Below are 72,089 nucleotides of genomic sequence, written 5' to 3' on the forward strand. Positions count from 1 at the left end.
ATGCTGATACAGAGAAAACTAAAAGAAGGAGAAGGGGAAGAGAAGAAGACTGCGCTGAAGAGAGAATTAGGTTTAAATTAGGTTTAAATTTGTTAATGGGCTGGGCTAATTAAATTTGTTTTTATTATGTGGAGTATTATTTAGACGGTGGAGTATTTATTTGTTTAGATTTGAGGTATGCTAATTAATTAATGCATGTATAGGGGAGTGTTATATTGCTATCTCAATACTTAATTGCTAATTACAACTCAATAATAGCCATTAGATATTCAAATAAAGGCCTAGATCATTAACCACAAAATGTCAATACGATAAAAAAAAACGTCAATAAGGCTATAGGATTAATTCCAATAAAAATCAATAGGGGTATTAATGTCAAGTTAGTTATAACTAACTTTTAAAAGAAATCCCAAAACTTTAAATTCATATAACATATATCAAATCAAAGATAATTTTATAAGGATTCCAACGATATACTACATGCATATGTTCCGACGTCAAAATTTGAAAAAAAAATCTAGAATTTTCGTATTTTTCGTACACAGGCTAATGTCAATACAAGCTAAGATAATATGTCAATATAAAGCATATACAATGTCAATCCTAAATTTGTGTTGACATTCTCAAAGCATTGTGTTGATATTTTCGAAACACTATATTGACATTTTCATCCAAAACCCTAATTTGACATTTTTTTTTATTTTTTTCGATTTAATTAATAAAAATGAAAATTACACGTGGCAAATTGTAGACCACACGTTTTTTAAAATCATGTGGCCTTAAATTAGTTGTAGTTAGCAATTAAATGATGAGTTAGCAATTGATCACTCCCCTGTATCTATATTCATGTTATCATATATTCTTATTTATTTGATCTAGGAGATGCACGGTTACTATTTATTTAAAAAGTTAATTAATATTTATCTTATTTTATATAAATTATAAGTAGTATTAATTATTTATTTTGTATGATTTGTGGTATTATATTTAATATAATATTTAATATTATAATACAATAAATTCAATAATAATACAATATTTAGTAATAAAAACATAACACAAGTGGTTAATGTGTAATTTAAATAAATATGTAGGTAAGATTGAAAAAGTAAAAAAAGTAGATGAATATGGAATATTCTTTTGAGTTTGGGTTTGGTGTATATGGGTTGGGGTAGAATTACTGCTTGATGTGACAGAACTGGAAAAATGAGCTTGGATTTGATGTAAATGGGTTGGAGATGGCCTTATCGCATTAATTAGCAAAATAAATCTTACCGTAAATTAATCAACCATGAGATTCGCACCAAATAGTACTACTATAATTTATATAACACTCAAATCATACCGATTTTTAAAATATTTGTCTTTCTTCTTTTCTTTGGTCACGTCTACCAACCCAACTATACAACATTTACTATATACTTTTTCTATTTCATAGTAATAGAGTCATTTGCTATTTTGGTACGTTCCAGAGTAATAGAGTTATTTCTCTTTTTAGTAAAAGTTAACACATTTTTCCACACCTACTTTCCTCTCTCTTACTTTTTTCTCTCTTCTTTTCTCTACCTTTTTTTCATTTTCTACTTTATTCTCCTTTTTTACTTAATTCATCTAACATAATTTTTCTTAATCTCCGTGCCGAAAAGAAACGCCTCCATTACTATGGAACGGAGGGAGTACTATATGTAACTACTGTAATTATATTACGGGAAGAACAACTCTAAGGGCCATTGACGATCCATTATTTCATCTATACATAAGATTTTTATGCGATCGATCTATTTATTTAGCGACCGAAGCTGTTATATAAATTCCATTTCATTTATTAACTTGTAATTAATCAACTAATCATATCGGACAATCGCCCCAAAAGTGGCCTGACAATTTTTGGTATTTTATGGTTAATTAATTGAAAAAAACTCATATTTTAACTTAAAACAGGTTTTATAAATAATTTTAATAATGATGCTTTTTTTATTCGTAGCAAAATAGAAGGCCCTAAAATTATCTTTAACCTGAAAATGAACTCCGCCATTGCTTTTCCCACATTATATTGATCATAGTCATTTTCCTAAAAAAAACGAATTAAGGTATCTCGGAAAAATTTACGTACCATGAAATCACTAATATTCGAATAGACACGTACAAAATAAAATTAATATGACATACACAAAAGATAGGTAATAAGAAAAGTAATTGCAAAACCACACGCGGCAGAGACATTGGGCAGGCCCAAAACCGAAGCACCTAAATACATTCATAAAATGCACTGTACAATCCCACAATTGATGCTATGAACTGCTTTTCTATAAAGCAGTCTTTTTAGGCACCAACTTTTCTTAAAATAATTCATGCAAAAAAAGCATGTGTCTATCATTTGAATATCACTCTTCACACATAGAATTCCTATATAAATACCCCTCTCCTCTCTTTCCATTTTTCAAACATGTGGGAATAAGCTACAAATTAATCTTCCACACCAAAAATATCCACTCTCTCTTCTTCTCATCAATGGAGCCTTGTTCAATCAAGAACCAAAAAATCCAAGCCATGAAAAGCTACAAGAGGGCCAAGATTGTTTACAATCTTGTTCTCTACACACTCACTTCTATCATCACTTGCTTCTTCTTTTCCTCTCCCTTTTGGTTCCCTTCCATCTCCACACAACTCATATTCTCCTCAATTGTGGACAAACTTATGCTTTGCTTCAACGCTAAATGCTTCTTCGTCGTGGGAAATCTCATCGTCTTCATCCTCATTGTCGAGTCCAAACTAAAGCAATCTTCTTCATCAACAGATATCTACGAGGAGTACGTTGCTAGGAGTCGAAGCAGCGCCCACCATAAGACGGTAAATGGTTCTGAGAAAACCCTAGTTGTTGGAGAGAAGATCCATCTTCGTCACGAGGAAAAGAAGGATGGGGTGGTCGTGATGAGGAGCTGCAAAAGCCAAGTTTGGGGTGAAACTGAAAAACCTAGGATTAAGAAAGAGGAGCAGCTTAACGATGGGGAGAAAATCAAAGTGGGATTGAGGAGTAGCAAAAGCGTGGTTTGGGGTGAAAACGGGATGGTGAAAAGTGAAAAAATTATCAAGGGTAAAAAAAAGGACGGGAAAGTGGGAACGATGAGGAGTAGCAAAAGCGCGGTTTGGGGTGAAGGTGGGATGGTGAAAACGGAGAAAGCAAAGGGTAAAAAAGAGGAGGCGTTGAAAACGGGGATGAGTAGTAGTAAGAGTGCCGTTTGGGGAGAAAGTGAGATGGTGAAAATGGAGAAAGTGAAGGGTAAAAAAGAGGAGAAAATTGTGGAGGAGGAAATAGTTTTGGTTGAAAGTGAGATTGTTGATAGGGAAACAACTAAGGGTGAAAAAGAGGTGGAATTTATTAGGCAGCCAAGTGTGAAGGATGAAGAGAAGAAAATGGGGATGAGGAGTTCCAGAAGTGCAGTTTGGGGCAAGGGTAGAAAAGTGGAGGAAATTAGGAATGATGGTGAAGAGAAGAAGATGGGGATGGGGATGAGGAGTTGCAGAAGTGAAATATGGAGTGAAGGTGAGATTGTGAGATTGGGGAAAGTAGCTGCCAAAGAAGAAGAGGAGCAACAGATTAATATGTTGAACAAAAGGGTTGAAGATTTCATCGCCAGAGTTAACAAGCAAAGATTAATTGTTTGAGCCTTTAGTAGTAATTTAGCTTTAATTTCTCTTCTTTTTTTGTAAATTCTAGAGTTATATTTATATTTGTACAACCTTAAGTTCTTCCCCAAATGTTATAGTCCTAATAAAAAGAAAAAACGAGTTCCAAAGTATATATGAATAAATATGCATGTAATGCGCAACTTCTTAAATTATCCTAGTGAGTGATCCTTCTAAATTATTTACCCACAAATAGTTTGATTGAGATCTTGATTCTTAAGTGGAGTAGTACTTATCTCTTTTGGAAGAGATTTGGGGATCATCTTTGCCACCTCAACGACTTAGGCCTCGGATTTAAAAGTGTGATTTGATATTATTAATAATTAATCATACCAGGATAGTTAGTTAACTGATATTGCTGTCAATTTTGAAAATTCGAGAATATTACTTTTTAATCTTTAATCAAATTTAAAACAAAGTGGAAATAGACGTGACAATATATAAACGATGGGGCGTCAGTTAAAGGCGTGTAATATTGGGCGTGCATGTTGCAAGTCTGATTTGGATTTCACTTATTTGCATGATGAAATAAAGCATGCACTACATTTGTAATTTATTAAATTTTGTTTTCAATCTAAATTAAGATGGAATGATCAAGAATAATTAATCGATCTCCATTGATGGGCTACAAAACAGTTTAATTAATCTTTTTGTGTATTTGTATTAATGTAAAGTTATTAAATTTTAAATGGGCCATTTTATTACTACCTTCATTTAGATTTCTAAAACGATATTTATGATAATCCTAGTTAAAAAATCTGTCCTTTTTGAAGAAACATAGACTTATGTAGGGATAGTGGGGTTTGGGTGTTAGTGTTTCACTGGAGTTAGATTGTTGAAAGTTGAGCAAGAAGTGGACCAATCATGTGAAAGATATAGTATATACAATAAATAATGTGTTTCTTTAAAATCTTTGCTTAGTAGCGAAGACATGCACATCAAATTTTTTTTTGAAAGATATGTCACATTCCAAGACCTAACCATGTACAGTAAAACAAGAGCGAAAAAATGTTAATATATTGAAAGTGAATTATTTAATCTACTTTAATTTATAGTTATTTCAACATTTATCATTGTGAAAGATGATTAATTAATTTATACATGTCCGAATAATTAAAATCAACACATAAGTCAGTGCTTTTATTTTGTTCACAAAATATAGGGGATGCAATTTTGGTCTTATAAAAAATACGGAAGAAAGATACTAGTTTGACCGCCGTCCGTATATTGAGCTGCAAAATGTTGAAGAAAGTATATATATATATATACTCCTACTTGAGAATAGAATTAAATAAATACTTTCATAGTAATGTAACTACTTATATTTCTCTTAATCAAGACTTAAGAGACGAATTTTATATAAAAAAATTTGGAAATATCATACATAGAACTCATTTTCAAAGAGAATACTTTCATGTTTAGCGAAACTTGTTTAAGGTTAGTGGGTAAGAAGATTTGCAAAATCCTGCACGGTCAAAATAATATTAGGCTCTTTATGTTTGGGTGGTAAGTTAATAGTAAATTAGGATTCGGCATTAAAAGGCCATGATTGGTAGGCGCACGTGGATTTTAATATCCCATAGGCAAAATAGCGATTTCCATAGCTATGTAAACGAGTACTACTCTTCTTCTTCTTCAATACAATATCAATTTTTTATTTAATACTAATTCAATAATTACTATTCCTTTTATCAAGCAACACAAAATATTTCAATTTTCTTTTCAGACACTACCTAACAGTTTACTTTGACGAACAGATGGAATATTATTAATGAAAGTTTGAAACTCATCATTGTTACATTTTAGACTAGCTAGTTAGTTGATCTCCAGACTCCTGTATTATATATACTTGATATCTTGAAGACTTGAAGTAGTGTTATTTACATAAATAGTACTCCCTCCGTCTCAAGGTATTAGACCAACTTTCCTTTTTGGGATGTTCCAACATATTAGACTCATTTCCTTTTTTAGCAAAAAGCATCTATCTTATTTTATTCTCCACCTACTTTTTTCTCTCTTCTCTCCCCTACTTTTTCCCTCTCTCATACTTTACTCTCTTCACTTGAACTATTTAAATATCAATTCCTTAAATCATGTGCCCAAAAGAAGTGAGTCTAATACTCCGAGACGGAGGGAGTACTAGTAAAGAAGACTAGATCGTTTATATATATACAAGTACGTATCACATCGGACTTTGACACTTTGACGGAGTCATACTATATTTATATATAGGAATAGGATCATGCCTTATTACCTACTCCCTCCGTCCCACAAAAGATGTCACACTTGTGGGACGGCACGAGATTTTAAGAGATTTTGTTTTGTGTGTTAAATGGAGAGAGAAAATATAATTTTTATATTTATGTGAGAGAGAACTTTTTTCAAAAAGAGAAATGTGACATCTTTTGTGGGACAAACTAAAAAGGAAAGTGTGACATCTTTTGTGGGACGGAGGGAGTATCTTTCTTCACCAACTCGATCTATTATTATTTTATACCCCTATATAATTTTGCAAATTTAATTTTAACATCCATGTCATTGTACACTACTCATTTTTATATGCACTATATATATGAGTACATGAAAATGAAAAAAAAAAATACATCTTAATACAAAAATGCAGGCTAAATCATGGCCATAAGATTAGGCGATCTGATGGTCAGTAATTAACTAAAAATACGGAAGGTTATTATTAATCACTTTTAGGTCATTTTATAAAATCCGGGTTTGATGTCATTATTAGATCATTTTAGGTAATAAATGACCTAAAAATAAACTAACAATGACCTAAAAATACCCTCCGTATAATTTTATTCTGCATTTTCGTATTTACATCTAGTTTTATATGGATCAAAACCCAGTAAGTATATATTCATAAAAAGAATAGTACTATCATTAAAGTAGTAGTATTACGTAGCACTGTTATATTGTAATCTTGGTGACCTAGATAAGTGTATACATTGAAATATTACTCCGTATAATAAAAAAGTACGTATAAGTGTATACATTGAAATATTATTCCGTATAAAACCAATAGTGACTATTGGATGGATGACCTAGATTGCATAATCTTATAGCTTCCATTTATGGTCTTCTCTCTTTCAACTTTTGTAGACAAAATTGCATTTACAAGACGATGGGTGAAATTCTAATCTTGGTTTTTAAATTTTTAGAATCGTGGACCACGTCGTTTGTTGGGAGGGTTTTTGTCAAATAACTTTGCATAGTTTGAAAAGAATAACAATAGTTATAAATTTGAACGGAACAATACAAAAGAGAGCACAATTTAGATTATAAAGTGTATTAGTACAATAGCATAGCTTGTAGTACTTCCGATAGAGTTTACACCTTTATTAATATCAAACTATAAAATTGAAAAATAAAATTAGAAGACAAGTTTGGACATCCTAATTATATAGTGCCACTCCTAATTTCTATAACAATAATATTATAGTGTCTGCTTGAAGTACTAAACTCCGAAATAATTAGATACCCCACATGCATTTGTCCAATAATTAGATACCCACCATGCCTTTGTCCATAGCCACCAAGAATTTGCCAATCGACATTATACGAGTGTTTGTGGAATGCAAGGAAGCTGCATCATGTTTCAACTATTAATAGACCAAAATCCCAACATATGCCTCAAGGTTAAAATAATGGCCACTTGTATACTCTCTCCATTCTACTTTAACAGTCTCGGTTAGGCATTTTCGCGCATCCCACTTTAGGAGTCATGGTTGGGATGTTTCATGATTAAAGGGCAGTTAAAAAATGATTTGTTTCCATTTATCAAATACTCCGATAATTTGTTTCCATTTTATCAATTTTATGTATACAATTTAAAAAATCGATGCTAACATTTCACCCTAATAAGGTAGCTTAGGTAGGATCCATAAATTGATAAAAGACTGTATTTCAAATAATCGATTCATTTCACCCATGTATCTAACGCAAAAGTTGAGGGGAATTTGACTAATTTATTTTATATGAAAATTTTTAGATAATCGAACTTATGAGCCAGAGAGAAAAATGTAAGTTAGAGATAAAGTCGTAGTTAATGAGAAGAGAGTGGAAGAAATATTGAAGTGAAATTGTATACATTGAAAATTAGTACACTAGTTACCAAAAAAAAATACTAGTACTCTACTAACTATAACAGATTTATTTCGGTAGAAAATTGCTTATATGCTTATGAAAAAAATGAGGTTGAAGAACTTTTATGGAAAGCTTAATTTATTTTTACAACTTATATATAACTGGTTTAAAATCTTATTTTATCAAATACTTTCAAGAGTTTATTGACTCGCAAACAATTTTGAGTAGCGAGTGATCACACAATTTCGTGCATTCATGGTTTAATTGGTGAGAATAGTATGTTTGTGACCTTATTTGTTACCGGTCAAGGACTTTGGAGTTATTTAAGACGTGTATTTTTGACCGTAGAAAAGGGTCTTGAAAATTCTTATGGGCGATATAACTTTTTTCTTTCTTCCGCCTCCTATTTATCGATTCCGGATCCGCCATTACTTCAAATGGTACTTTTAACTTGAAAAAAGCATAATGAAAATTAACAATACTTCTTTATTGTTTTGTTTGAGAGCCGTTAATCTCTTATCTAGTTAGTATTTTTTAGAATTTAATTAGAGTTTGATAATATCTTAAACTGTTTCATAAAATTTTTTTATTAGTTTTATTTTTAGAGTGAACTACATAAATGGTACCTGATCTTTCACTTTCTTTTCGCACATAAATGGTACCTGGTCTTTATTTTATATCGTTTTTGGTATCTCATGACAAAATAACCTTGGGTACCAAACATGTGATTTTTTCATTATGGGGAATATTTTTGGAAATTTCAATTAAATAGTACCAAAGATGTGATTTTTTTTCTTACTTTCTTATTTCTTTTTTTCTTCTTTAGTTTCTTCTTCTTTCATTTTTCTTCATTTTCTTCTTTCTTTTTAATATTTTATCTTCCTTTCTTCTTTCTTTTTTCTCCTTAGTTTATGTTTCCTCTTTTTTCTTTCTCTTCTTTCTTTTTACTATTTTATACATACATCTAATTGTATTCATAATATAAATCAAGAACAAAACACCTAATTAAATTAATTATTTAAAGTAATTAAATCAATTTTTATTAAATTATTTTATACTCATTTTAAGGTTGAAACACCTAACTAAAAATATTCAACTCTTTATCTCATTACGAATACAATTCACAATTTTAAATTTTTATTAAGACTATATTGATTAGTTATTAATTTAAATAATTAATTATAATAATTGTTATTATTATATAATATTACAATTCACAATTTAAATAATAATACTATAATTATTTATTAATTACTACTAGTTTTTCTATTATAACAATAATGTTATTAAATAATTAAATATAATTATAACTATAATTATATTTAAGTATGTTTGTGTTAAAATGACAACCCCTCTTAAAATGACGTTGACACCGCTTATACAACAATATTATAAACGCTACACAACAATATTACAAACACTACACAACAATCTATAGATTGTTGTATAGTGTGTCGGATATTGTGTTCAAGAAAAATTGCTTGTATAAAGACCCAACACATTGCTGCCCGTCTTTTTTCGATTTTTTTGCCACGTGGCAGCTTATTATTCGTCCACGTGTACAAATGATTGGCTAGAAATGGTGGTACGGTGTTATTTTAAGGGGTGGTGACACTCTAACGTGCCCCTTTTTAAGTATATTTGAATGATATAAGAAAATAAATAAATTATTAATTTATAATATTAAAATAATAGTATGAATATTGATTAATAATAATAGTAAATAATAGTATAAAGAGTGAGAAGAATGAAAGAAAATATTATAATATCACTTTTGGTACTAGTTTTATTTATACTCAAAATAACCTTCATGACACAAATGGAAAAATGCATTTGTTTAGAGAACATTTTAGGATGAAAATCTTATCAGGCGCTAAAAATGTGATTAATAGATATAAAAAACGATATAAAATAAAGATCAGATACCATTTATGTGTAAATATGAAAGATCATATACGTAGTTCACTCTTATTTTTAATAAATAAAAAAAGAACGATATATGTATATTTTTTGGTTCATAGGGTTCAGAATCATTGCAAAACATATATCGAGGGGTGATACGTTCAGCAGTGAAGGCAAGGTCCAGATTCTTAGAAAACAAAGCCCAAACATGTAATACAACAATTGGTTTGTCCCAATTGGCGGGCCAATCTGGTCCCGATTTCTTTTCCCAGATCCACCATCTTATTTATTTTGATGTTTACATTGTAATTCAAAATTTCAAAAATAAACAAATAAAAACCAATAGAAAAAAAGAAGAAGAAAATTCCGTTCGTTTAAAAAAATAAGAAAATTCCCTTCCTCTCAATTAAAACTAATTAGTAATAGTATTTTATTTACCTTAATTTATAGTAAAAGCCCAGCTACTAAGACCCCACTTGGTATGATAGAATGGAATTGAGGAATGATATTATATTTTTATCTCAATTCCATTTATTTGCATGGTAAAAACTTTTTTTTCTTTCAGGAATCACTATTTCATTTGGAATGGTCATTCCATTCCACTATTCCTCATTCCATCCAATTAGCTAAAGAATGTCCATTCCATTACATTCCTTTTTTTTCTTCTTATTTTGAATTTTAACAAAATTGTATAAATATTATTTATATTATATTTAAATTTAATATCATCACAATTTTAAAATTTTTAATAATTGAAAAATCCACACACACACACACACACTACACACACTTCACATATTTCACACACTACACACAGTTCACACACTACACACAGTTCACACACTACACACAGTTCACACACTACACGCACTTCACAACACACTTCACACGCTACACACATTTTTCACACACTACACCCACTTCACACACTACACACATTTCACACACTACACGCACTTCAAACACTATACACACAAAATACACACATTGCACACAAAATACACACATTGCACACAAAATAAACACACAACATACACTATACACAAAATATACACATTGTACACACATTTCACACCCACTACACGCACTTCACACACTACACACACAAAATATACACATTGCACACAAAATAAACACACTACATACACTATACACAAAATATACACATTGTACACACGCTTACAAATTTTACACGTAATACACAAACTACACACACTTCACACGAACTAAAATTTCAAATTTAGTTCAGTTTTTTGGTTTGATTCAGTTTAAACTTTTGAAAACTTTTAGTTTTTTCGATTCGGTTCGATTTGGATAAAAAAAAAATTGAAAGTTGAATTTTTTTTTAAAAAAATAGGATGCTTGAAATGTGTGAAATGTGTGTGAAGTGTGTGAACTATGTATAGTGTTTGTAATGTGTGTAGTGTGTGAAGTGTGTGTAGTGTGTGGAATGTGCGTAGTGTGTAATATGTGTGTTGTGGAAACATAGGAATGAAATCATTAATCAAGGAATAACAATTCCATCCCTTTTGCATTCGTTGTGCTTACCAAGCAAAAGAATGGAATGGAATCCCAATTCCATTCCCACCTTCATTCCATTCTCATCTCTATTCCATTCCCTCTGCATTCCATTCCATTCCATCATACCAAGAAACCCCTAAAGAAATGCTTATACCATCATTTCAGCCAAGCAAAGGTCCAACTACCACATCTTTTTAATTTAGGGATATTAGTTCCTAAAATCATAAACCTTAGCCAAAATTTAATATTTCCCATAAACTTTAAAGTTGGTCTAGAATATCACAAACTCTGCACTTTGTTTGATATTTTCCAAACTGACCCAAATAAAATATTTTCATTAAAATCTTATTTTACGTGGCAACCATGATACGTTTCATTATATTTTAAACTACTTTTTAAGTCCATAACAAGTAGGATAAAAAAGTCACGTAGAAAACCACATTGATTTAATTGTGTCAAGTATGATAAAAAAATATCTCGTAAATTAGTCAAATATGGTGATAGACATGTCGTGTGAAATACCAAACAAAGTGCATAGTTTGTGATATTTTAGACCAATTTTAAAGTTTGTGGAAAATACCAAATTTTGACCAAAATTTATGGTTTTAGAGACCAATATCCATTTAATTTATGCTATTCTTGTAGTTTGCTTTCAGTCATTTAAAGAGAAAAACTGAAATGAGAAATATATTTAAGATTAATTAAGCCAATTTTGAATTAAAACTTATGTCGTTTCCAAAGTGCTTATTCTTAGTAAATGGATGGAGTATCAAATTCTGTCCCAAAAAATTGATAAACTTGTAAATGTCACGGGTTTTAATGTGCAATTGGTAAAGTAAGGGAATAATGAGAAAAAGTAAAAGAGAGAGGAAAAAAGTAGTGAAATAAGTGTTAGTGGATTGTGAGTTCCACGTTATAAATGATTTATAGGATAATTATTTATTAATTTTTTTTATGTTTAAACTTTTTCTAATTTTAGGGACAATATAAAATATAAAACTAGTCTACGGCGAGTGCAGTATAAAAAAATGAATAGCCCCTCGTGATTGTACATATAGGGGAGTGTTATATTACTAACTCAATGCATAATTGCTAACTACAACTCAATAATAGCCATTAGATATTCAAATTAAAGGCTTAGATCATTAACCACAAAATGTCAATACGATCAACAAAAAACATCAATAAAGCTATAGGATTAATTTCAATAAAAATCAATACGGGTATTAATGTCAAGTTAGTTATAACTAACTTTTAAAAGAAATCCCAAAACTTTAAATTCATATAACATATATCAAATTAAAGATAATTTTATAAGGATTTCAACGATGTACTACATGCATATGTTCCGACGTCAAAATTTGAAAAAAAAAATCTAGAATTTTCGTATTTTTCGTACACAGGCTAATGTCAATACAGCTAAGATAATATGTCAATATAAAGCACATACAATGTCAATCCTAAATTTGTGTTGACATTCTCAAAGCATTGTGTTGATATTTTCGAAACACTATATTGACATTTTCATCTAAAACCCTAATTTGACATTTTTTTTAAAATTTTTTTTTCGATTTAATTAATAAAAACGAAAATTACACATGGCAAATTGTAGACCACATGTTTTTTAAAATCATGTGGCCTTAAATTAGTTGCAGTTAACAATTAAATGATGAGTTAGCAATTGATCACTCCCCTGTACATATAAATACGTTAAATACGTTGTCGGCTGCTTATAACCGCATCTGAATGGCTATTCCTATAATTCTTACTTGTATAACGGTTTCGAATGATTTACCATGTCCGATATAGAATTTCTAACAATTCTGTAAATGTCAGAAATTATATATATATTTTTTTTATGGTTAAATAATTGAAATTTAAAGGCCGCACACGGAGGACTTGAACCTGATACCTTTGACCTCAAGCATAAATCTCACTACCGCTTGGCCAACTCACACACACATCTATATTGTAGCATGCATGTTCATATATACTTTGAAGTGAAATACGGTGGGAAATAAATATAATTAATGAATTAATTAATCAATTAATTACTAGTAATTAATTTAGCCCAAGAATTAGGTTTGTCATAGCTAGGCTTCATTCATTGCCGCCTTCCACCTACCTAATTAATTTCAGGACTTTCGACAATTCCAGTTCACATTTACTCCAACGTGTAGCATAGCACTTCGTCAAATTTTGACGATTTTGCATTGGAATATTTGTCAATTCATATAAAATATAAAATTTTATCATTATCTTGAAATGGTATAATGATGTCGTTGTATTTAACTTTCATTTGTAGCATGCATATGTATAGTCTCGGTATTTTAATTTCGATTTGGTTCGAAAAATGCAGTGCTAAACTGAAAGATGACAATATCATTACATATTTATAATATTTCAAAAATTATGTTAAATTTCAAATTAGATAAAAACTCGTGCACTAATTAATAATAATAATCAATCCTTTTATAATTGGTAAACTGTGATTTCAGATACTCATAGTACATGATTGAGTCCCATCAAAATGCTCTTTGTAGCTGTTCTATTCTATCAGATCAAATCCAAAAACATCATTAATTAATTAATCCTTTAATTGACTATTACTAATCATTATGATTCGCTATTTTAGCCAACTATAAATATTTTCTGGAATTTTAAAGAGCCACACAAAAAGTCAACATTATTGGCTCCATTGATCATGTGTGTGCTTTTCAACCTTTCTCACTCCTAATTTAGAGATGGTAAAGCTCGATGCAAATATTGCAACTATATATCAATGCATTGATGAGGTTAATTGGTCAGAAGAAGAAAAAGGATATATATTATGTTGTGCGACGAAAAAATCCTATAATATTCATGAATAAAAATAATTGCTATTGATGAGTGAAGATTATACTTTTCAAACACAAAACTACTTAATCACATAATACTTAATCACATAAAGATCTAGTTTTGCATAGATCAAAATCCTATATATGTATGTATATATATGCATATTTTGTATTTTGTACAACTCAATTTCGTTGTTTTTAATTTGATGAGTTGAAGAAAAAAAAAGAAACTTTGAATTGAAGTGAGGAAATGATATGTCAACAACTTTGCTTTTAAAAAAGGGACCCCATATGTCTTAAAGCTAGGCAACATTTCACACAATCAGACACATAAACCGATCATCACGCTTACCTACCGATTCTTATCACACTCTCACTGATCAGTTATGACATGTTTGGTAGGGGTGATAACTCATCTAGGGATGGCATTTTATGAAAAAAATGCATTTTATGAACAAAAATGTCATTTTTGTTCATAAAATGCCATCCCTAGATGAGTTATCACCCCTACCAAACATGTCATAATACTACTAGTAATAAATTAACACCGCAAAATATCTCTAACATACTCCATAAACTAAGTGGATATATAATTGTATGGAATAATATAGTTAGGCTCTACTTTAGAGCTTACGTGCAAGTAAACCCTATATTATAGGAATATCAATATTCAGTCATGCATCTAGAAAGTATATATCGCAATATAGATGTTGAAATTTAAAATTGCATAAAGCCGAAACGAGCTTGAACTGAAGAAATCAATCAAAGGCATAAGAAAAAGGGGAAATTGTAGGCCGCTCCATATTTTGGCTTCATTCTCCTCATCAATTTCTCCAATTTTGTTCACAATACATATTCAACCGCCACATATCTTCAAATCTAAATTAAAATAAAAGATTAGTCAATAACATAGTGATGTATAATTAAATAGAACTACCTCCTCGTGCGTTCGACGCAGAAAGTATGTGGATAATTTAGGTTAGTGTCTGAGCACCCGCACATGCATGTTTCCAAGTCGGGAATAACCTCATTCAACTCGACCAAATATGTAAGAATTGATGAATTGTCACCTGCAAGCGTTTTTTGATGAATTCATACCAGAGATTGAGTGCACCTCGTTTACTTGGGCAAACATCAATCTAAATACCAGGCATACTCGTTCATCTCAAAGCTTATGTTGTGTCCACCACATGGAACAAATTCTCAAACCATAATACAACTCCGTGTCCATCAGTTGTCCAGTCTCCCCTTGCATGAGCTCTAACTATTTTAATTACTGTACATGCCTAAAGCAGTCAACTCTAAACCTGCCACACAAAATTGAGAACATAAAATCTTTTTCTTTTTATAAACATACGCTAGTCTAGAAATTCATTTTCACAATTTAAACCTTCTTGACATATTCCGACTTTGCCGATACATTAATTCCGTATAAAGTCGCACATCCAATATAATTTTGCACATCAACGATCACTACAAAAAAAAAAAAAAAAACCCCGTTAAGAACATATTTTAATGAAATTAAAGACGCTAATTTGAGTTTTTAAATATACCACCAACGCTTCGAAAAAATGTCATTATTGTTTGTGTTCCAATTAAAATTAGAGGACGATGAAAGCGTCATTTAAAAGAATAAAATATTAAATTAATTAATCCTTAATTTAGTAAATGTTTCATACTTTAATTAGACAAAGGGGTATTTACATTAGGACATATTACTACTATTATTTGAGTTATAACGTTGCGACAAGAAGTACTGCTATTATTTATTGTATTTTATTTGACTGTTTGGTCAATCGGTATTGGAGAAGAAGATACGGAGCGGCGAATCGAGTGATTGACGGAAAGTAAAATGTGTGTTTTCAAAAATGCACAAAGTTAATTTTCTCGAACATAAAATAAAATAAAATATGGTTGTTCGTGGTTGAGGTTGATGATCAAACAACTTAATCATATTTCGAGGGGTCTTTTCTTCAAATTCAAGATTCTTCCCTACTTAAATTACTCCACTTATTTAAAATTAGGAATTGGGACGCACCCATATATGAAATTGAATTGATGAGCAACAAAAATCCAAAAACATATGGATTTGGAAAATCATGACAAGATTTAAATCCATTAAACACCCATCATTTTTAACGCAAACTTGTCCAAACCCATAATTGCTGTGATGAAATAAACAGTGCAATAATTACAACTAAACTGATCCTATGACTAACAAAAAACCCCTTTTGCTTCACTCTCACTATTAATTACCAATCTAAAAATGTTAAAAAAAAAGTGATATTTATTTATCATGTGCATGATTACAAAGAGTGTAGCAAGAGTGACAACGACTCATGTGCGAGAGAGAGAAGATAAGGCAGTACAGTAAAAGGAGAAGAGAAAACTTTTTTTTACATGTCCCCTTCATCAATCAAGAGGCCCCATTTCTCGCCTCTTGTCATGGAACACAAACCCTCAAACCCAAACATGGCGCTAGCCATCATCGACGACGACGCCAAGAAGAAGCAGCTCGCTCCCAAGCGGACCTCCAACAAGGACCGCCACAAGAAGGTCGAGGGCCGCGGCCGCCGCATCAGGATTCCTGCTCTCTGCGCTGCCAGAATCTTCCAGCTCACTCGGGAGCTGGGGCACAAGACGGACGGAGAGACGATCCAGTGGCTGCTGCAGCAGGCCGAGCCGTCGATCGTGGCTGCCACAGGCACCGGAACCATTCCGGCGTCTGCCCTGGCGGGTGCAGGCTCCTCTGTTTCGGAACAGGGGAGCTCTGTTCCGACTGGTTTGTATTCGCGGCTGGTGGAGAGTGGGATGGGGATTAGGGCCAGCTCGATTTCGATGATGAATGAAGGGATTTGGCCTTCCTTCAATGGATTTGGATCAGCAATATTCCAGAATTCAAATATTCAAAGCGCGAATCGAGGTGTGAAGCTAGGGTTTGAGTTCCCGGTGCCCGGGCTGGAGCTGGGGCTGTCGCAAGAGGGGCAGATGGGGCTCAATCTGCAGGCTTTCAGCCATTTTTATCAGCATATTGGGGATTGCAGCGGCGGAGATCAGAATCAAGGGAAGGAGAATTCGCAGGGATCGGGCCACTAGTTTGATTTCGTTTGATTAGATTGATTGAGGACGATGATTGATTGTCGATTGTTTATGATGATCATCCATGGTCTTGCTACTTGTGTTTTCTGCTCAGCTCAATTCAATGCCCACGCAAACAGGTAATTTTATTGCTTTCTTTACTTTGTTTTTTTTTTAAATGATATTTCATATTTGTTTGATGGTATATTTTTGTGCATACATGCAATGCAGTGTGGAGTAGAAGAGTATGTGTGGAATGAAGATTGGTTGTGATTTTAGTTTGTGGTATCCAATTTTGAGGTGTGTTGTCACATAATTAATGTTGGTTTGTATTAATTAGTAGAATGATGATGAGTTGTCGTTGGCTTGCTTGTTTGTTACAAGTTGGGAAAGTTTCTTGAAATACAAGATATGAGCTGCATCTCATTAACACATAGTATGCCCAGTGTTTGGGAATTGGGATTGCACTTTTACTTTTCTTATATATACTACTCCTAGTAATTACTCCAAATCAAGATTTGTACAATCAAAATTTATTACAACTACCTAGTATTTGCTCATTTCTAGTTTGATCTTCAAATGTGGTGGGGGAATTTGATGGCCTGATCTTTTGCACCTTACTTATATTCTAACTTAGAAATAGAATGTCTGTATGTGAATTCTTCTTAACAAATTTGTAAACAGTAGTTCTCGTTAAAATTACTCCACTTGATAATTAAGTAATACTCCGGTATAAGTGATCACTAACAAATTAGTACTTGAATGTTAATCCTTAATCAAAAGCTATTGTTGGAATTGGGCATCTGAAATTTGAAAACGCAACACCCATTTAACGAAGAATCCGCAGATGCGAGATATAGTCGAAAAATAGCTATCCAGTTATTCCAGTAACCACTTTTTGGAAATTTTAATATGAGACCTCACTTTTCTATATTTCCCCCTTTTAAAATAAAATAAATTAAGGGACGAAAAGGGGGAGGTGGTATCATATGAGGTGAACAAGCATATATAGTAAGTATACTACCATTCTTACTACTCCACTACTATTCTTTTAATATTCTATTCCACACCAAGCTATTTGAATTTTTTTTATATTTGCTACACACCAAGCTATTTCGTCTTCCAATGTCTAGATATTTTTGTGTTGAAGTTTGAATATTGAAGTGTTAAATCATGAATAAATGTTTTTTATAAAAAATATTTGACATAATTTGGACATGTTACCAATAATTTATAAACACTTCGGAATAAATAGAAAGTTTTAAGGAATTTTGGTGGGCTACCATCTGGGTTGGCTTAATTGTTTCCCATTGGGCTGATCACACAAACATCAATAAATTTGGATTTTGATACTGGGCCCACGAATATAGTACTATAAATTGAATAACTGATTTTATGCGCTGTAAGGAAAAACAATTAAACAAAGCTTATGGTCTCGGCAACGTGAATTCCAGGATTTCTACCATGTTGTAAATTGTTATAATCCCTAAAATTATACAAATACCTTATATTAGTGTATATATAATGCAAGAATATTTAAATGCGAGATATACTTAAGTTGATTGCTTTGAGTAGTGTCTTCCATCCTAATTAGTAATTTTAATAAAAGAGCAATTCTGATTTATGTTGTCAAGAGTTCTTCCTTAAAATAGTACTGGATCAGTTTTAAATTAATATCATGAAATTGAACACGGGCCCTACTATATCGTTTAGGCTGTATTGGTATGTCGGTTGCTAGAAAAAGAATGTCGTGGCTGATTTTTTAAAAATAAATAGTTAACTCAATTTCCCAAATCAGGTTGTAAATATCAACAGAATATAAGTTTAGTACTACTTCCATTATGAAATGATACAAGATTTAGTGCACAATTAATAAAATAAGTGAGATCAATTGATAAAAAGAAAGAAAATTGAAAAAGTAAAATAGAAAAAGAGAAAAAATGGTTAAAGTAATGTGTGTATTATATAGAGTCCACTTTTTAAAATTAAAAGTTCAAAAAATTTTATTTTTAAAAGATGAATTAATAAAAATAGCTTTTATTTTTAAGGGAGAGAAATAATATAGTTAAAATATTAACCATTTTTAAACATGATGTGAAACGTTGACTTTATAACGGTCGTGTACGGATAGACAACATATACTAGAGATTGCAATAGATAAGAATGCACTAAATATAAGAAGTATAAATAATTGTGATTTACTAAGTATAGAATTTGTTTTTGATTTTAAGGGATAGAAATAATATATTTAAAATATTAACCAATTTTAAACATGAAGTGAAACGTTGACTTTATAACGGTCATGTACGGATAGACAACATCTACTAGAGATTGCAATAGATAAGTATGCACTAAATATAAGAAGTATAAATAATTGTGATTTACTAAGTATAAAATTTGTTTTTGATTTTAAGGGAGAGAAATAATATATTTAAAATATTAACCAATTTTAAACATGAAGTGAAACGTTGACTTTATAACGGTCATGTACGGATAGACAACATCTCTAGACAACATCTACTAGAGATTGCAATAGATAAGTGTGCACTAAATATAAGAAGTATAAATAATTGTGCTTTACTAAGTATAGAATTTGTAGAAAGGATAAATAATTGTGTTTTACTCCGAATAGAATTGGTAGAATTTGTAGGTATTTTCATCATAGCTTTCAACATCTACTGGAGTATATTTTTTCCTTTTCCCCTTAAAAGATGAATCAATCAATTTTGTAGTATGTTTACAAGAATATTAAAAATTTCACGTAAAAAAAAGGAAAAGAAAATCACACTCTATTTTTAAAATTTCAATTCAAAATAAAATATATTAAACAAAAAAAGATTTTGCTTTATTTTTAATGAACTACTACATTATTTTGTACATACGTTTTATTCATCTAAAAATTGGAGTATATATGAATTGATTTATTTATTTTGTTATAATTAACTGATTTTAAAAATTATCTAAATACATAATCAATTATCACTCATCATTACATTAAAAAAATTAAAGATTTTACAATTGTAAACTAAGTCAGGTTTTACTTCATTATTGAGTTTCGTGAAAGACAAATATATTTACTTACATAAATAATTAGGATTTTTAAATAAAGAAAACAGAACATCAATAGAACTGATTTTAATTTATAAAAGTTCAATATTAATACTCCCTTCGTCCTATAAAAAATGTACAATTGAAATGAACGAGAATTAATGCACAATTAGTAAAAGGAGAGAGGAGTAGGAGAAAGGTATTTACTAAAATACTAGTGTTTGTTTTATGAGTAATGATGGGTCATAGTGATATAAGTTGTAAATAAATTGATATATATGGGTAATGAGTTGGGGACAACTTTTAATAAATGGAAATACCCATATATTTACTAGATGGATGAAAATGAAAAGTGCACGTACTTTTATAGGACGAAAGAAGTATTAGTAAAGTTGTAAATATTTGGATTTACATTGATAATAAGAAAAATTATGAATTGATAATGGACTAAAAAAAGAAAAAATATATGTTCTCATTGAGTGTCAAACCACAGACGGATAGACCTCTTAGTTGAAAGACTAATAAAACAAACCATTGAACTACATAATTTTTACACACACCAACGGAGCAGATATGATTTTCGGATCAACTCCTGTGTCCGCCCTTCTCGACCCCCTAAATCCGCCACTGGCTTTCACGGAAAGTATAATGAGGAGTACTAGTTTTCCTTTTACATAAAAAAAATGCTCCAAAACAAATGGTTGTAGTAGTAAATTTGTTTCAAGTGGCTATAACATACTCTCTTAGTATATGAAAAATAAATTCATAGAGAGATGGCTTGTGCTTTAATGAAAAATTGGTAAAATTTAAAAGAGAATAAAAAAAATGTGTAAAGTATGATTGAGAAGCTCTTTAAATTTTTTCAGATGAGATTATTTTTTATGAGCACTAAAGTAAGACTTTTTTTTGTTGAAGGAAGTTAGAAAAAAAGTTGTTGAGTGTTTTGTGCAAGAAAAGTTGTTGAGTGTTTTCGGCTGATTTCGAATGCATTGCGCATGACATGGCGTCAGGATATATTGCTAAACTTCCTACTTTAACCTCTAAATAAAATAGTTGATCATCTGTTGTTACCTTTTTTTGTGTTTTTTTTTTCTTGTATAAAAAAACTAGTACTAAAAGGAAAATCACATATTTCCATATAAAGGAGCAGAGCTCAAACACTTTTTGTTCACACAAACGTATGGGCACCATGTGGAAATTCACTTTGCTCCAAGTGGCTAGGAGTTTTACGGGTCTATTAGTGGATTATCTGCTTATCCATCCATTTCCACTTTATTTTTCTACTATTATATACTACTACTATGTTCTTTATTCTCAATTTCACTTTTACACTCGGTTTAAATATCCACTAGACCATTGATGTAGAAATTGTGAACCGATCTAGACCATTGTATTTGTTTGACCAACAATTTACATTAAAAGAAGAATCATTGTAATATCTTAAAATATATTACTATTATTTATCATTATTATTATTAAAGATTGACCATTATTGAAAAAATTAATGTCTATAGATAAAATATTTTGATTTTATATAAATATGTATCTATTTTTCTACACTAATATTGTTCCTATTAGATCAACCTCAATAAATATATATGTAATATGTGTATGCAAATTAGACTTGTTAATATGGTAACTAATGAATTTATAATACTACTACATATGCTTTATTTAAAAACATAAGTAACTGATTGAAAATTATTTGAATGATATAAGCACGTGATAACATTATGACAGTATTAAATGCACACATGTAAAAACGGGGTAAGAATTCAAGAATAAAAATAATTAATTAGCACTAAGAATATTGATTTAATGTAGTATCAATGATGATGAGGGGGTAGGTAGTTATAATCATTCCATCATTTTAGATTTTGACCCCAAACAATTAGAATATTCATTCCTCTTTCTTATCGTTGGGGCCGCCCCCACACATTCATAAATGACATGAATATGAATATGATGATCAAATCTAACACTATTAATCTAACTGTGTGATGTGAAAGTTCTAGAGTCCATATAATAGGAGTAATATGTATCGCAGTCGAAATTTACATGGGAATATAGACATTTATCCAATATCAAAATTCAAAATTAATAATCTTTGCAGCTTAAGATTTGGATGGTCTACTTAATATTTAGCACATCCACATATTATGAATAGATATAAATAGTGGAGAGGATCTAAAAAAGGCAATTCCTTTGTTATCTCAACAGCTAGCCCATTTGTGTGTTGCTATTCAGCCTGACAGTGGTTAGTTGGCCTTATTTGCAATGTCACTATTGAGCTTTGCCATTTTAAATTTGATACAAATGCTTGATTTTATATGGTGGACAACCAAAAACAATTTTTTGTGTAAATTAGGATAAGATATGCATAAAGTAATTTTGCATGTTCCTATTTATCATACGCAAATAAAAAAAAATATTCGAAGATGAAGATGAAACGAATTATAGTACTAGGAAAAAGTACGCAACAAGTGTCTTACTCCTATATTAAACATTTAAATATTAAAGAGCGCAAATTTCTTATTTTGACACATTTACTTGTAACTTATTCACATAATATTATTCTTTATTGCAAAAATAATTGTCAATGACCCACCATTTTAACCTATTATTGTGTACTCTATGCCTGTATATATTTTTTGGATGAATAGAGTATATTTTTTTATGCACCAACCGTAACTTATTTGTCTCTTTTGCAAATTATTACTACTGTACTACTCCCTCCGTCCCACTTTAAGAGTCTCGGTCGAGTCGGGTACATGTTTTAACAGTGTGTTTGAGTGTGTAATAAATAAATGTTGGATGTTGAAACCCACTTTTAATTGAATGTAAAATAAATAGATGTTGTAGTGGATGTTGGGACTCACTTTTAACACTTTTTTTACTTACTTTATAGATATTTTTTATTAGTTTATCCCAACCGGGACTCCTAAAACGAGATGTCCGAAATTGATCAACCGGGACTTCTAAAGCAGGACAGAGGGAGTACTATGTAATGGGCTACTTTTCGAATTATTATCCGATAATATAATAGATGTGTGTATCTATTCAGAATCCAACACTAAGGCGTGGGCTTCTGGAGGATCCTATTTGGATCATATCACCCAAAATAGTTTCTATAATACATACTATATGAGAATGTTAGCTTTATGACTATATAACAATTTTTTTAAAAATATGTCACAGTAATTTCCAGAGACAATAATAATATTTCCAGTTTTGTTTACATATATGATAAATATATATATCCTGTTTATTTACCAATTGCTTGCCCACACACAATACACTTGATGTTGCAATCCAAATTAGTTGTAATGTCACATAATCGCATATTTGTACATTCTCCACCTCAATAAAATATTTAAGATGAATAATTAAATTTCATAATAATGCACTAAAAGACATTGTTTGCCCAACTTGACAAGAAATCGACAAACGATTCTCCTTTTAAGGTATTGTTTTTCTTTTCTCTATATCATTTGTCAAAATTGATTTTAGACTAAAAAGATTCACGATTATAACGAGTTACCATATTCGAATATATTCATAGAAATAATTGATTTCAAATCCTTATAATATTGAGCACAAAATTAGAATAGGGGATAAAATGTTTGTGTAACTTAATCTCTAATTTCTGGAATTGGGGATACAAACTTGTGCAGGCTCAAAGATGGGACAAGAATATTAGTAAAAAGGAAACTGAATTAAATATATTCAAACTCTTGGGGGACAAGAAAATTAGTAAAAAGCAAACTGGATTAAATATATGCAAACATTACCCAGAATGAGCAGACAAAAGAGTTTTCTTGTATGAATCAACTGCATCGGTGAATATTTGCAATCATTTTCGGTAACTATGAGACATGACACCTAATTAAAAATATAATAGAAATTAGAAAAGAATGTATGGGGCAAAATGACTGTCCCTAAAAATTTGATACATATTACCATTTCAGTCCGTCCCTAAAAATTTGATACACTTCACTATTACTATTTTTGGTAGTGGACTCCATATTCCACTAACTCATTCCTACTTACATTTTATTATAAAACTAATACTTTAAAAGTAGGACCTACATCCCACTAACTTTTTCAACTTACTTTCCATTACATTTCTTAAAATCCGTGTCGGATCAAAGTGTAGCAAATTTTGGGGGACGGAGGTAGTATGTTTGAAGACACGCATTCAAAAAAAAGTGAGCATAATAAATCTTTTACTATACGCTTTGCATCTCATTATTCAAATAAACAGTAGTTGATATGTACCTTTGATCAAATTAGATTCACGTGTTGTAATTTCAATTAGCAAAACATACGATAGAATAAGTACACTATCTTTTTATGCCAATACAATAATCTCTAAGCCAAAGATGCTTAGCAAGAAATTCACATAAACAGACTGTAGAAAAACATTTCCACATCAAGTCAGTAGCCTCAAACAGCATAACAACAAAAAGCAAGAAGTAACAATACCAAAAAATTGGCAAATAACACAAGATCCTACAAAAAGTTGTGTCCGGGCAACAAAAGAGATACTACATGTAATTAACAGTTTAGTTGTGTTTCCATGTATATGTCCAAGCTCTAGTGTTGCTCCACTCGTCATCAATTTTTTCTGGAGTGAATGGAAAATCAGACACCATTCTCTAATCCAAGTTTCAAGTTGCCAAAAAACACGGTTCCTCTAGATATCCCAATCAGGTTCAAACTCTTGGAGGATTGCTTTATTCTGGATGTTCCATATGGTCCATGTAATGACATAAAACATAGAGATTCAAAATTTCTTATCAAATCGTTGGAATAAGGTTCCTTTTCATGCTAGGAAGCATATCTCTGGTTTCTCTACGAACATACTGTATATCAAAATCTCTCATCGACTATAACAATAATACCATAAATCACTAGATTATTTGCAACAAGAATAAGTATACTTTAACATTTTTTTTCCTACTTTATTTGTAAGTAATTAAACATTAAGTATGATATTCATGTTCCATCTATGACATAAAATAGTGTATGATTTATCATTTTATAATTGAGGGGATATATTTTTAGGTCTACGAATTTTGCCAAAGTATCATTTTAGGTCCGTGAACTTTGAAAATATCATTTTAGGTCCGTGAACTACAAGTTAATATCATTTGAGGTATTTTGAACTTTTTCCGGACGAAAATGCCCTCAAGACCTTCAAAAGACAATTTGGACAATTCTTTCGCTACTCAGCTTGCGTCGAAGACCTAGAGTCCAACAATTTTTTTAACTACTACTCCCACGGTCCCACAAAAGATGTCACACGTTCCTTTTAAGTTTGTCCCACAAAAAATGTCACATTTCCATTTTTGGAAAAAGATCTCTCTCACATGAATATAAAATTAATATTTTCTCTCTCCATTTAACACACAAAATAAAACCTCCTAAAATCTCGTGTCGTCCCATAAGTGTGACATCTTTTATGGGACGGAGGGAGTACTATTTAATTCAGTTACCATCCAATTTGAATTTAAATATAATTAAAATTTGCCATAAAAATATGTGTTAGTTTTTCAATTATATGTGTTAGTGAATTGAGACTTGATACTTTATTTTATTTTTTTCAATCAAAACTGCATTTTAATAACTTACTATAGGTGAGGTGTGAATTCTATTTAGTTTATTTGTTTTGAAATTAGATAGGTATTAATTTGGATTGTCATTCGGAGATGAATTTAAAAATGGAGATCAATTAACATCTAAATTGAATTTAAATATAAAACTTCGCCATTAAAAATTGTTGGATTTTATGTCTCTGACGCAAGATAATTGGCGAAAGAATTGTCCAAATTGACCTTTGAAGGTCTTAAGGGTATTTTCGTCTAATTTTTTTTAAATACCTCAAATGATATTAACCCGTAGTTAATGGACCTAAAATGATATTTTTAAAGTTTATGGATCTAAAATGATACTTTGACAAAATTCATAGACTTAAAAAGATGTTCCCTCTTTATAATTTCTTACAAGGATCCTTATGTTTAATGGTCGTTTGAGCATTCATTGGAGTACGGGGTAGGTTACTTTAGCATCGTAATACATTGTGTACGAACATAGTTTCGAAGCATCTTCTCTACCCTTTTACCCTATCCACTAAATAGTGCACACTTAACTTTCACTTTTAGTTAATTTTCTTCTATACTATAGCTTCATTTTACACAACTATTTATGAAAAAACATGATCCAACATTAACTAACATAAAATAAAACAAAAGGAAACTATTTTTCACCCACAAAATATATTACTTTACTTTTATTACGTGTTACACAGTACTATTGATGCTACTATATATAATCAGAAAAATGATTTGTCATATTCTCACAAAAATATTAGAATCACAACTACTATTATCGTCGTCAATTACAAAATCAAAATCTTCCGACCTTCACATCTTGTTGTTTACTAAGTATTTATTTATTTATTTTTGTTTGACTGAAGTTTATTTTATTGAGGCACGTACTATTCAGGTGAGCTTAAATAAAAGGAGAAGGATTTTTTCAATCACACCGCATATATATATGCAACATTTGCTTTTCGACACGGATTTTCATGTAGTGTTGTTTCGTGAGTTAATCAAGAAAAAGTAAAATAAGAGAGAAGAAAAAGTATAGAGAGTATTATTTCTATTTTTAGAATTGTTTCAATTTTAATGAAAAAAAAAAAACATTTCATTTCTAATGAAACAGAGGGATATACACTAGTACTATACTATTAAATTTGTTCCATAGGAGTACTTTATTTTTTGGATAACTATTGTCTCATCTCTACATTAAATTTTGTAAGTTGTATCGTTGACTTATATAGATGAGGAGTAGCATTAAATGACTAACAAATTCTGAATTTGTATTATATAATTTATACTACTTTCCCTCTAATAAAATAAAAGTACACTCTTTTCAAATTTGTTATGTTTTATAAAAATAGTCTATTTTCATTTATAGTAATTTTTCTCTAATTTCTAATAGTAGGATAAGTATTATTGTCCACTATAATATTCAAATCACTTTTTCTTTCAACACCATCTCATACTTTATCAATTGTACATTAAAATCCTTTTATGGAACGAGTGGAATACAATTTTAAATCTTATGAGCTTCCTATTCACACAAAAGAACATACTATAAACAATATTCTCATCATTAAATATTGGAGTACTAAACAGTTTCACGTCAATTGCCTTTTAACGAGCATCGTTAATACCATGCATTAAAGAGGACTTGAACCGCTCTTTTGCATGAGCATTCGACTCTTGCTTTACGTATCTCTTCATAAACATCATCTTTGTACTACTTTTTTCTACCATCTATTACTCGGACTTCAAGACTCCAAATCGCTATAATTATTTATGAGTATTTCTAAATTTAAAATCTTAGATATGCCACTGGATCCCAACTATGCCAAGCTAACTACATCCTCTCTTTTTTTTTGGGTAGAATCCAATCTCATAAGCAAAATTAGAAGAAAGTAAAAATAGGTAATTACCTAGAATTTTGAGAGTAATTTGTGTGTGACCGTACTCTCCGAGAAGGAATGTCGTTTAAGAGCAGAGAGACGCCTACATTAATTATGTATGTATGTGTGTGTATATATAAGTGTGTTGAAAGAGAATCCCTCCAAAATCTCTTGATTACAGCTCACAAGCCCACTGCCCCATTTCTCAACCAACGCCTTGAGAGACCCTTTTATTTCTCCTCTCTGCAAGATTTCATTCGCGCAAACAGGAAAGAAGAAAGAGGGGACCCTTTTCATCTTTTCACTTGTGAATTCTGACCCCAGAGAAAAAAAGTTTGATCTTTTTTCGAGAAATGTATCACTGGTCTTCATCAGTCAGAGTTGATGACGAGTTCCAGAAGCTTGCTTCTAGAATCAACCCACCGAGGTAGCATAAACAATTCGCAATTATGCATGCTGGAGAGTGCGTTCTCTGTTTTTGGTTCGATCAAAATTCGATTTGGAGGGTCTTGATTCGAGAATCTTTTTCTTGTGTAGGGTAACTATTGACAATGCAGTTGATGACAAGGCGACGCTCATAAAGGTAAGTGTTTGATTTGAGAGGAATTAGGTTTATTAGGATGTGATTTGTGGCTCTGAAATTTTGCAGGTTGACAGTGCTAATAAGAGGGGGTGTCTGTTGGAGGTGGTGCAAGTCCTTACTGATCTGAATCTGCAAATCAAGAGGGCTTACATTTCTTCTGATGGGGGATGGTTTATGGATGGTCATTTTTCCTCAGTTTTTTTTTTTTTTTTTCCATTTTGTGTTGATTGGGAATCTGATGATTTTTTTGTTTTACTATTCTGAAATGCAGTTTTTCATGTCACGGATGAATTTGGAAGTAAGGTCTATGATGATAACATTTCTGAGAAAGTTCAACAGGTATACTCATATATATAACCACTTTTTTTCTGAAAAAAATAAGTAAATCGTTAATTTCTATAATTACTATGGATTGCTAAGTTGGTGAGACTTTAGGGAATGCTGAAAACCAGTTACTCTTTAAATTCAGTTTTTTGTTCAATAGTGAGAGTATGCTCTTGAATGCTTAAGAAACACAGTTTTTTCTTGTTAGTTCTTATAATTAGTAGTACATCAGTTCAGAATTTGGTGAAAAGTAAGATTGTGCACAAGATGAATGGCACAGGAAAATGGACTCATGATTATATCTGAACAGTTAACACATGATTCTGCGATCTGAGCAACTCGTTTTTGCTGCTTGATTAATTTCAATTGTATGATGACTCTATTACAGTCCCTGGGACCAAGAGGGTGCAGCTTCCGAGCGCTGGAGAGGTCCGTTGGTGTGCAGTCCGCTACAGAGCATACAATGATTGAGTTATCTGGTCCAGACAGACCAGGATTGCTATCAGAGATCTTTGCCGTTCTTGCTGATCGTAAGTGCAATATAGTTGCTGCAGAAGTATGGACCCACAACTCGAGAATGGCTTCTGTTGTTTACATTACCGATGAAGCAAATGGAATGCCAATAGATGATCCTGATCGGCTTAATAACATCAAGCAGCTGCTTCTCTATGTTTTAAAAGGCAGCAAAGAATGGCAAAGTGCCAATACAGCTGTCTCCGTTGGTTCTACTCAAACTCAGAGAAGGCTGCATCAAATAATGTATGCTGACCGTGATTATGACAATCTAAATGTCGGTAGCGTGACTGATGAACGGATCAAGCCCCTCGTGGCTGTTGAAAACTTTGTAGAAAAGGGGTACACCGTTGTGAACATGAGCTGTCCGGATCGACCTAAGCTGCTCTTCGATACAGTATGCACCATAACCGATATGCAATACGTGATTTTCCATGGAACTATAAATGCTGAAGGGCCGGAGGCTCAACAGGTAACAATTTGCTGTATATGCAGAGCAGTCAAATGCATTTAATTATTTGAATATGCAATTAATACTCCAGCAAAGCTTTATTTGGTTCTTGCCTTTCATCCTTGTCGGTCTTACTGCCACTTTCTGTAATATGCTTCGCTTCGCTAGGAATATTTCATTCGGCATACGGATGGATACCCCATTAATTCAGAAGCTGAAAGACAGCGCGTGATTAATTGCCTCGAAGCAGCAATTAAGAGGAGATCATCTGAGGTGCAATTTAAAAATATTAATTTTGCATCAAAATTTTCACTTGCTCTCTTTGTAAAAGTGCCCCACATGACTTAACATATGTTTAATGCAGGGAATAAAACTGGAATTATGCAGTGATGACAGGGTTGGCCTTTTGTCGGATTGCACCCGTATATTCAGGGAAAATGGTCTCTCAGTCATCCGAGCTGAGGTCACAACGAGGGGCACGCAGGCAGTGAACATTTTCTACGTGACTGATGTATCCGGAAACACTGTCAAAAGTGAGACCATCGAGGCAGTAAGGAAAGAAATCGGGCTGACCGTACTGCACGTGAAGGAGGATGCATACTCCACCTCACCGCCTCAGCAAGGTGGCGGATTCTCTCTAGGTAGCATCTTTCGCTCAAGATCTGAAAAATTCCTTTACAACTTAGGCCTTCTTAAAACATGCTCCTGAAAGGTTAGCCATTGTGGTAAATATTAGGTGGCTTAAACATATACCTTAGTGCAGCTCGAAGAGTTAGCAAGGTAGTTGTCTTCTAAAAAAACGGTTCAGTTAGGGCTAAAAACAGTGGCAGTAGTATATTACTAACCCTGTAAAGCTTATAACTGTATATTTCAATTCAGTGTTTTTGTCCTTTATTTGTTGTAAATTGCATTAATATTCTTCTCCTAGTTTGCAAATTTAGCAAAATACCTTAAAAGGGGTTCAAGATTTATGTTTGCCTGATAATAAGTACTCCTACTTATTATGTATGGACAGATAATCAATTAATGTAGATTTAGATCCCTATATAAAGAAACAAGAGACGAATTTGGATGAATGATGGTATGGAATTGTTGTTGCCACAGGGAATGTGTTGCAAATAGGCCAACCATGCTGAAAATGATGACTTGTGCATAAATATGGAAAATAAATACCCTATTTACTATTGCCATATTATATGTTTATATACATATAGGTATGGTGCTTTATAACTTAGAGCAGTCACTTGTTATTTTCTTGGCCTTGTGGAAATGTGTAATCTACTTGCGCTGGTCCCGCAGACAAAAATTCTGAAAAGTGTAGTCATAATAAATTGTCTCTAAAGACTATGGAATTTATTGCTCTCTGTGAACATTTTTTAAAACTATTTAATATATTATAGTATTAGTTATTTGAAAATATGATACGGAGTACTATTTTTAAAAGTGAACTTCGAAGTTAGTCATTGTAGAATGCTTTGCAACTTCTTAGGTCTTAATTTTTTAAAAATATATCGGTACAAGTACAAAATAGATCCTTAATAAATTGAATGAGGATTTACGCAATGTCTATATGTACAAGTGAACAATGTCTTAGTAAGGATTTACATATGATGTTTTGTAATGCATTTATTATTAGCAATAAAATAATATAATAAGTGAACAATGTTATTCTAATGTAGCTATATGTATGTACGAGTATTGTAAGTGCCACAATTCAAATCTTATGCACTATTTATGCCACATAGTTGAAGGTTGTTTTAACTAATTAAAGCAAAAACAAACAATGGTAAATAATATAGACTCCCTCTGTCCGTCATTAGGAGTCCCGTTGCTTTTTGTGCACTCATTTTATAAAAATAATAATAAATAGTTAAGGTGGAAAATAGTAAAGTTAGAGAGAGAATGATGTAGAATAGACTACACCTTAACTATTTATTTAATAAATATTAATGTAATATTTCATGTAATTCTAAAATTATCCAATGAATATATATGAATTAGTTCGGGGTTTTTCGTCTCTTTTCTTAAAAAATGGAGGGGGTGTGGATAGAAATGACACGAAGATATCAGAACATCAACTGAGAAGAGATGTAGGAAGGGTAACTATAAAAATCTTATAAATAGTTTGATACACTAAATGTTTTTATATATAATATCTATATAAAAAAACTTAAAAACGTAAAAACGTACAATTTTTTTTACGCAACCCAGCACAACCAACCCACTTCGTTGGTGGTCCTTCATAAAAAGAAATTCCGTCTAGCTTAGCCCACTTCGCCGATGAGCCTACGCTAGGCTAGGCCCCAAGTTGCATGGCCCATGGCAGGCCCAGCCCATTTAACAACTAGTTATACTTCGTCTTTTCCACTCAAGTGACACGTATCTCTTTTGAGATTTCTTATATACATTTCTAAAAATTATTTCTTGTAATTTATTATTTCTTGTAATTTATTTTTTCTTCATAACATATATAAAATCTTGTGGGCAAATTTTCTCTGTTTTACATAGGACGAGTGAGTCGTAGAGTACGACGAATACAATGCATACCTACATCCACTCCGGTTAATCGTCTTACAATAAGGACTTATAAAGTGCTAAACATGAATAATTTAAGTAAAATAAAGTATAGATGGTCAATTAATTAAATAGTAGCTTTTGTAATTTTGTATTCCCTCGAGTTACCCAAATATTGTCTCACTTTGACCTGACACGAGTTTTAAAAAATATAATGAAAAGTGAGTTGAAAAAGTTAATGGAATGTGAGTCTTATTTTTATATATTAGTTTGAGTGAACTACAAAAATAGTTCCTGGACTATGCATTTATCTCGCCAATGAATCCTGGACTTTCAAAATATTCCCAAACAACCCTGAACTAAGCATTTATATCTAAAAAATGGTCATTTTTCACTGTTACGTGACGAAAATAGCCTTTTGGGGGATTGTGGACAATTTGGTTTTTTTACATTTTAAATCTAATATTATTTCAGTGATGTACTAAATCTGATATTATTTTAAAGTTATCATTCTTCATCCCTTTTGTCATCCTTCACTTTGTTTCTTTATTTCAATATTAGATTTAATTTTATAAAATTAAATTTTAAATTTTCAATTTTTAAATATCAATAAATATTTTTAATTATTAAATTTACTATTAAATAATAAATTAATACTTTTAATCAATATTTTATAGTGTCTAATATTTAATCAATAAGGTACGACGACGCTTAGTTTTAATCAATATTTAATTGTTTTAATCATAAATAGATCGTATAACACGATTTATTCCGAAATAAATATGCATCTAATGTAAGACTAATATAAATTTCATTTATTAATTTGAAAACAACCAAAATTAACTAGAAAATTTCAACAAAAGTTCTCCTATATCAAATTTTTTGTAGTATCAAATTTTTAGTCAACTTCATAATATTTAATCACAAAGGCTAAATAGAATAGCTCTTATTTTTCCATCATGATTAATCTTACTTCTTCAATTCAGCTGAATATTATATTAAATAACAAAAATTAATAGTTTTAATCAATATTTATAGTATCCATGAATTAATAGTTTTAATTAAAAAAAATTATTGATATTTAAAAATCGAAATTTAAAATTTAATTTTGATAAAATTAAATGTAATATTGAAATAAAGAAACAAATTGAAGGATGACAAAAGGAAGAAGAATGATAATTTTGAAATAATATCAGATTTAGTACATCACTGAAATAATATCATATTTAAAATGTAAAAAGACCAATTTGTCCAAACCCCCAAAAGGGTATTTTCATCACGAAACAGTGAAAAAGGACCATTTTCAAGATAAATGTTTAGTCCAGGGTTGTCTGGGGATATTTTGAAAGTCCAGGATTCATTGGCGAGATAAACACATAGTCTAGGGACTATTTTTGTAGTTCACTCTATTAGTTTTATACTCCACCTGTCCCACAAGAATATAATATGCACTCTCTCCTTTTTTAGTACGTCCCACAAGAATATGCACTTTCCAACTTAGAAACTCTTTTCTCTCTAATGAAGTGAGACTCATTCCCTACTAACAATACTCTAATTACATTTTATCTGTACATCTCTCTTACTTTACCAATTTTGCATAAAAACTCGTGCTAAACCCAAAGTGCATATTCTTTGGGGACGGAGGGAGTAATATAATGTGAGTAGGAATGGGTCAGTGGATATGAGTTCCATTACCAAAAATGGTAAAAAGTGAAATGAGACAAATTTTGGGGAACCAACGAAAATGGAAAAATGGGACAAACTTTCATGGACGGATGGAGTATTTTTTAGGTTAGGTATTTAATACGCTGCAATAATACCATTACTTTCTTAAGTTGTTATGCATATGACAAATTCCAATACCCAAAAACATTGCAAGTTACCACTTCTCACCTTCCCAAGGTTGAATCAAGTGTGGAACGATCAAAGAAATGGGAAATTATACACTAATTAGGGTGGAGTATGTTAAGGTAACAAATAAAGGCGAAAAAATAGGACAACAACACGCGGATTCTGTTAGCACGGATCTATTATTTCCTATACGGCTAACGGGAATTAATTTCATTTATTATATGTAAAAGTCAACATGCAACCATTTCAAAACAAGTACAATTCCCTCAACCTAGTTTATCGCAAAAAAACCTCTTGATTGCTCTAAATCACCTTTACTCCACCTTATGCCACTGGCAGTTCACCACAATCACTTATCACTACCCTGAGCCTCGGGCGATCACCTCTGTCAGTCTCTTGTGATTCAATCAACCTAACAACATCCATACCCTCCAGAACTTGTCCAAATACGACGTGCTTATTGTCCAGCCATGCTGTCTGTGATGAAATACAAAGCAAAATGTCAAAACCACATTTGATTACAACCATCAGTTTAGCTGAGATTGTATTCAACTGAACCAGTATGCTAATATTTATTACTAGTATTATGGAATAATTTTGGTCGGAATTCGGAAATGTGTTTTACATGATCTTTCTCACGGTTTAGGGGCACAATCTCACATGTGGTCATGGAAAAATCAGGAAAGCTTCTAGGATAGAACATAGACGAAAAAGTTGATGAATGGCAGTATCATGTTAGAGGAAGGAGAGAAATATGTCTCAGCTTCCTCAGCAGAGTGACTCAATGATTTCTACTCTAATGAATTTATTCTAAATGATCAGAAAATTTCATCAGACTAAAAAAAACCGGGTAAGTTAAGAGTAGTTCGCGTCCACATATATTTGTGGACTTGTATATTTTCTTGTCTACTGGTAAAGTAAAGATATCTCAAATATTAGTATTTTCCATTTTAGTAGTTGCAAACTTTGTTTAGGTTATGTGAAAGTAAGTTAATCAGAATGCAGAATACCTTGACAACACAAATGAAGAATTGGCTTCCATTGGTATTGGGACCAACATTTGCCATGCTAAGAACTCCAGGTCCAGAATGAACCGCTACAGAAATAGAAGGGTACTCGCTTATGAATCAACAACGAAAATAATTAAAAAAAAAGCTCCAGTAAACTCTATATTAAAAGGAAGGTTTAAACTCACAGTTAAAGTTCTCATCTTTGAATGTACGTCCACAAATGCTCTTTCCACCAGAGCCCTAAGAACATAATACATAAATAAACCACACAGTCATTATTAATACAACACTCCAGACTTTACATCTTACAAATTTATTTCAACATGAAAGGAGAAACAAAAATAAACACTGAAAACAGAGCCAAAGCTAGCAGGATATGGAGGAAGAAACAAGCTAGCTTCGATTAGATTGGAAAAAGCTGGACGTAGAGGATTAAGGATGGCATGATGTTTGATGAATTCAGGATGCACCAGTTATGAAATTAAAGCCTACCCTACTGGTTAAGACACAAGTTCCTTACAATATCATAATGCCATATTCACATAAAGCTCACAGAGGTTTGGATCCATAATCTCAACAGGTGCATAAGATACTTCTGACATATAAAATTGAGAAAATAAGGCATGCTTAGAAACTAATATCTTGTTGCGACTACTTCAAATACAAGATATGTGTTTAAAATTTCCTTCCAATCCCAAATACTAACGTAAAAGCATTCCAACTTTGAAGGCTCTAGAACAGTGGCAAAAAGGATGTAAGATCAGAAGGGAAAATGTGCCAGATAAAATAACAGCTTACATTTCCTTTATCAAAATCTCCTCCTTGAATCATGAAATCCTTGATAACACGGTGGAATGATGAACCTTTGTAACCAAATCCCTTCTCCCCTATTCAATAAAATATCCACAGAGCATAAAACAAAAATCAGTTTGGTTAGATAATAAAATGTTATAGTCTCCAGTGTGAGTCAGCATAGGTACCTGTGCATAGAGCACGGAAATTTTCTGCAGTTTGTGGGTTTGTGGCACATCATTACCGTATAAGCCTATAACAACCCTTCCCACAGACTTTCCTACTGGATTTCCAATGCTAATATCGAGGAAAACTTTGTTTGTCACTTATGCTTGCAATGTAGCTTCCTGAATGAAGAATGAAACTTAATAGCTATGACAAAATGTCATATGGGATAAGACAACGAATGTGATCAGCATAAAGGATTGGAGGTTGTTGCCTATTGCTTGTATGTAGGGTCAAACAGAACGTAGAAAGCATTATAGTTTCATTACTTGACCTGATTACTGGTAAGAACGTAATATGTATGTGTGCAATAAATGTAGCACAATATTGAAGTAGAGATAAACCCAAACTTCTCTAGAAAAATGCCTCAATAACCAAATTCAAACTACTGGCTGGTTGATTAATAACAAAAAGCGTTAAAGAACATGATAAACACTAAGAAAAGACCTACACATGAAAGACAATTGATCAACCTTTTACCGGTTTCATATCAGATTCCTAAAAAATTGATTGGTTGCTAATATCAACACAAGTAAGAACAGACACTGTCCAAATAATTTAAATCTCACAATTAGATAATATAGCACATCCCAAAAGTTCACAAGGATATGGCAAGTTTTCGTGAAACAGACAAACTATTAAGTCGCAATCACTAAACATTCAACAAAACAATCCATAATTACAAAATGCTAGAACACTCAGCATTTCTCCTAAACAACATAAAAATGATCACTGACACCAGAAAAATCATCAAGAAACAGGCAAACTATTAGTGAAATATCCAAAGTGAGCAAACCTCAGCCACAACTCGGACTCTGAAAGGCATGGAACCGATTCTGCTCCTAGTCGTACAATCCAGTCGCGACAACGTCAGACCGAGCAGACCGGAGGAAGAGCTAGGTAATGACAATGAAGAAGATGCACATTTTGGAGGCTTTACGGAGGCGAAAGAGCAGACTGAGCTCGTAACTTTGACACTTGGTGTGGTTGAAACCGAGCTAATATTCGACTGAAAAAGAAAAACGAATGTAGACCTTCAGCGCCATAAAAAGAAGAAATGTGCGAATATGAGGAATGTACAAGTAAGGAATGTATAAATTAGGATTTGGAGGATATAGCAATACCAGAGATGCATATGACGCTGCCATTCTTAGTTCTTGTTTCAGCTGAAGTGAGTGTTTATGCGTGTAGAGAGAGAGACAGAGAGAGGATAACAGGATTAGGAGGGATTTGCAATGCGGTGGCTAGCTGTAGTTGAAAAGGGTTTGAGGAGGACTTGGATCCCTGTGCATATCATCACCTTCCATTTGTTTTTATGAAGTTATACAATTTTTTTTTATTCACAATTCAATGGTGATAATGTCCACAACATCCCCTGCTGTGCATTTTTCACATCAGTGAATCCAAATCCGGTTTGGGGAAATGAGCAATGGAGATGACGATATTTCCAATGACAGGAAATGTATTGTATCTTTTGGTAATGACAAGTATGTCCTCTCGCAATATTGTTATTCAAAACATCCATGATAGCCAATTTCACGCATTGGTTATGTGGAAAAATTCTGTGATTTCCTGGGTCTGACAAGATTTTATAAGCCAGGTGTGTAGAGAAATCGCCAGTCCCAGGAAGAAGATGAAAATTGCCTGGAGAAAGAAGCTGGCGGGGAAAAATGAGCGGAAGAAGGAAGAGTTACTAGACTGAGGATCATCAAATTAGAGGGCAAAATAGGGAACACAGGAACAGTTTAGAAGCTCTATCCACTATAAATAAGAGCATGCGATTAACACGAAGATATCTCGTTCCATCACTCTTTCGGCTCTTAGCTTAGTTTTTCCACTTCTCTACACACACTATCACGGGGATTTGTCGTGGGGGTTCACGTTTCTAGTTTGGTTGTGTCGTAACACCGTCTCTACGGGGGCGAAGAAACAATTGTTATTTTCTTTCCAGTTTACACTTCGTATTTCCCGAGTCTTCGTTGTTCGAAGCTCGAATCTGTTTTGTTATTCTCAGTTTGTTTACGTGTTTGAGGATTTGGTGTATATAGTTTTAATTTATGTTATTTGTTTTTCTTGACAGTTTATGAGCAAGGGCTCACGGTTTAGGAACTGGAGTAACCCGTCTAGGTCGAGGGACGCTCAAGTCAGGTGGCAGGTTAAGGAATCAACATCCACAGTCACCACCAGATCAGGGTTTACAACAGTAGATCCATTTTCATTCGAATCAGAAAGTGAGAAGGAGTGGAACTCGTCGGGAGAAGAGGACCCGAAGTCGTCTACAGAAACAGAGCACTCCGAAGAGATCGGTTCACTCACCATGCATCTAGATGGTGAACCCGCCCATGCCATAGTCTCGAACCAGCGCCAGAGGTCTATTGATATCAAGACAAATGTGCTGGGTATTTTACCAACGTTCTCTGAGTTTGTGGAGGGGGAAACCCCTGTTTCTAAAAATATGGAGGGGGAGACCCCGAGTTTGTATATCGAGGGGGGAACCTCGTTTGATTTTGAGGGGACAACCCCGACTTTGTTCGCTGAGGGGGAAACCCCAATTGTGTCTGAGGGAGAAATCCCTAACAAACCTGAGGAGGAGACTCCGAATAAATCTACGGGGGAAACCCTGGTTACGTTTGCTGAGGGAGAAATCCCTATGAAATCTGGAGGGGACGAGGTCCCCATTGTTGCTGCAGGACAGAGGCCCAAGGAGGACGGGCCGTTAGAATTTGTAGATCTGGACACTGTGCCAGAGGACTCGCCGATTAATTTGAGGGAATCAAGGAGAATGGCAAGGAGAAGCTTGTTGGACGAGGTCGATGAAGGAGACCGAGATAGGGGATCAAGGTTCTTGGCCCCAGGAGCGACGAGCGTGCATGAGGGAGAAACTCCTGAGTCTGAGGAGGAGGTGGACGCCGCAGAGGAGCGTCGGGTGGCCAGGGAGCGCAAGAGAAAAGGGAAGACAGCTATCGTCCCTCGGCCTAGGAAATCGCAGAGGCTCATCTCAGTCAGGGAGTCTCCTCGCGCGCTGCCCAAAGCTCCTGGACCTGGTGAAGTTGACAGTGAAACAGAGGAAGAGTCAGAGGGAGTAGAAGAGGTCCCTAACTATGAGTGAGAGGAGATTTGGATCACAAAGAAGCTCTTGGGGGCTATGGCTAAGTTCAACGACCCAAGGAGGACTCAAACGCATAAGGATCGAAGTGCAGTACGGAAACTACCAAATCGGGGAAGAGATATGACAGGGACTCTCTGAGGCAGATAGAGTCCGAGGAAGAATTCCTTGGACACATCAAGGGAATAGGCTTCGAGTGGCTCCTGAACCATAGCGAATAGGAGGTGCCAGTGGAAGCGGCCCAAGAATTTTTCTCCACTTTCCGATTCAAGATAACTACCGATCCGGATGCCAACTCCATCTCCTTCCGTCTTTTCAGCATCGCCACCACAGAGCTCTACTTTACATGGTGCATGTCTAAACGCATCAAAGTCCACCTTGGGTATTGGTTAGCCCAGGCCTTCCATCAGATGACTGCCAACCCTTCCCGCCACATGTACACCTGCCACCTTCTAGGCGCCTACATAAAGCGCAACTTCGTGATGAAGATTGGGAAGGTAGGGCCGAGTGTTACAATGTGCGAGCCCCCGGAGCTATTTAGCATGTAGTACTTTTTCAACAAGGGGCTCTTACACATGGAAGGGCAGGAGTTGTGCTTCTACAACATAGGGGCCAATGTGGACAAAGTGAAGCGTGAACCGGAGCTGGTGTAGGATGTGGTGACTGTAGACGTGGCAGAGCTACAGAAAGAGATGGCTGATGTGAGAGAAGAAATTGGGGGAGTCAAGAAGGCGCTGCAGGAGATTAAAGGGAGTTTGGATGCCCTAGCCGAGCGATCATCTGCCCAGAATGAGAGGATGACCGATGCGGTCAAGCTTATGAAGAGAATGGTAGAATGGTTGGGAGAAGTGCTTCCCCAGACCCAGAAGAAGCTGCACTCTGGACCCAGCAAAATGGTCTGGGAAGTTCCTCCCAGCAGCAGCTTCCATCCCCTTTCAAGCCTTCGGTAGCCTCACTTGTGTCCCCAGCCCTGAAGTCTGTCTCTGTGAGAAAACCCCTATCAAAACCCCCTATAATGTCTCAAGAGGAAGTGCCGGTGTCGCCGGCGAAGAAGAAAGTGAAAGTGAACCGCCCCAACGTACCACCCAGGTCTGGCTCCCAAGGGAGCCAGTTACAGAATTGAATTCCCCCAGTTGACCAAGTAAATTTTATATTTTAGTCATTTTATTTTATTTTATATATATCCATGTTGCCTGTGCTGAGCATGTGTAATTGTTTTCTTGTGTGTTCTCCCACTTAGCCCAATCTTTGGTCTAAGTGTGAGAAGTTTATGTGTTTTCTCTGTGACAATGTGGTTATCTCCCACTTAGTCCAATTCTTGGTCTAAGTGTGAGAAGTTTTTGTTTATACTCAGTATGTTTTTTTTTTCTGTTTTATGTCTTTGTTTTCTCCCACTTAGCCCGTTGCTCGGTTTAAGTGTGAGAAGTTTTATTGTGTTTTTATTTTGATTGTGTGCACCAACTCCCTCATTTCCTCCCTTCACTAGGATAGCTTGGAAACAAGTTGGAGTGAAGTGGGAGGGGTGGGAAAGTTAGTGCAGTGTGTGCTCAGCATGTGTTAGAGTCTCTAAGTCTAGGAATTAATTTTCCTTTTTTAGGATCTATGTGTTAGCATGAACTGGTGATAATAATAAGGCAAGATTCCCTTAGTAAAAGTAATTGAGAATAGGATGCATGCAACTTTGAGACCTCGTTCTTTTAAAAGCTGAAATCGGTTTGGAGGAGGCAAGAACAATAGAAGGTGCCTTAGTTGACCTAATTGTGAAGCCCCACTACATAAGTGAGCTAAAAGCCTTAACATTGAGTGCTAACATGATAAAAGTGGCTGCTACCTGATGCTTACGGAGAAGAATTTAGAAAGGAGATAAATAAAAAAAAAACAAAATTTTTTCTAACCTAGAGGTATAAGCTGGATAAAGTCCAGATGAGGGAAAAATAAAAAAATTATCTGGAGGTATAAGCTCGACGAAATCCAGGAAAAAGAGGAGGTATAAGCTGGACGAAGTCCAGGGAAAGAGGAGGTATAAGCTGGACGAAGTCCAGAGAGAAAAAATAAAGAGAAGAATTGGGAAAGGAGGATAGAAGGAGAAATTCTCATAACCCGAAGCATCAGTGACAAGAATTAACTAAGAACTATCGATCCTAACATCCTTGGTGAGGAATGAGTGATCGAGCGAATCCAACAATTAGTAAGCTATAGGCCGTCTGGACAAGCTGACAAACCGACTAGGTAGATAAAGGGAAGGGGAGGATTTGGAGTGTGTAGACTATTTGATAAAGGGAAAAATGAGCGGAAGAATGAAGAGTTACTAAACTGAGGAGCATCAAATTGGAGGGAAAAATAGGGAACACAGGAACAGTCTAGAAGCTCTATCCACTATAAATAAGAGCATGCGATCAACACGAAGATATCTCGTTCCATCACTCTTTCGGCTCTTAGCTTAGTTTTTCCACTTCTCTACACACACTATCACGGGGAATTGTCGTGGGGGTTCACGTTTCTAGTTTGGTTGTGTCGTAACACCGTCTCTACGGGGGCGAAGAAACAATTGTTATTTGCTTTCCAGTTTACACTTCGTATTTCCCGAGTCTTCGTTGTTCGAAGCTCGAATCTGTTTTGTTATTCTCGCTGAATATTTCATATCTTGCTATGGATGTTGCTACTTTTGTTTCGTTTACCTTATTGCAGTGTTATTGGTTTGATTTGTTTGATATTGTTGGTTGATTTGAGTTTGGAGTTTGAATTGCTTGGAGATTGTGGTTGATCGGTTGAATCTAGTTAAATCTGTGAAAATCGGAGATGGAAATGATGTTTGATTGTTGTGGATGGCTTGGATCCGGAGTGGATTAAGCGTCCCGTGGCTGGATCTATTTACTTTCACATGATTGAGATGTTTAAATTCTGCATTCTTGTTTGCCTCGTCTAGTAGTTGTAGATCTGCTTTAATTCTGCCTGTTTATTGTGTCTATCGGTTTAATTTCAGTTTGCCCTGTTTTGATCTTTGTTTTACCCTGTTTTTCACTGATTGTTTCATGATGAAAGTTGGAGAAGATGATGTTGCTGTTAGTTAGTCCTTTAGTTAGTTAAATTGCAGCTTTTCCAGTCGTACTATGCAGTTTTGGGAAATGGTCCCCACGTTTTGCTTTTCGTCTGTCTAGGATAGCTTAGGAAGTTGTTCACCCAGTCAAGCAGTCATTTCAGATACTTTCCAGTCATTATGCATGTCCCTGCCTAGATCTAGTTGTTAGAGTAAACTATTTCATTTACCCAGTCTAGGAATTAAAGCTCAACCCCCAAAATTGCGTGGCAGCAGCCAAAAATAGCTCCCAGGTCTTTGAACATGTTTTCTTACACATCCGTCTCTGTGGATTCGATCCCTGCTTCCTTGTACTAATCTTTTAAGCTATAGCGGGTTGAGGGTTTTGAAGGGTGAAGGAAGTGATTGTGTGCTCAACGACAGGTTACCCAAGGATTCTCTGAGTTCCTAGACCCGGTGTCTAGTGGATTCTCTGGATCAGGGGATTTTATTTCAAACACATCTCGCTTACTCTTTGACCACTCTTCAATCCCCATTCCCCATCCCGCGCCTGCCGCAATGCCACAACTCCCCACTTCTTCATTATTCCTCTAATTTTCCGCGTCAGCCACAATTTCCAAAACTCTGCGCCTCTCCCCACGCCCCTCGGACCACAAGCATTAATTTACACTATTCACTATTTTAGTTGTAAAGTTAAAAACCATGAACAATTTTGACATGGAAAATCAATTTATTCATTACAGAAATTAAAAATTACAAATCCTAAAAAGTTTAAATAGTAAAAAATAAAAAAATGATTACTTCCTAATAGTGGCGCAAAGGGCGTCGATCATGACATTGTGCATCTCAAGTTTGAACTCCGACATTGCCGATTTATCCTCCGCTAGCAACTCCCCTATATGGCTGATTTGCCGACATTGTACATCTTATCCAGCGAACGGTTTGGTGGTGGCACTGGCATACTACATTGACTCATAGTGCCGTTTCCTTTTGATGCACTTTTTATTAGCACTAAATAAACCTACAAGTATAAAGAGTATATATAGTATAGCTAAAGGTCAGTACCGGATATCGAACACGGGAAAGGCAAACACAAAGTGTCTATCCTCTACTAAGACACAATTACTATCTGGAAAAACAAGTAGGTTTTGAAAAACTTTTGAAAACTTAGAACAATAAAAAGCATATAACAACTAAATGCAAATAAAACACGGAGATAATCGATAGAGATAAGGGAATCCCAGGGATGTGCGTTCACAGTTATGGTTATACAAATTCCAACTACAATACCCTAGCACAGTTTATACTTTGAAAGGACGAGCCACCTAGCTTATGCTCATGCGATACAAACATTGATTACAAAATTAGGGTTGTCAATCCTAACACGTAACTCCAAAAAGCTCCTAAGACTCTTGAAAAGTCCTCACTCTCAATTAACAGTGTCGTTTTAAGGGAAGCTAACTGTAGCATCTACTAAGTGAATCTAACTCGCTAGAACTCTGTCATAGTAACGAAGCAAGCTATATTAAATCATACTAAGTGAATCTAACTCGCTAGAACTCTGTCATAGTAACGAAGCAAGCTATATTAAATCATACTAAGTGAATCTAACTCGCTAGAACTCTGTCATAGTAACTCTGTCATAGTCACTCAATCATGCAGTGATAAGTCGTATTCTAAGCCTCGGTTACTGGTCAGTATGTCATGAAATGCATGTATTATCTGCAAAACAGTTGCTCAAGTGTGCGGGATTAAGGGATCCAAGTCGGTAGGAGACGATTCGGATGACGCAAGTGAAAAGAGCGTTAGAAGGGTGCAATACTGACCAGGATGCATGCCAGAGAAAAGGCTCGAGATGGAGAAGAAGGATAGTTGGGATGATCATTAACAAGGGCAGAAAAGTCAAATCGTGAAGGAAGTCTACCCTAAAAGCAAGGGCAAGCCTCCCTATAAAAGAAGCCACTTGGAGAGAGAAAAGAGAGTTCGGTTGGGAGTTCCAAGTTCTCGGTTCTCATATACACTTAGTAGAATTCTCTCTAGAAGATCAGTCCTTCAGGATTATTCAATCTCTCGTTCCTCGCCACAACTATGGTCACTTGACGTCCAAGAGTCTGCCGGAGAAGTCATCAATCTACCGTTCCAGCCAATTTGTCGCAGTAGTATAGCAGTATCACCGCCCGGAGTGGCAAAACAATCGTTATTTTGCTTTCTAGTTTAATCTTTATTTGCTTTCTTCGTTGGATCTGTGCAAACATTTAACTTTTTTGCTTTTTGAAGTACTTTGTGAAGATCCAAACGTTTAAATTACGAAGTTTCTATTTCATATGTCGCTTTGGTTCAAGTTTGCTTCATTCTGCCTAGGAAAGTTAGATCTAGTCGTTGCTTTTAATTTCTAAGTGTTTTCTTATCTGGAGTTGTTGATCTAAGGTTGTAGTCATGTTTCCATTCTAATTTTCGTGCATGAGTTTTCTGTTCTGCGCTATGATCACCACCTTGCATGTTAGTCAGTAGAGGCAGTTTACAATTTCAGCTGTTCATCTTGAGTTAAGCATTTTAATCAATGGATCTTGAGTTTGAAGTCATGAATTTGAGTTTAGTTATGGTGTTTGTGTTCATATGATTTCTGTTAATGCTTGGTGAAGAAGAAAACGTCAAAATCAACTTTAGTTTGGACCACTTTACTTTTAAGTTACTTTTGCTTTTGTTCCCCACTTTTCAGTTGTACCTTCCAGACCTGTCAGAAAACCAACCAGCCACCAGATATATCTTGTTGTCTAAATTTCCTCTTTTAGTAACTGTCTACTTTTCATATACCTCTGAGGCACCTTGTCCCCTATTTTCACGAACACAACCACATGCCTGTTATTTTCACGCCAACTAGTCAGTAGAGTACCATCTTTATTTCTTGCCTAGGTAAATTCTCAACCCAAGCGTGGTAGCTAACCAAAAACACCCAGGAAAGTCACCGCAGTTATCCGAACGTGTCCATCCTTGTGGGATTCGACCCTTACCTCCACTATACTAATCAGTAGAAGTGGGTTGAGGAAACTTATTTGAAATCAGGTCCCGGTTGTCGTACCAACGACTCAGCTGGGTCAGGAATCTCTTTCTGATCAGTTGGATACACTCCTAATTACATACGTTGACCGAGAGAAAACCTGCCGCTTTCACAGCATCAAAACTACGTAGGGAAGAAACAAAGTAAAAACAAAACGGATATTAAATAGAAAAAGGAATTTGTATAACCAAAGTCGTTACTAACACATCCCTAGAATCCTATGAGTTTAGTTACACATGATGAAATAAGCTAAACACATAGATTGAAGGGAAGACAATTTGAACATAAAACTAAGGCAAATAAAACCCGTAGGTTGAATCCTTGTCGTTCTTGATGTTCTTGAAATCCTTCTCCAACTCCTTGCACAAATGAAGTACTCTAGCTTTTGATCCCTATGAATTATTTTGCAAGTAGAAGCTCTCTCTTTTGATGAAGCTTGAGGTATTATTTATAGGGGAAAGCCAATCCTTGCTGTAGAAGGAAAAGATCTCCAAAATATGGTAAATTTGGGAGAAAATCTAGGACTTCTCGGATTCGCCGCCTTTCTCTGGCGGGCTGCCGCACCTTGGCCGGCGGTCGCCGCGTTGGACTCCAGAGAGTCTGTTCCCTCGGCGGCGGACCGCCGCACGATTTCCGGCGGTCGCCGGACGAGACTTCTCTTCCAAGCATATTGTTCCGAGGCGGACCGCTGCATTGATCTGCCCGCCGGGCGCCGGCGGTCGCCGCACACATCCGCGGCGGTCGCCGTCTGACTCCAGATTTCCAAACTTTGCGTTTTGGCTCAATTATGCACGTTTCTCACAAAACACGTCAAAATACCAAAATAGACAAAATATGCAAATAATGGACGTGTAGAGTGACTTTGACATAAAAAACGGACCAAATAATGGCCTTAAAATAGTGCAAAATTCGAGCGTATCACCTTTCGCTTTCCTCTTTGTAGTTTTACTCTCCATCAAACGGCTCTGGGTGCCAGGAGATGACATGTTGGACTCTTCGTCAGGCATGCTAAGATTGATGCTACGAACTCCATATTTCGTAAAGTAATTTTCGCTAGCATAGACTTTGTTCTCTTCAATGACCACTTCCCGCTCAGCCCCTCCGCTGAATTTAGAGCTCTTTTGTAGAAGCTTCCAGACCTCGTAGTAATTGAAGACCTCATCAGAGATGAAGGCGTCGTTCGCCTTGCTCACGAGGTCCATCTCGCTATGCCCGCTCGACCACATCCTCACCGCGTTGGTGTACTTGCCGCCCCACTTCATCATGTCCTTTTGAACTCGGGCCTAGTGCTTCCAAAGCATCTCGTACTCATGATCGGTTATGCCTTTTGGCCGTTGAGCGTTGTAATTTTTAGTGACCCGATCCTAGAATAGTCGGTACTTCTGGGAGTTGCCGATGATGGAGTCCTTGGAGACATCGATATCGACCATCACCAAGAACAACGTCTCCTCGATACTATACTTTCGAGACCTAGTGCCATCAGTCACCACCTTCTTGTCCTTGCCCTTCTGAGAGTTAGTGGTCTCCATCTCGCTAATGTCATAATCACCCAGCGACAAATCGTTCTGCTCACCGGTGTTGGAACACGTAGCTAGACTAGGAGCAAGGAGCAACTGGGTTGGCCGACATTTGCAATATTTGCATGCTCACGAACTCGTCCATTTCCTTTCATGGGTCGTGGTTGAAGAAATCCGTTGAGGAGGAATTAATTTAGAGTTTGGAGTTGTATAAAAGCAAAAAGGGTGAGAAGAGATATATTTATAAAATGAGAAAAAAAAGGTACAGCATATCCTAGGCACTCACAACCCGTGCGGCCGCGCACGCCACACCGCACGGGCGCCCATTACCCCTCCACACCCTCGGCCTCCCTCCGTCCCCCACCCGCTGGCCACCACAACCCACGGCCTATCGCGCTCCGCCCTATCCACGTCGCATTCACAACCCACTCTCAAATTCCACAACTTTTAAATTTCTTGTCCCTACATTAGGTATTCAATCCAGGAAGGATCGTATTGTCTTTTTTACATGGAGTAGGATACTCCAACTTTTATCTGTAAATGACAGGTTTATTATAATAAAATTGAGTATACTTATCTGTATTTTTATAAACGAAATGTTTAACAGCTTATTATTGTTATCTTTAGGGTTTAGGGTTATTAATGTTATTCATGCATTAATATGTAAGCTAAAAGTACTAATTTGAATATAAGGTGACAAAACTGCATTTGTTAATGTTATATACATCCATGGATTATTGCCATTTCTATGAAAAATGTTTAATCTTCTACTATTCCAATTGGCCTCTAAAGGGCCAAGAGCTTCACACTAACCTACAAGAGGCTGCCGAAAACAAATAAAGAATTAACCTCTATATAAACTCTCTACAAAACCCTAATCATGTACAGTAATTGTGAACAAAATCATTACAACACATTTTCTATTTAATCTTCTACCCGCTGAATTTCACCCATCATGATCCGATTGCTAGTGACTTTGAAACCAAGGAGTGCAGGATCAATCTGTCTACCTTTCTTACCCTTCTTTTTGTTCCGAGCCCCCGATGCCCCATCTAGGGGCTCTGGAGTTGCTGCTGAAGCATGAGTTTCATGAGGTGTTGGCTTCTTAGCGCTTCTTTTAAGCATATCACTGAATGATGTTTCCAATACATCAGCATCATTACAGGATGATGTTCGTCGGAACTGTACATCTCTTCTGCTAGCCGCCTCTACATTTCCTACAGCGGTAGGTCCTGCCTCCCGTCTCACTCCTGCAACCAAGTAGACAAGGACAATAGTAAGTAGGCGGCCCATAAAACTCACATTCATACTCCTCATGGCCAATAACAAGAACAAGGGGAAATGCAGAACAAAAAAGTCAGTACCAGTTGATGCAATAATTGATGAGATCATAGAGATTAGTTCCATCAAAGGGAGTCCATTTTTAGTGATAGATTAGACTGACAATACATGTGATTGCATAGTTGATATCACTAAATTCTATTTCACCTGTCAACCCAACATAAACCATACTTCCATATCATATAAAACTTGGCTACCTTATACAAATATATGAATGATAAAATAGAAGTTATATTTCCAGAGAGTATCAATGCAATTGCAAATATCCACTTCAATGCAGACAATTTTCTAGCCTAACCCTTCAGCCCTTTTAAACAAATTACTCCTAACTTTATCGGAAATTCAAAAGGATATTACCACAATGGAATAAAAAAAAATCCCCGAATCACCTTTCAACCTAACTAAAAATGCAACTTTAATCCCTAGCAACATCGATCACAAAATGCCTCAAAGAATTATGATTACAGACCCACCAAACAACTCTAAACTCAACTATACCTCAAATCATACCTCTTCTATAATATGATTAGAATATTCTTTAACCTATCCCTTCAGCTTCACTTGAGCCTTCCGGCTTCCGCAACATTTCCATACATCATAAAATCTTTTGACTCACATATAGTAGCTAAAATATGAGTAACAAATGAAAGGCTAGCATATTTCTATAAAGCAGAAAAGCCAATTAACCAATTTAACCTTTATGAATGCAGCCCAAAAAAAGCAAGCAGCTAATCTTACCTATCCTTAGCAGCATCCTCTGAAACCGAATCATCTGATCCAATCTTGATGTTCTGAAAACCTGACCATTTTATCCATATCAAGTTTTTTTAATGGAAGGTTATGAGGGAGGAAACATAAACTATACACGGAAAACTAAAATAACTTCTAACATTAGCAGCAGAGCCAAGTGATTTATTTCTGCTTAGGAAATTGACTGGCATTTCCACTCTGTCAGTAGATGTCAAACCAGCCTGCTCACTTATGCCTTCTTGAACATCAAAAATTATTCACTGAACATTGCCTTAATTAATGAGCACTTTTGTTCTTTCTACACTGGAAAGTGCTAATATAACTGCCACAATGTTTTTACTAAAATTTTCACTGCTTAGCTGAGAGCTCCCATCAATGGCAGTAGCAACCATTCCTCCACCTTTAGATCTATAAGGTAATCCACTAATTTCCAGAACATTGCTTATCCCCTCCGATTGTCGACTGTGGGGTGGCACACCTGAATCAGAACCATATGAACCAATTGGGAATGAGTTACCAATACCAAATTCTTGTTCTGAAATAGTGACGAATGACTGGTTTGACATGCTCCCAGAATGATGACCTGAAGGTGGCCTTCGCTCATTTGGTAATCCATTAATCATATCAAAGTGTTCACTTGATGTTTGACCAGTTTTCTGCTGTAGTAGTTCCATAAGCAATCGCTTTGAACTGTCATCATTTGTTCCAGCTGACATCCACAAACTAGGGTCTTCAGCATTTCTCTTGGCATCTAATTCTCTCCTCTGTCTTTCATTATGAAGGTGTTGTTGAACTCTCGACTCTATCCAATCATTTGGTAACTGACCATTATTCTCAGACCAATGGCCATCGGTTGCATCCATTCGTGAATCATGAAATTGATTGGGATGCAATGGGTAGTTTGTATGATGAGAAAACATGCCAGATGAGAATCCTCCACTTTGACCATTAGACTGCATCCGTAAAATCTGTTCCTGCATTTCTAGGCCTTGGGCACAAGCCAATGAATTCACAATATCACGATTTACCCCAGCAGGACCTACAGGCAATGACATTGACCGCTCAAAAGGCAACATTCCAGGTTCATAAAGACCATGTTGGAGTCGCTCTTGTACGGAAAGGTTCCAGTCAAGAAGGTTGAGATGCTCCTCGGGAGGAATAATTTGTTGGGAAAAAAGTCCAATGGGCCAAACCCAATAGTGATAGCTCTATTAGAGGCAACAGGATTTCTGTGGAACTGACTAGCTTCATCAAGCGACCATCCAGGGTTGATAGCCCTTTCTTCCATTTCCAATCGCTGCCTTAGCCCCAAAGGCAACTGCCTCCCATGAAGCTGATCTTGCTGAATGATATGTTGATCCAGGGGGTGAATCTGCCCATGCCTTCCGCGTGACAAAAGATCCATTAAATCATTTTGATTCCCTTGATGAGACACTTGACCAAATTTTGCTTGAATAAGCTGCTCAAGGGATGGATCTGAATGCCTCGAAGGAAATTGGGAGCGTTGCCGATCATTAAGAATCTGCTGTTTCATCAAAGCCTGTTCAAGAGCAGCATTGGGTCGAAGAGAATCAATACATGGCTGTCCACGACCTGACTCACACATTTGACTCTGCAGCAATTGTTCAAGAAGAGCCTGTCTGGCTTGAGACTGCTGTTGCTCTTTCAACAACATTTGTTGCTGATGGAACTGCTCCTGTTGCTGAATCTGCTGCTGCTGTTGAAGTTGGAGCTGCCTCTGCTGCTGCTGAAGGGCCAATATATGTTCCATATCTTGGCCCATTTGATTAGCAAGCTGTGTTTGGTGCATCAACTTAGAAGCTGGGCCTCCTTCTAGCATTAAATCATCCATGTGCGTATTATGTGAAGGTTGGAGATGCTGTGGCAATAGCTTCTCTGCTAAATCAAATTGATTAAATTCTTTCTCCATTCTAGAAGAATGGCGACCATCCATGACATCTTGATACAAGTTGGAATTAGACTGTGAGCTGCTGCCATGAGCATCATTCCATGATTCTGGGGCGTGCACCTGATTAACTATGCTACTAAAAGGAGAAAGTCTACCAGATCCTGCACTTGCAAGTTTCTCATGTGCACCTCCACTGAACGGAGATGCCTGTTCACTCCTTGTCTGTGTACTTTCAAGTTCAGACCATAACAAACTAAACTGATTCATCTTATTGCCATTCTGATTTGACACACCAGAGCCTGTCATTTCATTAAGAAGATAAGACTGGTTCCCACTATTTGTCGTGGATTCACCATATCCTCTTGATATCTTCCCAATAGCATCACCACCACTACCAGGTCTCCCAGGAAACACAATTTCTGTTTGAAAACAAGGATAGAAGAATTAGAACTATATTCAATTTAGTTTGTAAAGAAAGACTAATAAGAAACAGTATCAATGAAGCCACCTTCATCTTGGGCACAAAAATCATGAAATCTTTGCTCTGAGAGTACATGTGTTTTGACAGATGACGATGACTCTCATGTACATTTGACGGCACATCATGTAACTTCCAGCTGGATGCATCCACTACAGTGGAAGAAATAGATTCAAGAACTGGATCACCAGAATGTACAAATGTTTCAGATGCACTCTCCATTACAGCTGACTTTTCTAAATTGGAGCCCAATTCAGTTCCACTACCATACTCATGTCCAAATTTTAAATGAGGCATAACATCTCCCAATTCCAGGAAGGGCAATTCATCAGGTGCATCTTCAAAACGAACAGGTAAATCAGCCCCAAAAGACCCTTGCTCATACCATGAAATTATGTCCACCCCAAGAAAGGTCCCTGTATTTCCCCTTGCGGATCCCGGTAATACAAACTCAATTCCTCTGGAGGGATTCCTCTATCAAGCTGATACACATTGGGCCTGCTATCAGTCTTGTGCAGCCCACCATCCCAGACTGCTCCGGTGTTTGAACATGCAAAAGGGAGTTTGATTCACGGAGTTTATCGTTTACATCAAACGGTGAGACAGATTGGATAATGTCAAACAAAGGGTGATGGTTGATAGCAGGACCTGCAACCTTTAGCTGCAATTCACCAAATTGAGCACTATTTTGTGCCTGCAGGTGGCCAATATCCAGCTCTTTCCCATTCATAGTCTCTGAAAAATTATATTGTTGTTCATGATCAGCAGTTTTCGCTGTATAAAGGTTAAAAATTTATTTACTGAGTAAAAACTGGAGATTCTTTCATACAATATTCAAACTGCAGTCTAGTTCTCATCATTTGACAGACCTTCTTTCAATGAAGTGCTGAAGAATATTAGTGAAATAGAGAACTCAACTCACAAGGCAAGAAATATTAGTGATATAATCAAAATAAATAAGTGGATGTGAAAAAGGTATAGTAAAAGGGAATGCACATTGATTATGTTTAAAATACTAGAGCTGCTTTTCTTAAATGCGCTGTATGAGGCTCCACTGCTAGTTCTTTTACCCTTCCATATGTCACTCAATATAGCCTGTAGCAAAAAGAATAGTTCGTAAAATTTCTGTAGACATCCAGTCTAAGAGTATCAACCATTTCAGTTACAGTAGAAAACTTATGAAGAAATATATCAGGAATTGTATGCCTCACCTCCTCTTCAGCATCCGGAGCAACAAACGCTAAAGGTTCCACAACCTTTGATTGAGATATTGGGGGTACTTCCTCAAAATTTTCCGGCACAAGGGCAAGAGATGTCTCTGAGTTTTGCCTACGATATATGTCAAGCAATTTGCCTCTAGGGTAAACAAATTTTCCATTTTTGTCATACTGAGCAGCACCCATTGGAGAAGCAGGCAATGGTCTTCCAGTGGAAGCAGAAGATCTACCGCGCCATACAATAAAGCCCACATTTGAACCATAAACTCTTCCCCTTTCAGGTCCAAATCCAGGCGCAGACCGTTGTCCAGATCCAGCAGGATTCCCCTCCAACCTATGCCGAGGTCTCCACTTATCACGAGAATCAGTTTCACGCTCAGGACCAGAACGACTATTTGAGACAAATGATTGATTTTCATTCTGGGACTCTTCCTTATCCATATCTGTCCTTTTCTCCACTCGAGAATCCTTTTTCTTTGTCATCAGAACCCCACCTCAAAGACCATTTGCTATCACGCCTTGTTTCATAGCCAGCACTACGATTATTAGCATCATGCCACCTGTCAGTTGCAGGCAAAGATCTGTTATCAGTAGGTTCTTTACCCGGAGCAATGTCAGCCCTTCTATCTATCTTCCTGCACTCCCTTCGCCCAACCCCAAGCAAGTCCAGTTTCCCTTTCTTCTTCGCGCCAGCGGCGACCACTGTTGGGTTCAGGAGCAATCCTTCTCCAATCTTTTTTTTCCTCAGGGGCATCTGAGCGCCAAACCTCTTTTTGGTTCAAATCAGCAGAGCTGCCAAGAGACAGAGAACTTGGGCCACGGGCTTCCTGCCGAGAAGAAATATGTGATTATTTGAATGCAAAAGAAAAACTACAAATGTAGCTAAGAAGCCGGTGTAAAGTTCTTCACAATCAAAACCAGTAACCTAAGTTGTCTTTTCTTTTTGCAGACTTTGCAAAGCCATAATGTATGTTAAAAAATCAATAGTATCTCAATATAAGACCAGACCGGGAATATACAAATAACTAGACAGAAGCATTAAGAAAGGTATCAAAAAAGACAAATGACAAGATTTGCATATATGTGCACATAAAATTATTAAGGACGTTGAGTATTAGTATGTGGTTGTCACTCCAAAGTCCTAAACCATTAGCATTGATACAATGCATGAATGCCTTCAACAATCAAGAGATAGCATATTATCTGAAATCATATATATCCAGCTTATCAAACAAATATATATACATATATATAAAAATGTATCGATTGATTTAGTCATGAATCAAGGCTGAAAACTAGCAAAATTTATGAACCATCCAACTAAATCCTCTAACACAGTTCATCAATGAGTTAACTTCAGACATCTAAGTGACAAATGCTATCAGGCTGGCGTGCAGGTATAGTGTAGTAGATACACCATTTTTAGTTCATTTGGCTTTGCATACAACCACTGTGGAGAAAACGGAATGCTCTCAGAAGCTACTTGGTCTGCAGTAAACACATATAGAGTAAAGGCAATAAGTTTTAAGGATGCAAAGATAAAAAAAAATTTGAAGCAGAAGGAGCCAGATAGAATAAATTAGCAAGGAAAACAATTGTTACCCTTTGACTCATCCAGTAATCCCACAAACCCTTTGTCCTCATCATTTCCAGTGGAGGCTTCAGTGCCCAAAAATAATACCAGAATATCAGTTACAGAGGGGGGAAATTAAGCATGAAAAAAGGTGCATATCTAAGAAGCTAAAACCTTACGCATCCATTTAATACATGAAGGGAGTGAGAAAAAGGACACGAAACCACAGTCCAAAGAGCAATTGCAATGAAATCTATCCATATCAATCGGAGTTCAGAATTTAAAATATATATATATATATATATATATATATATATATATATATATATTTAAATCAACCACAACATGGACTAAACTATACTCAATCCCAACAGAACCAATCAATCTTCAGAACTCGCTCGATAAGTTTATACTTAATCAGAAGTGAAGAATCTGATTTGAAACCCTAGGATATAGATTGGAAGCTACATTGTAAAAACGGATCGATATAACAAAGTAGGGGTTGCCGCACAATACAGTCATATCCAAACAAATAAAGTAAATCAATACAGGCAATAATCAATAAGAATTCAAAATAACCGCAGATTACCTTTCGAAATCCACGATTGATCGGACGGCCTCGAATCGATGAGATCCTCTGGAAGATCTAGCTTACTTTCCACCATCACAACAGAATGATATTAAAGAGAGCTTCAGGTAACAATAAAAAAGACCTCGAACGGAGAATCAAACACAAAACACAAAAATAGTGAGAGATAAGTGAACCGGCGACTGGCGATACAGAAATATCAGAGTAAGACAAATTCCAGATGCAAATCGAGGGGTGAATACATATGTGTTATGTATAGGTAGAGCGAGAATTAGGGTTTGTGAGAGCAATTGGAAATCTAGAGAGAGAATGTGATTGAAGAGGAAAAACAGAGAGAGAGAGACGATGAGGGTTTGGATGGTCAGAGGAGCAGGGGAGGATCCCCTGCTGTGTTAAAAAACACAGCAGGGGCTGCTGTGTTTGAAACCCAGGAATTATCAAATAAAACGCAGCATTTGGTTAAGATATATACAACTTCTATTTCTTTTTTTTTTACCCATTTCTTTATTCAATTAATTATGTGGTCTATCATGGTAACTTTATCACAACGCAACTTACCTATTAAAAAACTAATTAATAATAGACCTATTAATTGTTAAGTAATACCATTAAGTTAATTGCATTAAACTCATTTCTGCAATTATTAAATCCTATACTCATTTTTCACAAGTTATAAAAAACAGTGTGCAATTTTTTTATTTTCCAATATTTTTTATTCAAATAAAAATATAGTACTGTAAAATTCAATTAACTTTATCAATTAAAACACTTAACAAATTTAGATCATGATATAATAAATTAAAAAGTTCCATCTCATTAGAGAAAAATATTCTCTAAATTAAAAAATCATAATTTTAAGGAACAAACTTATAAGGAAAGTATTTTATATTTTTAAGGGATGGAAGAAGGGTTCTATTTAAAGTTTTATTATGTACATGTTCAAAGCTAATAATTTGATTTAGAAAATATACAGTTGATTTTACATGTTTATATTGTTGGTATTTATTCTCAGCTTGAACGAAAGATGATTGATACTTGGGATATTTATTATGCCATACTTAGTTCGAGGAAGCATGACTCTGAATTGTTTAAGGAATGGAAAAGTAAGCTTGATGTTGATCGTTTGATCAATGACTTGATGTTGATTCTCAGCAAGAATCGTCCGCCCACATACCATCTACAAGGAGAGGACAAGGAGTTTCGTGATCAGTGGCATACCGCGGAATGTCATCTCAAGGGCTTCGTTTTAGCCAGTGTTGGCAATGCCCTTGAGAGGTTTGACGATCCCAAAAGGCCGTTGGTCAACAAGCCCACGTGGTTTGAAGAAAAGTCCTCTAAGATACGAGCTGGTATCGCTGTGAAGCATTTAAGGAATGATGTGTTTGAAGAGAGCCAAGACGTGGGGGTATACGCCCTAGTCATGCTTGGCTACTTCAATAAACTTCACTTGTCGGGGGGGAAAGTTGACCCAGAAACCCAACAGATAATGATCCTTGATGGGCTTCCAGATAGCTTTAATGAAGTCAGAGATGAAATTTTGTTTAGCGACAAAAGGTTTTCATTTTTGGAGCTTTATAACAAGCTTGTGGCTGCTCAAACTAAGATGAACAGAAGGGGTGGACTTTTGAGATGATCATGTTCAAGTCAGACAAGTTTATTTTGCTTTATTTACATTGTTGAATTTTTGAGGATTTTTGATACTTGTACATTGTTTGGTTTTGATATCATATGGATTATTGATATGGAATTTTATTCCTAGTTTATCAATTGTGTTTTTGGATTATCGATGTCATTTTATAATGCTTGCATTATTAGATAAATGAAGTTTTGATTATCCAATTATTTATGACATCAAATGTAACATGGTTAATATCAAAATGTTTACTTGTGATTAAATTTGTTGATTCAATTATTATGAAGTTTTCTTCTAGAAATATTGATTATTAAGTTTCTTTAATCCTTAAGTCTTTTGAACCATTATTTTGTTGATGAGTCAATAGAACATTAATGTTCGACATGGATTCAATACAAAATAAAATGATCTAATGATCGCGTTTGTTCAAATAAAGGTGTAAGAAAAATAATCACAATAATTGATTACAAGACAAGTAAATTAAATTCAACTAGAAACAAGATAAGTATTTATTATAAATACTAGAAATTCTTGTATAGTAAATATAGTGTGCACATTAAATTTATTTTAATGTTCCAAGCCAAGAGTTGACTATTTGATTAGTTATTGTTTTATTTATTTTGTTGTGAAAGTGATAATTAAAATAGTGGGAGCTTTTCTTAATGAATGATTAAATTCTAAGTGTTTAATAAGAGCTTCATAGCTCATTTTATTAAACTAGGATGAATTTAACTCCAAGCACTATTTAAATTGTTTTAATAGCCTTAAAGAATATTGAGACTAGTATTTTTCTACTTTTAAAAGTGGGAGCTAAATTTGTCTCATAGAATATTCATAAATGGAATTAAGGTAATGTTTGATAGAGTTAAAAGGGTTCACACCCTAGAATGAAAGAAGTGATGAATTGCACACTTTCTAAAACTCTAATAACATTAAAAGACATTTCCAAGTTAGCTATTAAAAATTAGAATTACTTTTGGATTTCCAAAGAAAGTATTTCTAAAGATCACAACAAATGGTTAAATAAATGAACTCTTGGAATTTATGACTATAAAACAAAGAATGCAATCATTCGGTTTTATTTTGTCATAAGGACTAATTTCCAATTAGTCATTGTGATGAGGTAATTATGTTCATGCATAAATTTACATCACAAGTTATATAGCAAGGATAATACCAAGTTAAGTTGGTATTATATAATTAAAGTTTTGGGAATCATATTCGACATGATTAAAACTTTATATTTGCTATAAGTATTCTACTTTAATTAGTAGAAATTCAGAAGGATCAAAATAGTGGATTTTGATAGAGGAATATGTATAAGTGCGCTTGAGAAAGGCACATAAAATTATTCCACTGGATCAAAGGGCCTAGAAATATTTTGATCAAATAATCGTGCTCCTTAGCAAGAATTAAGGTTATAAATTACAAGTATATTTTCGTTTTATGTACTCTAGCAAACTATGTTGGTAGATTCTTTTTTAAAGAATTATAGTTTTGAGTACATAGTGGCCAAAGCCTCCTTTGAGTATAAGTGGGAGAAAATGTGTGTGTGAATGTGTAGCTTCGAGCGTACATGCCTTTGTACAGTCAGCTTGTGCATGTATACGAGAAACGCCACATCCACTTGTTTACCTATTTATGAGAATAAATAATATAATATAAATGGTTTATTATTGAAATATGATAAACAAGTCTAAGGCTTTTTACTAAGAAGGTCAAGTAGGGAAATTCGATGAATCTCCTTATGAGTTTTCCAGTAGGGGACTTGGCCAGATCTAGTAAGAAGAAAAACGTATTCACAACCTAGATAGGCTTTGGCTACCTATTGGAACGGTTGCGGTGTTTGTGATAATTCTCTCTTACCTAAGATGAGATTAGTAACACCGGTGTGGTAAAGCACTGAAAGGATCTAATCCGAAATGTATTCTTTATTGCTATCTACTGAAAGAATATATTTCAAGAAAGTTTAGTATTTTCTAGTCTATGATATTAATATCACTTAATCTCCCAAAAATTACTTTTCAATTGTTCTATTTATAACATCATAAATCCACAAGTGCCTAAAAACTTGTCTTAGGAATGATGTCTCTTTGATTTATACGATAAGTATATTCCTTAATTTCCGTATCCAAAATCATTTTATTAATAGAATTGATTGCAAATTTTATGGATTTTATTTATTGTTTGGGTGGCGGATTTGGATTGGTTTATGACTAGATATTCGGTTAGTTAGGATATAATCGAACAAAAATGTCAGTTAATTGAATAAAAAATTGAAAATAATTACCTAAAACTAGGCATTTATAATTCAATTAAAATAATAATCGATTCATTATTTGGTTAGCCGAGTATCACTAAATAAACTTTAAAAAGTTACCTCCAGATGTGGGAAATAGACCAATATAAAGCCCACGATTTACCAGAAGCCCAAGTAAGTAAATTGTCCATACTAATACCCAATCTTATTAAATGGGCCAATATAAGGCCCATAAGAAAATTTTATAAATTTGAGAATAATTCTTTAAATTTAATTTATTATTATTTTTTATATTCAATTGAGTACTTAATTTACTTATTCGATTATGTGGAATAATACTTCTCATTGTTTAACAATAGTATATTATTTAATGGTGTAGGTGGTATCAAGAGATAGTCATACACTAGATTGAAATTAATAATAATAATAATAATAATAATAATAATAATAATAATAATAATAATAATATCCAAAAAACTTGGAAATAGTGAATTTCCACTTGAAAATAAAAGCAACAAAGCAATAATATATTTATAGTATTTCCAAAACTTTTCACTTCCTCTCCTTCTAAAATCTTTTCACTGCTCCCATTAATCACAAAAACAAAAATAATCTTTTCATTTTCCCAAGTTTATTACCTTCATCTAAAATATATGGAGATGTGTTATCAATTATTATAAAAACAATAAAAACCTCTTCAATTTATAACTTTAATAAAATATTCAAATGACCTTTTTATTATTATCTCCATAACTCCATTTGTATATATGTATAGATCGATATAGATATAGAGTTAGTTAATTTTTGGATTACCCATCTTTTAAAATTATTCATATGACCAAAATAAGGGAATAAGTTTTCTCTGAGCTCAAATGAGAAGAAAGGGTTGGCAAATCATGCGGATTGAGCCGCTATCGGGTCAACCCAATATCGACCCAACCTTATCGGGTTCCAATCCAACCCAACCCAAATCATCGTGTTCTTATCGGGTTCAACCCAAACAGATGCGTGTGTCGGATTCGTGCGGATTTCGTTTCATCCAAAAAATTATCGGTCGTGTCGGATTCGTGTGGATTTCGTGTTATCCAAAAAAATATCGGTCATATTTTAATGATAGTAAGTTACTACACAATATAAACGCTATACGATAACGACCGATATATGATATTATATAATTAAAATTTGATATTATATGATAAAATAAGATATTACAAAATTAAAATAATTAATTTAAATAATTTTAAAATTCAAATAATAAAATTAAAGTATATTTAAATTAAATCTAACTAATAAAGTTAAAATAATTAAAATAATTATTTTTTAATAAAACTTTAGTATGGAGTAATATTTATTTATCATAAAAAATAATTTAATAATAGTATTAATCATATTTTTACTAATAAAATTAAAATTATAATATTTTTTAATTAATAAAAATAATTTTAATTAATAGAAATAATCAAACTAATTATTTTTTTTCTTAACGGATAACCCGACCCGACCCAAATCCGACCCAACCCAACCCAAAATTTCCGGGTTCTTATTGGGTCGACCCTATAAGGACCCAAATCTTAAACGCGCGTGTTCGTGTTGCTTAACTTCGTACGGATTCGTGTCGGATCAAAAATTGCCAGCACTTAGAACCGAAAAACACTAGAAAATAGTGCTAGAATTGTTTTTGGAAGGAAACAACACTTATCACCTTTTTTATACTTTTTTCTTGATTAACCTCAAATATATTTCTAACGCTGCAAAATATTAATACTCCTAGAGAAACACTTGTCAATTCCATTTGCATAATTGCATTCCATAGTAGATTACTTTTGTTAAATAACACGAGGATGCATGGATTAATTAGTACTCTGGCCTAGGAAGGTAATAACAAACCATTCAATTGAGCTCTTAAAAAGATCCACTAGAACATGTACTCCTACAATGGAGAGGAGGGGGAGCCGCGAAGAAGGTTTATAAGGTGCACGGCAGTAATGAACGCATCATCCCAAAACTTGTTAGGCAGTCCTGCTTCAGCCAACAGAGAAAGACCAACCTCAATGATATGACTATGTTTTCTTTCAGCAAGGCCATTCTGTTGTGGAGTATGTGGGCAAGAGATTCTGTGCATTATTCCACATTCCTTGAGGAAGGAGATTAGAGCTTGATACTCTCCTCCCCAATCAGACTGCAACACTTTGATTTTTCTGGAATATAGATTCTCAACCAATGCCTTGAATTGTTTGAACACATCAGATACATCACTCTTATACTTCAGTAGATAAATCCAAGTAAATCTGCTATAGTGATCTATAAATGACACATAATAGGTATAACCATTTCTTGATATAGCAGGGGAAGGACCCCAAAGATCACCGTGAATTAGCTGAAGAGGCGCAGTGTACTCAGACTGAGAAAGAGAGTAAGGAAGTCTATGTGCTTTAGAGACACAACAAGAGTTGCAAAGTGCACTGGAATTCATTGATATAAAGGGAATGTTACAACTGCTTAGAGCTGATTAAACAATGTCTAAGGCCGGATGTCCTAGCCGTTTGTGCCATAAAGGTATACTACAACCAGAAGAAACATTGCTAACAGACCTAGGAAGAGCAGCAGACCCCAAAGAAGAAGTGATCACAGTGGGTGAACACTTGTCTTGATTTGAAACAGAAGTGGAGACCCGCCCTTTCTGGACTGAAGGTTTCTTTACTAGAAAACGATAAAGACCTTTATCAAGGATTCCCTGAAGCACGACCTCCCTGGACACCTGATCCTTGACAAAACAATTTGAAGGGTGAAACTCAAAGAATACTTTGTTGTCATTTGCAAACTGAGACACACTAAGCAGATTTTTGGTTATATTAGGAACATGAAGAAGATTTTTAAGTAGAAGTTTTCTGTTAGAGCAAGAAGAATTGGAATTTAGATGTGCTTCACCAATGTGAGATATTTTCATCCCAAAACCATCACCTAAAAGAAGCTTTTTACCTCCTGAATATTCTGCACTGGTGTTTAGGTTATTGAGATCATGAGAGACATGATTTGTAGCACCTGAGTCAGGGTACCATGAGGTTGTGCTTGCTCCGTCATAGCTCCCTTATTCTCACAAGGAGATCTTCATTCATGCGATCTGAGGATTCATTGACAGGCACGCAATTGCTATCCTTATGATCTTCAGTGATCAAATCATTCTCATTCTTTTGGCAAGGCTCGCTAACACGCCGCTCCTCCATTGGGAGTGTGTAGTGTAGGTCAGGCGTGGGGAGGGGCGGTTACAGGTCTTGGGCCGCACAAGGGGCGCCGGGAGAGGCGCGGCCCGCTAGCAACTCCCATTGTGGGTCAGAGTCGCGACACAGCGTTAGAAGGTAGGATTTTAATATTTTTTAGTATTCCGTGGAAGAAGAAGAAAAGTAGCGTGAATTGGGATCTTTAATTTTTTGGGTTTCTTTAATTAATTCTTTAATTTTAAAAGTTGTATACCTTAATTAATATTTTCTTTGATTAATGTAAATTGGTTTCCTTAGTTAACGGTTTCTTTAATTAATGAAAATTGATTTCCTTGATTAAGTACTTCTTTAATTAATATCAATAAAAATTGGTGGAATTTCTTTATATTTAATGCATAAATGGAATAATTAAATTTTATTTGTACGTATTTCTATTTTTTAATGTTTTAATGAAGTATCTTTGTGTTGCATATTGTGCTGTATTTCAACTTTAGAAGTAAAAACAATGAATAGCGTAAATTGAGTATTCTAGCCGAGGCGTAAGGAAAGGGAGTACATTATTGTGGGGAGTTGTGGCGTATACAAAGACGAAGGAGAAGAATGGTGATGTGGCCGGAGTCCGGGGGGAGATCCCATTGCAGATGCCCTTAAAGAATGTGGAAATCTGACTTGGATATCCATACTATTAAGTCTTCGAATTAGGTGATGTTTTCAAACTTAGGTTTATTGGTGAAAGCAGCAGCTCAATAATACGAACATAAAGAGTTGTCTATTGCGCAGCCAGCAACTAAAGCAAAGCAAAATCAACTTCCCTAGACTTGCATTCTATGCATGCTAGTATAATAATCATAAAAATACAAACAGTCAAACACCAATGAACATCAAGCTAATCACAACTTATCTACTACAATTCTAGAAATTAAAGCCGACTCGATTAATAGTCAGAAAATGATGTTCTTGAAAAAGGGGTTTCACATTATCCAACTCCAACCCATACGATATGAATGTCAACGATATTCATTATCTGTCCAAATTGATCATGCGTAAACAATGACGTACATTGCTCAACAAAAGTGAATCACCAAAAATTTCACATAAAAACAAAAGTATACCATGAAAATGATTGAGAGATTGCAATCAGTAATAAATTACTAAAAATATTTTTTGTCATTTAATTTATGGAATATATTTTCGATCTTTTGTCGCGTAAATAACGCTGTATATTGTTGCAAGTAAAGTGTTCATGCATCCGCTGATACAATTTAAAAGTGTTGTGCAAATTTAAATGGCCAAGTAGTATTAAATTCTACTGAATATTTGCATGAATTTAAGAAGTTAAAAAAAACATTTTAAGTTTCATAAATAAAATACGCGAAAAATAAATTAATCGTGTCTTTTTTAAGACTTTATTCTTCGCCCTAATTTTATTTGATACAAGTTAATTGTAACTACATTTGGATAGATTATGAAATTTATGCCCAGTTACGTTCACATGAATTAATTAAAAATAGAAAATAGCTTAGCAGTAAAGGTTGAACGAAACTCATTTTGAATGCAAGACATGGATACATATATATAATGAAATTGAGATTCCTAGAAGCTCAAAGGATTTGATATAGTGCTTTACTAATTTACATAATTAATTAAGTCGTTACAAAACTTTAGGCATTTGGCTATTACGGCAAAACATGGATAGGAATTACCGTTTTTTCTATATAAAAATTACTTTTGTTTCAAAAAACAAAACAAAAAGTTGAAGTTGGTAGGATTACCTTCTTAATTAAACGGAACTAAAGCACAATCCATTTTATAGGCTCACAATTTCATGGTGTGGCGATTGACAATAAAAAACGGAAAGCTGTACATGTTAATAACCATATCACATGTAGATTTCAACAACCATTATATATGTACATACATAGTTAAGACTCTAGATAATTGGATAGTAACAGACGATACATTAATATAGGTTAATTAAGCGGCGATAACTCTTTGTGGGGTAAGAAAATGGTAAGAGTAGCTATTCCTAGCAGCAAAATTGCAGCCGATTTGTTGATCAAAGTAACAATCCATCTCCATCAACACATCTAGGAAGTGATCGACTTCGCATGGCAGCATCAAGATGCCCTTGTGACAATATCCATACTCAGATTCAGCTTCTTCCAGTAGAATCTTGAATAGCCGGTGATTAACATGCTCGGTTTTGATCACGAACCTCTCTTTTTCCGGGCCCACGTAGATCGGGAAACACCCCACCGGAGCCACCTCAACATTCAGAGGCAATGATTTTATGCCACCACCTTTTTTAAAGGATTTGCACCTCTCCCACATCTTGAAGATTGCTCCTTTCCTGTTTCTACCCTTTGGTGAATCCATGCTTAGAGAAGAAGAAGAAGAGTGATCAGTGGAAAAGGGATGAATCTTTTCTTTACTTTTTCTTCAGATAAAATTTAGTTTTATTTTTTTCTGAAATCTTGACCTCTATTTATACAAGGATTCCAGGATTTACATTAGTAACAAAGTCCAACTTATCCAAATAAATAATGATAAAGTAGTAATGTTATTCTAAGTCATGCCTACGCCAATTTGCATGGGTCAGATTCTCATAAATGCAAATTTTAGTTTTATTCCACCAGGTTCTTTTTACAAGCTACCAATGCTTTAAAAGTCATGAAATGAAAATGGGGATTGATACAAATTTTGATTTGACATCACTAATTACTACTCCAACTACATGTGTGTTAGCTAATGATGAGTATTAGTATCACATTACTTATTCATCCGAAGCCTACCCAAGTCAGCGTAAAATTAGATGTTAATTGTGATTAATGGCCTGATTTTAGAGTGTGATATATTTGTAAGAATTATACTCTCTGTTCACTAAAAATATAAATTTTTGGGACGACAAGAATTTTAATAGTCTCTCTGTTTCATGTTACTCGCATATTTTCATTTCGGCTCGTTCCAAACTATTCACACTGTTTCTATTTTAAGTACTAACAATTAGAGTATTTAATTAATATGTATTCTCTTATTAAGTGATCTCTCACTACATTTAAAATAATAGTTTAAGGGAGTGTTCGATTGACAAAACTAAATCTCATGATTAAATATGTATCATGTTTGGTTCATAAGATTGACCCCCTCAACTTAATCCTAGATGGATAGTCTCATGATAATTAGACATAGCCTCCCTCCTCCAACTGAAATAATCCCACAACTTAATCCTAGATGGATAGTCTCATGATTATTAGTCATTACAACCGAACGCCACCTAATTGCACTAAAAAAATCCATCTCAAATTTACGACCTAAAATGAAAAGTGCAATTAATATGTGATGGAGGGAGTACGAAATTGATAAAGTATGAAAAGACAAAGAAATGAAAATAATGGAAGTAATGTTAGTAAATAGTGAATCTCCCGTTATGAATAGTAGTGCGTGTGGAGTAGATAGTGAAAGTCCCCTTATGAATAGTAGTGTGTGACTGTGTGTGATGAAAACTTCCAAAAATAGTTTTGTAGTACTACTAATAGATTGAAAGTATGCAGCTACCTCGTCCAAGGCATTGTGGCATTGTCTACAAGCACGGCTAGTTATAAAGATGGTAAATGTAATTTAAAATATACTCCTATTATATTATTAGATCAACCATGCACCGTCATTGCGAATATTGATTGAAAAGGTAGTTTTTCCACCCAAAGGTAATGCAGCTTGGCCGTAGCATTGGAATGCAAGAATTTTTTTATGAACCCTCACATGATCCATTTCCTCTGCAAAATTAAGAGGCAAATATATTCGATTTTAGGGGGAATATTCCATGAAAGGGAGTCTTCTTTTATTTTCTGACTTTAGGAGAAAGGCCAATCACATTGGAATTTTTAAAGGAAATATGCCATTAACATTGGTGTATTCCAAATAATGGAAATTATTAAAAGTAATGGAGTCTTCTTTTATTTTCTGACTTACATATTTATTTCAGAATAAATCGTGTTATATGAGCTATTTATGATTAAAACTATTAAATATTGATTAAAACTAATGCGTATGTAGTACCTTAATGATTAAATAATAGACACTATCAAATATTGATTAAAACTATTAATTTGTTATTTAATAATAATTTTAATAATTAAAAAAATTTATTAATATTTAAAACTCGAAATTTAAAATTTAATTTTATAAAATTAAATCTAATATTGAAATAAAAAAAACAAAGTGAAGGATGACAAAAGGGAAGAAGAATGATAATTTTGAAATAATATCAGATTTAGTACATCACTGAAATAATATCATATTTAAAATGTGAGGACGACCGGAGTTGGATTTTGACACCGATCAATATGTGCAAAGTCTTGCCCTTTTTCTCCCTTTCTTGAATGTTAAATATGTTGAATTTGAATTGCTGGATTGATGCCTAGTTCAGGACATTCAACTCAGAGGCGATGAAAGAAATGAAAAGAAGATAAAAGATGGAAAACAAATACTCAAGCTCTAGCCACTTTTTCACTTCAGAGAATGCCACGTGTATAGACCAGCCCCATCACGAGGTCCTAATGTAGTGCAAACGATGCTTCATTACTTCACCTTTATTTACATTATATTAGATGCCAGCAATGGTACTGTAGGAGTGATGGCTTCATTGTTGCAACTGAATATCAAAGATTTAAAATACACTGATATGAATTAGGAAGCTAATTCCATCGCATGATTTGAGCGCACTCTCAAGGCTTGAAAACAGAGACGACTAGTCCGCTTTCAGAAGACTTATTGGTGTTGTTAAAATAATTGAATGAACAATTACTTAAAGCTCTCTATGATGATTAACCGATAAAACCAAAATAATGAAAAACTAATACTTTATTTCGAGAATAACATGAGTTTATAACTTCATGAAAACACAATATAGAGCAAAAACCCCTAACCTCCCGAAGAAAACAAACAACAAAACACCTTTTGCTACATCCCCATAAAAGACCTTGGGTATAGCCCTTTTAATAGCGGTTTGTCATCGCAAACGCCCCCTTATGCTCTATATGCATTTGTCCTTCAACTTTTATTTAACAACCGGAAGCCGTTTTTTTAGAATATAATACGCAGTTATTGTCAAACATAACTTAAGTGGTCTTTCAATACCACAATATGAAAACCTATGACAAAATTTCAAAAATATATTCATTAACTAGATGCCCCAAAAAAAGTTTAATCTTGTTGGATAGCTACAAGGTTTGCCGACTTTAAAATGGCTCTACCCAAAGACACACGTAACCAAAAAGGATCCTTTACGTACCACAACAAAATCGAATCAAAATCCTAAAGATCTCCCCAAATGATCGTTTTTTTATGCGGCTGTAAGCAGTTCCATAAATATCTTAACCCTTTTATTTCATAATGATCCATATCGGGTTATTGAAATATCCCCCAACTATAAGCTTAAAACCAAAATTTGGGTCAATCCCGAACACACTTAGGCCCCCAATCATCGAAGCATATGGAATTTTCCCATGTTCTAAATCTCAAGATTTATCTTGGGGCCTGAATGAGATGGGTTTTGTCCCCTTTAGTCATGGGGTTTTTCTTTTTTCAATTATCATCCAAAATGTGGGACCTTTTCACATATCCTTTTGTAAAAGAAAATTATTTTTTTCATTAAATACAAAGGGTTTCCCCAAGATCTTTCATCTCAAATTTCTTCAGAAAATTTTTTGGGTTAGTGCAACATATCCTTATAAAAAATTATTTTTCGATACAAAAAAACATTTTCCCCCCCAAACTTGGAAAACCCTCTAATTCTTTGGATCCAAATGGAACTATTCAAAAAATTTTTGGGTACCATTGCGGATTTTTAAATTTGGGTTGTTGAGAATTTTAAATGATATCACCCCAGAGATTGAATGTTTACAACAATATCATCGGGAGGTTCTTAATATCTTTTTTGATAGAATTGATCCGCTTGTCGAAGGTGGGTGTCTATCGACCCCCCAAAAAAGAATGCCCTTCACATTTTTTAAACTCAATATCCTCAAAATCATATTTTTTTAAAAAATTGTTCCTTTGGGGATCATAAAGTTTAAAAACCCCAAATTCCGGAAACCGGGGGAATATAGTCGTTTTTTAATGCCCCCCCTAAAGCAAATGCACAAGAATGAAAAATCTCTTTACATATCTTTAAGATTTTTTTCGCTTTTAACCCCTCATTGGCGACCCCAATTGTAAAAAAGGAGACCCAACACTCTTAAAAAAAGGGAAAAGGTTTTTGAATTGTTAAACCCAGCATTTCCGCAAATTCGCCCTACGATCGATTTGATTTCTTAATCCCTTTTTGGTTGGAGCTAACATAAGCCCGAATTTTTTAAACGTTCAAAAGCCCGGATTTTAATAGAAAATGTGGTCCCCAAACAAGAATATTCCCATGAATGATATAAAATATTGTTGATCTTTCCCAAAAAACCCCGGGGAATGAACCACAAATGCCCTATATCAATTCTAAAATGTATACTCTTTGGCACCTAATTTTTAAGTTTGGTTTCTTTCCCATCTTTAAAAACCCCAAAAACATTTTTGTAAAGAAAAGGTATTCATCAACATATGACACAAGTCTCAAATTTTTTATTTTGAGATATAACCCAAAAACACTTGTGTCATAAATTAACCAAATTTAATTATTTAATTTTTTTATTTTTGATTCAACATGAAATTTTAATATGAAGTAACATAATTGAACATAAAAGATTGTTATATGCATTAAGGAAACATGCCAATACTAGAATTTTTTGAAGGAAGAACTTTACACGAAAAAAAGAAAAACCAAATTTGTAAAAAGCAAAATAAAAACCCAAATTTTTTTGTCTAAAAACAAAAAATTTAAAGTACCCTTAAAACAAAAAATTTCCCGCCTTTAATAAAATCTACAATGCCCAATACTTACTTCCACCATTTGTCACCCCCAACAAATGTATCTTTCACCATCAATTGACTTTGTCCCTTTCCCAGCCCGATAACCAGGGAATTGTAGCACCGAATCTACCCACTAAATATCTTAGGACTAAACCAAATTAACTTTAAAGAAAAAACAAGAATTGTAACTTCCTTTTGCCTATGATACTTCTTCTTCTTTTTATATCCTGTTTACCACAAAAGAAACAACATCATTATCCTTTTGTTGTTTCTTTTTTTGATCAACCCATCCTAGTACTTTCTTTCTTTGCCCTTTACTTTTTTTTCTTGAATCTAAGATGTGCAACACCAAATGCACAACAAGTCTTTAAAATTGCTTTAGTGAAGCAAAGTGGGCATTTGAATAATGTGCTCCCTTATGTTCCCCTTTCCCTTATACTTTATGAGATCGAACTTTCTCCTTTTTAAATTTTTTAAAAAACCTAATTTTAAAATATTCACCGGCCTTAGTGATATTTAAAGGGCCCCAAAGGCTTAGGTTTACACCTATGACTGATTTTACATTCGGAAAATTCCCCCTTTCGTAGCCTTGATAAATTATCGTCAGGAGAATGGTTGCCAACCCTTGGCGTAATTCCCATCCATGCAACCCGAGCAATCAAAATATAATCTTTGCATCCAAAATTTGCCCTTCAACAGACTATTGTTTGGAAAAACTTAAAAATAGACATCTAATTGTAAAAAAAAACCAAAAAAATTGTCATTTCCAAACATGAAATTAAAAAATGGTAACATCTCGAAATTTTAAAACATTCATGTCAAATCTTTTTTACGAATATGAACTTCAATAACTCTTTGTAGTGATCCCCAAAAAAGTCTTCGAATGTCCACCTTTGGGCATCACAATTACTTACACAAAAAATGGATAATTGTCACCTATTTATCACCCAGGATGGTGTATTTTGCCCAAAAACTTCCTTTGGGGCCCACTAATATTCGAAAAAACCCCACACACTTCACCGTTCTAATATTGCAAAAAAAAGTCAGACAAGAGGTTACTTTTTGGACCCTGTTTTGACTAATCTATTTTGAATATTAGTGCATTATATTCGCACAACATCCCCAAGTCTTTGAAAAAAGGAACCAAATGGGTAACCTCCCAAGTGATAAAAATGACAATAAAATCATATCAAAAATGTCCACCTTTGGGCATCACACTACTTACCAAAAGAATAATTTTCAGATTTATCACCAAAGGGATGTGTGTATCTCGTGCCAAAAATTAATCTTCCTTTGGGGGACTAATAAAAAATAAAACATCAATAAAGGAAAAGAGATGCACAAAATTATTGAATTTAAAATTTTAAAAACAATATAAACGTTTAAGCAAATCATTGTTAACTTTCCAAATGTGACTATTATAAGTCACCGGAAAAATCAGGTGAGTCCTTTATAGGATGCAGTCTTCTTTAAATAACTAATCCACTATTTAATTTCTTTCTTATGGAGTACTACGCCACCAATTCAATCAAGACTTTAATTTGTAATTACTTACTTATCCTAAAACTTCTCAATCCTCTTAATAATTTGGAGAGAACTTTTTCTCTTAATCACCTAAGAACTCCACTTTGAGGGACAAATCACAAATGAATCCCAATCAACATACGATACTTAATAGTAATTTGAAGGCTAATCAATTCCTTCATGATTTGGTACATGGAATTAGAGAATTCAATTCCAAATCCAATATTTGGTACCAAAAGTTATTTGAATTTGGAATTGAATTGCAATTCAAATCTTTCAATTTTACAATTTGAATTTCATATCAAAAGTAGAAAATTGGAATTTCAAATAATAGGAAAATTAGATAGTTTCACTATATATCCACAACACACATTTCACACACTACAAACACTACAAAGACTACATACATTTCACACACACTACACACATTTCACACACTGCATACACTTCACACACTTTCCACACTACCCACACTTCACACACACTAACGCACTTCGTGCATTTCACACATATCACTCACTACACACTCTGACGCACTTCACACATTTCACACATGACATCATTTATAATTTCTTCCTTTATACATGAGTTTTTTTAAAATAAAAAAAAACAAGTCGATAAACTGAAAAACTGAACCAAATTTGAAATTTCAGTTTTGTGAATAGTGTGTGTATTTTGTGTATAGTGTGTGTGCACAAATTCTTCAAATTCAATTTCATATCAATTACTTCATTTTACCAAAGATAGGATTTAGAATTGAATTGAAATTCTTTTTAATTCCATTTCATAGAATTCCAATTCCAATTCGATTCAATTTCCGTGTACCAAGCGGAGCACAATCAGTATCTTCAATTTTCTTAAGCAACTGTTGAATAGTAGTTTCAGAATTAAGCATCCTACATCAAGACTTTGAAACTTATTAGTACAGAATATATTGAAATAGGAGTAAGGGAGATGATCAAAATAAGAGTGCATTTAAATTCAGAAATGCAGTCTAAATTTTGGTCCTAAGATTAGATGATCTAATGGTCAATAATTAATCAAAAATACGGAAGGTCATAATTAAGCTGTTTTAGGTCATATTATAATATTTGATTTTAATGTCATGTTAAGATCATTTTAGGTCATGCTTTGTTAGCATGACATAAAAATAAACTAACTATGACCTAAAAATGCCCAATGTATGATTTTGTTCTGCGTTTCTGTATTCAAATCTAGTTTTCACAGATTAAAACCCACTTTACCAATTCTATATTGTTCCCATAAATGATCAACTAGCGCATTTCGAAGTTCTAAATTAGCATTTTATTTCTTATTGATCAGTCATATCGAGTCAAATACTCTTGAAATCGAGCGTCTTCATTTGTTATTGTAAGTTGTTGTCGTGTTTTAATTCAAATTAATTAAATAATAATGGATTGATTTGTAATATCTCATAAATTTTTGCAGCAACACCATATTTGGCATTAATCACTAGAAAAATTCAAAAATAAATTTGAATTTGGTATATAGTTGAAGATGAATTCTACATTAAAAATGAATTTTGGTATATGGTTAAAGATGATACGATACTCCACTAAACACAAACACAAAAACTTCTATAATCAAAAGTAGTCAGTACCAATTTGTGAAATTCTATGTGCCGCCTCTATAAATCTCAATTATAGATATTCTTATTATTTACTATTTAAATTTGAAACAAGCGCCACCCTTATAGTGAATGCAAAATCCACAATTAGTATGCGTTGGCATTACTCTCAATGTGTATCATATTTCATTATTGCATTTTCTGTGTATATAAGTATACTAATAATGCAGAAATAATTTGGATAAAAGTGAAGAGGTTCTTTGCAGTTGGGTGAAAAAACATAAGAGTTTGTCATTGAATGCCGAGTCGGGAGGAATTAATATTGGATCTCCAATCTATCCTTCTCATTTATGGCGTACACTCTAAAGTCCAAACCAATTGTGTTCTGTCTACACACATTCATGAAAGTGGGTAACGACATAAACAGCACATCTTCAAAATCACAGACGCCCGCCCTTCTCAATTTAT

At 34.2% G+C, this 72,089-nt stretch overlaps 4 protein-coding genes and 2 pseudogenes across 4 annotated transcripts; 3 read left to right on the forward strand and 3 right to left on the reverse strand.

The window, feature by feature from the left end:
- The first annotated feature begins 2,511 nt into the window (after positions 1-2,511).
- On the forward strand, positions 2,512-3,666 carry LOC125206356 (golgin subfamily A member 6-like protein 1). The gene has a single exon (XM_048105622.1). The coding sequence runs from the start codon at positions 2,512-2,514 to the stop codon at positions 3,664-3,666; it is 1,155 nt and encodes a 384-aa protein (XP_047961579.1).
- Positions 3,667-16,378: 12,712 nt separating this feature from the next.
- Positions 16,379-17,683, forward strand: LOC125204641 (transcription factor TCP20-like). The gene is made up of 2 exons (XM_048103347.1): positions 16,379-17,263; positions 17,355-17,683. Exon 1 carries the CDS (start codon positions 16,446-16,448, stop codon positions 17,139-17,141), a length of 696 nt encoding a protein of 231 aa, XP_047959304.1. The 5' UTR covers positions 16,379-16,445; the 3' UTR covers positions 17,142-17,263; positions 17,355-17,683.
- A 10,167-nt stretch (positions 17,684-27,850) lies between these two features.
- On the forward strand, positions 27,851-30,457 carry LOC125207525 (ACT domain-containing protein ACR4-like). The gene is made up of 7 exons (XM_048106906.1): positions 27,851-28,090; positions 28,201-28,246; positions 28,313-28,427; positions 28,518-28,585; positions 28,959-29,555; positions 29,703-29,807; positions 29,899-30,457. The coding sequence occupies exons 1-7, from the start codon at positions 28,017-28,019 to the stop codon at positions 30,241-30,243; spliced, it is 1,350 nt and encodes a 449-aa protein (XP_047962863.1). The 5' UTR covers positions 27,851-28,016; the 3' UTR covers positions 30,244-30,457.
- Positions 30,458-34,222: 3,765 nt separating this feature from the next.
- Positions 34,223-37,137, reverse strand: LOC125208239 (annotated as a pseudogene).
- Positions 37,138-47,475: 10,338 nt separating this feature from the next.
- On the reverse strand, positions 47,476-54,921 carry LOC125206357 (annotated as a pseudogene).
- Positions 54,922-63,456: 8,535 nt separating this feature from the next.
- LOC125203695 (auxin-responsive protein SAUR50-like) lies at positions 63,457-64,054 on the reverse strand. Its single transcript, XM_048102104.1, has one exon. The coding sequence runs from the start codon at positions 63,986-63,988 to the stop codon at positions 63,587-63,589; it is 402 nt and encodes a 133-aa protein (XP_047958061.1). The 5' UTR covers positions 63,989-64,054; the 3' UTR covers positions 63,457-63,586.
- Positions 64,055-72,089: the final 8,035 nt, after the last annotated feature.

The sequence above is a fragment of the Salvia hispanica genome, chromosome 2 (assembly GCF_023119035.1).
Source record: "Salvia hispanica cultivar TCC Black 2014 chromosome 2, UniMelb_Shisp_WGS_1.0, whole genome shotgun sequence".
In the NCBI taxonomy this organism is placed as follows: Eukaryota; Viridiplantae; Streptophyta; class Magnoliopsida; order Lamiales; family Lamiaceae; genus Salvia; species Salvia hispanica.

What these genes read in the sequence shown, in the direction of transcription:
- LOC125206356 (XM_048105622.1), top strand. Translation starts at nt 2,512, where the DNA reads ATGGAGCCTTGTTCAATCAAGAACCAAAAAATCCAAGCCATGAAAAGC.
- LOC125204641 (XM_048103347.1), top strand. Translation starts at nt 16,446, where the DNA reads ATGTCCCCTTCATCAATCAAGAGGCCCCATTTCTCGCCTCTTGTCATG.
- LOC125207525 (XM_048106906.1), top strand. Translation starts at nt 28,017, where the DNA reads ATGTATCACTGGTCTTCATCAGTCAGAGTTGATGACGAGTTCCAGAAG. An exon ending in TCTAGAATCAACCCACCGAG is followed by an intron (nt 28,091 to 28,200) that starts GTAGCATAAACA and finishes TTTCTTGTGTAG; the next exon opens with GGTAACTATTGACAATGCAG. An exon ending in AAGGGCCGGAGGCTCAACAG is followed by an intron (nt 29,556 to 29,702) that starts GTAACAATTTGC and finishes TCGCTTCGCTAG; the next exon opens with GAATATTTCATTCGGCATAC.
- LOC125203695 (XM_048102104.1), bottom strand. Translation starts at nt 63,988, where the DNA reads ATGGATTCACCAAAGGGTAGAAACAGGAAAGGAGCAATCTTCAAGATG.